The sequence below is a fragment of the Borostomias antarcticus genome, assembly GCF_949987555.1.
Source record: "Borostomias antarcticus genome assembly, chromosome: 15".
Classification (NCBI taxonomy): Eukaryota; Metazoa; Chordata; class Actinopteri; order Stomiiformes; family Stomiidae; genus Borostomias; species Borostomias antarcticus.
This window is the reverse complement of record NC_140248.1, coordinates 25,679,412-25,751,500: the sequence shown is the minus strand read 5'-3', so window position 1 is coordinate 25,751,500 and position 72,089 is coordinate 25,679,412. Positions and strand designations below refer to the sequence as shown.

Genomic DNA, 72,089 nt, shown 5'->3' with positions numbered 1-72,089 from the left:
GCTAAAGAGGATAGAACCACACAGCACCGTGATCAGGCCCACTATAGAGGATAGAACCACACAGCACCGTGATCAGGCCCACTATTGAGGATAGAACCATGATCTGTGTGTGTGTGTGTGTGTGTGTGAGACTTACAGATGATGGCTGTGGTGGCATACACAATGTTTCCAGACATGTGTGTGGGTATGCTTCCACTGGGGAAGAAGAGGAGGCGAAGAGAGAAGCTTTCTCTGATTGGCTGGTCTTCGTCCTCGTCACCACTGTCCCCGCCCACTGCCACCTTCTCTCCGCCCACCAGCTCTACCAGCCGCTCCGTCTGGCTGGACGAGTTCAGGCTGCCCGGCTGGTACCTGCACACACAGGGACAGGGTGAGAGGTCAGTCCACATCAGATGACCCCCACGACCCCGGTGGGTTCATAGACCTCATGCTGTGGCACCGGACCATCTAGTATCTGTAGAATAGACTAGGTGTTATTGATGTCTGTGCTATCATTGCACCCATGTTGCAGAGTAACGTCAGCAGGGTTAGGGTTAATGTTGAGTAAGGGCTAGGGTGGGTTAATGTTGAGTAAGGGCTAGGGTGGGTTAATGTTGAGTAAGGGCTAGGGTGGGTTAGTGTTGAGGAAGGGTAGGGTGGGTTAGTGTTGAGGAAGGGTAGGGTGGGTTAGTGTTGAGGAAGGGTGGGTTAGTGTTGAGGAAGGGAAGGGTAGGGTGGGTTAGTGTTGAGGAAGGGAAGGGTAGGGTGGGTTAGTGTTGAGGAAAGGTAGGGTGGGTTAGTGTTGAGGAAGGGTAGGGAGGGTTAGTGTTGAGGAAGGGTAGGGTGGGTTAGTGTTGAGGAAGGGTAGGGTGGGTTAGTGTTGAGGAAGGGTAGGGTGGGTTAGTGTTGAGGAAGGGTAGGGTGGGTTAGTGTTGAGGAAGGGTAGGGTAGGTTAGTGTTGAGGAAGGGTAGGGTGGGTTATTGTTGAGGAAGGGTGGGTTAGTGTTGAGGAAGGGTAGGGTGGGTTAGTGTTGAGGAAGGGTAGGGTGGGTTAGTGTTGAGGAAGGGTAGGGTGGGTAAGTGTTGAGGAAGGGTAGGGTGGGTAAGTGTTGAGGAAGGGTAGGGTGGGTTAGTGTTGAGGAAGGGTAGGGTAGGTTAGTGTTGAGAAAGGGTAGGGTGGGTTAGTGTTGAGGAAGGGTAGGGTGGGTTAGTGTTGAGGAAGGGTAGGGTGGGTTAGTGTTGAGGAAGGGTGGGTTAGTGTTGAGGAAGGGTAGGGTGGGTTAGTGTTGAGGAAGGGTAGGGTGGGTTAGTGTTGAGGAAGGGAAGGGTAGGGTGGGTAAGTGTTGAGGAAGGGTAGGGAGGGTTAGTGTTGAGGAAGGGAAGGGTAGGGTGGGTTAGTGTTGAGGAAGGGAAGGGAGGGTTAGTGTTGAGGAAGGGAAGGGTAGGGTGGGTTAGTGTTGAGGAAGGGTAGGGAGGGTTAGTGTTGAGGAAGGGTAGGGTGGGTAAGTGTTGAGGGAGGGTAGGGTGGGTAAGTGTTGAGGAAGGGTAGGGTGGGTAAGTGTTGAGGAAGGGTAGGGTGGGTAAGTGTTGAGGAAGGGTAGGGTGGGTTAGTGTTGAGGAAGGGTAGGGTGGGTTAATGTTGAGGAAGGGTAGGGTGGGTTAATGTTGAGGAAGGGTAGGGAGGGTTAGTGTTGAGGGAGGGTAGGGTGGGTAAGTGTTGAGGGAGGGTAGGGTGGGTAGTGTTGAGGAAGGGTAGGGAGGGTTAGTGTTGAGGAAGGGTGGGTTAGTGTTGAGGAAGGGTAGGGTGGGTTAGTGTTGAGGAAGGGTAGGGTGGGTTAGTGTTGAGGACGGGTAGGGTGGGTTAATGTTGAGGAAGGGTAGGGTGGGTTAATGTTGAGGAAGGGTAGGGAGGGTTAGTGTTGAGGAAGGGTAGGGTGGGTTAGTGTTGAGGAAGGGTAGGGTGGGTTAGTGTTGAGGAAGGGTGGGTTAGTGTTGAGGAAGGGTAGGGTGGGTTAGTGTTGAGGAAGGGAAGGGTAGGGTGGGTTAGTGTTGAGGAAGGGTAGGGTGGGTTAATGTTGAGGAAGGGTAGGGAGGGTTAATGTTGAGGAAGGGTAGGGAGGGTTAGTGTTGAGGAAGGGTAGGGTGGGTTAGTGTTGAGGAAGGGTAGGGTGGGTTAGTGTTGAGGAAGGGTAGGGTGGGTTAATGTTGAGGAAGGGTAGGGTGGGTTAATGTTGAGGAAGGGTAGGGAGGGTTAGTGTTGAGGAAGGGTAGGGTGGGTTAGTGTTGAGGAAGGGTAGGGTGGGTTAGTGTTGAGGAAGGGTGGGTTAGTGTTGAGGAAGGGTAGGGTGGGTTAGTGTTGAGGAAGGGTGGGTTAGTGTTGAGGAAGGGTAGGGTGGGTTAGTGTTGAGGAAGGGTGGGTTAGTGTTGAGGAAGGGTAGGGTGGGTTAGTGTTGAGGAAGGGTAGGGTGGGTTAGTGTTGAGGAAGGGTGGGTTAGTGTTGAGGAAGGGTAGGGTAGGTTAGTGTTGAGGAAGGGTAGGGTAGGTTAGTGTTGAGGAAGGGTGGGTTAGTGTTGAGGAAGGGTAGGGTGGGTTAGTGTTGAGGAAGGGTGGGTTAGTGTTGAGGAAGGGTGGGTTAGTGTTGAGGAAGGGTGGGTTAGTGTTGAGGAAGGGTGGGTTAGTGTTGAGGAAGGGTAGGGTAGGTTAGTGTTGAGGAAGGGTAGGGTAGGTTAGTGTTGAGGAAGGGTAGGGTTGGTTAGTGTTGAGGAAGGGTAGGGTGGGTTAGTGTTGAGGAAGGGTGGGTTAGTGTTGAGGAAGGGTAGGGTGGGTTAGTGTTGAGGAAGGGTGGGTTAGTGTTGAGGAAGGGTGGGTTAGTGTTGAGGAAGGGTGGGTTAGTGTTGAGGAAGGGTAGGGTAGGTTAGTGTTGAGGAAGGGTAGGGTAGGTTAGTGTTGAGGAAGGGTAGGGTAGGTTAGTGTTGAGGAAGGGTAGGGTGGTTACCGGAGGATGAGGACACAGATGGCCACCAGAGAGTACGCCAGCAGGGTGCCGATAGACATGAGGTCCACCAGAGCAGCCAGGTCAAACAGGAAGGCCATTAGTGCTGCAGAGAGATACCACAATACCATCACTCTACACAACCCACACACACGCACCACAATACCATCACTCTACACAACCCACACACACGCGCCACCACAATACCATCACTCTACACAACCCACACACACGCGCCACCACAATACCATCACTCTACACAACCCACACACACGCGCCACAATACCATCACTCTACACAACCCACACACACGCACCACAATACCATCACTCTACACAACCCACACACACGCACCACAATACCATCACTCTACACAACCCACACACACGCACCACAATACCATCACTCTACACAACCCACACACACGCGCCACCACAATACCATCACTCTACACAACCCACACACACGCGCCACCACAATACCATCACTCTACACAACCCACACACACGCGCTACATAACCCACACACACGCGCCACACAAACTCTTCTTACATACCACACAGACACATTAAATGCACTCATCACATACTACACATCAAAGTAGCAGCTGGCCAGCCCCCTACCTGCCACACAGCCAGACACCATGGTGGCCATGAGGGGGGTCTTGGTGCGCTGGTTCATGCGTGAGAGAGCTCTGAACAGCAGGCCGTCCTCAGCCATGGCGTAGATCACCCTGGGCATGGGGAACATGGAGCCCAGCAGGCTGTGGGAGGAGAGACAACACTGTCACCAGGAGAGACCAGGAGAGACAGCCATCACTAGGAGAGAGGTTTTGGGGGTGTTTTGGGGTAAGGCAGCCTCCTCACCTGGTGGAGAGTGCGCACAGCGAACCCACAGCCACGATGTATCTGGCAGGGCCCCAGCCCACGAAGCTGAAGGCCTCGGGCAGCGGGCTCTGGGTGTTCAGCAGGTAGTACGGCATCATCAGCGTGAGCGCCGCAGACACGCCGAAGTAGGCGAAGAAGCAGATGAGGAGCGAGGCCACGATGCCCACGGGGATGGAACGCATGGGGTTCTTGGCCTCCTCACCTGACACACACACAGGAACAGGTTACAGACAGTGATGAGAAAAGGCCGAGACCCTGGGTTAGTTTTTTATTTTAGTCATTTAGCAGACACTCTTATCCAGAGTACCGGGTTAAGTGCCTTGCTAAAGGGTACATCAGCATCTACTCATCTTGGGTATTTGAACCTGCGACCATTCGGTTACTGGCCCAATGCGCTTAACTGCTAGGCTACCTGCCGCCCCTAGTTTACATCTGTGGATAAGGGTGTGTATTAGTGTACTGTGTGTAGTAGTGTGCTGTGTGTAGTAGTATGTTGTTGGTCTCTCTCCAGACTCAAATATTACATTGAATCGCTGTGCTCCGCATACTACATAGTAGAGTCTGGGCCACTTCACCACCCAAGCTGGTGTTCTGAGGGCGTATCGACAGGTCAGAATTGAAAGAGTGACAGGTTGTAGCGGCAAATGAGACAGCAGTCCAGGTTAGATGGGCGGGACATACTGTATCTATGGATGGGGACCCTGATCGCAAAAGTCGTTACTGATTGGGATCGTAATGATTCCGAACCTACCAATGAATTGCCAGGATTTGAGCACCAGATTTTTGCATGAAGTGTCCCAGACCCATAGAGATCTGCAGCATGCAGTAACGTAGTTATGAAGTGTCCAAGACCCATAGAGAGATCTGCAGCATGCAGTAACGTAGTTATGAAGTTATGAAGTGTCCCAGACCCATAGAGATCTGCAGCATGCAGTAACGTAGTTATGAAGTTATGAAGTGTCCCAGACCCATAGAGATCTGCAGCATGCAGTAACGTAGTTATGAAGTTATGAAGTGTCTCAGACCCATAGAGATCTGCAGCATGCAGTAACGTAGTTATGAAGTTATGAAGTGTCCCAGACCCATAGAGATGTGCAGCATGCAGTAACGTAGTTATGAAGTGTCCCAGACCCATAGAGAGATCTGCAGCATGCAGTAACGTAGTTATGAAGTTATGAAGTGTCCCAGACCCATAGAGATCTGCAGCATGCAGTAGCGTAGTTATGAAGTTATGAAGTGTCCCAGACCCACAGAGATCTGCAGCATGCAGTAACGTAGTTATGAAGTTATGAAGTGTCCCAGACCCACAGAGATCTGCAGCATGCAGTAACGTAGTTAGCGTAGCTCACGTAGCGTATCAGCGAAAGAGCTCTCCTGGGTCTGGTGTTGAGACTAGTGTGTTGAGACTAGTGTGTTGTATGCTGTATTTGTTTAGTGTGTGTACTAGTAACTAGTGTATCATGTATGCATTAGTGCATTTTGTTGTACTTTAAAGGAGAATGCTCGTTTTTGACAACCTGGACCTTATTTACGGCATATTATAAGACGTTTGACTCACCGAGATAACTTTGGTGTAATTCGGAGTTGAATGATGATTATAGCTGGACGACTTTATACTACTATAATGCTGTAGTAAGGATTGGAACCTCTCTCTCTCTAGAAGCCTAATTTAACATGGTAACTAGGTCAGGGGGGCCATTGTTTGCCAGTGAAGTGTGCTCACATTATCATGTGCAAATAGCCATCAGTTTGAGAAAGACTGCAACAATGGGAACATGCAGATGACTGATCTCCCAGAGCAGCCTGTTCTCACGCTGGCCCCGGGGTTCTGCCCCTAGTAAGAACCTCCCCTACGCCTGAGGAGGAACCGTTTCATTATTTAAATATTTTTTCTCTTTTAAATCAAATAATATTATATTTAGTTTAACCAACTAGTATTTCCTAAATGACCAGCAGAAGCTGCGCTGTATAGTCATATGAATGACCATCTACGCACAACCCTAGTTCTATCTATCCATCTATCCATCTATCTATCTATCCATCTATCCATCTATCTATCCATCTATCTATCCATCTATCCATCTATCCATCTATCCATCTATCCATCCATCCATCCATCCATCTATCTATCCATCTATCTATCCATCTATCTATCCATCTATCTATCCATCTATCCATCTATCCATCCATCCATCCATCTATCTATCCATCCATCCATCTTGTGTGCATTAGTGTACATTATACAAAGCAGTGAGTTGTGAGGTGAAGGGATGAGTTTCCCGTGTGTGTGTGTGTGTGTGCGCACTCACAAGAGTGGGTGTGTGTATCTGCATACCTATCTATCCATCTATCTATCCATCATCCATCTATCCATCCATATTGTGTGCATTAAGTGTATATTGTGTGTAGCAGTGTGTTGTGTGTGTATTAGTGTATTGTGTATGGAGTAGTGTGTATTAGTATACACCGTGTGCATTAGTGTATATTGTGTGTATTTGTGTACATAGTGTGTTGTGGTGAATTGTGTATTATTATAAGTGTATTGTTTGTAGTAGTGTACTGTGTGTATTAGTGTAGTGTACGCTGTGTGTATTAGTGTAGTGTACGCTGTGTGTATTAGTGTAGTGTACGCTGTGTGTATTAGTGTATGGTGTGTAGAGGTGCATAGTGTGTGTTAGAGAAGCGTACTGGTGGTGGCGATGCAGTCGAACCCAACGAATGCGTAGAAGCAGGTGGCGGCCCCGGACAGGATGCCTTTGAGGCCGAACGGAGCGAAGCCTCCTGCTCCAAACGACTGGTCCACCTGCCTGGAGGGAGAGGGGGGGTGCTTGTTTGTTTGTTTGTTCTAAACACTGTTGTCTTGGTCATCGGGTCGTGTAGGGGAGGAGCAGGACTCACTCCTGCGGGACGCCTGAGCCGTTGGTGGAGTTGGAGGAGTAGGTGTTGAGGTAGTCTTCCAGGGTGAGGTTCCAGTTGGCCTTGTCTCCTTTAACGAAGCCAGAGATGATGACGAAGCCCAGCACCACCAGGTTGACCCCTGTGAAGATCTTGTTGACTAGAGCAGACTCACTCACACCAAACGCCAGCAGGCCTGGGGGAGGAGGAGGAGAGGGAGGCCGTTACCACCATCAACGCCATCACAGTAATGTTGTGTACTCTTTTGGTCGTCATAATCACTAAAACTACCACCTGGAATCAGACAGGACAAGGGCATCCCCAGCCTATCAGAGACAGTACACAGACTCCCCCAGCCTATCACAGCCTGCCATTCAGAGAGGTCTCTCACCACTGAGCAGCAGGACTAGGATGAGGGCGAACAGGTCCGGGTACTCTGCCAGAACGTTCCCTGGGACCTTCATGGACATGGAAGCCCTGAAGAACCCAGAGATCTTCTGTTCCACAAGGTTGTCGAATGTGGAGCTCCAGGCTCGGGCTACGCTAGCCGTCCCTGCAGCAAGACGGGAGGGTTAGAAGAAGGGCTACAGCAAAAACATGTGGGCATTTTACAACAAATCTACCTACCACCCTTCTAAGATGGCTGCCCAACTTGGCTACCCACCAATGACGTAGGAGAGGATAAGGTTCCAGCCGGTGATGAAGGCCCAGATCTCTCCGACTGTCACGTAGCTGTACAGGTAGGCCGAGCCAGTCTTGGGTACGCGGGCGCCAAACTCAGCGTAGCACAGTCCCGCCAACATGGACGAGAGCGCGGCGATCAGGAAGCAGAGCACGATGGCTGGCCCCGCCTTCTCCCGGGCCACCTCCCCCGCCAGCACGTACACGCCGGCCCCCAGCGTGGAGCCCACCCCCAGCGCCACCAGATCCAGGGTGGTGAGGCAGCGAGCAAAGCGGGTCTCTGCCCCAGAGCAGTCGAGCGCACGCCGACGCAGTAGCGCACGGCCCAGGGCCGCCATTTTGTCAGCCATAGAGGAGGCGGCTAGGGTGGAGCTGAGGGGTGTGATTCAGGTGACTTCGGGGGAAGTAAGAGCGGAGGCAGCTGAGGTGGGGCGGGCGGAGGAGCTGCTCAGGTCCTGAGGAGGAACACAGAGGGGGAATGGTTAGTGTGCCACTATCCTGAAGCATGTTGCACATTTCCCCTTCCTACTGGGGTAATTCCAGTTTCATCTCCATGTTTTCAGGAATGTCCCTGAGCTAAATCCCATCCAGACAGCTAGGTGGTCTGACTCGTCTTCTATAGGCTAAATAAGCGTTTAACTCTATGAGAAAGCTGAATATATTTTGTACACAATCACCCCTAGCAAGATTTGGTTAAAGCAGGATTTATCCAGGTGGGCTTTCTGCCCTACATAAATTCTTCTTACGATTACTCCCTGGATCTTTTGAATTCTGAAGCCGCTAAGTAGTGGAAGTAATAATTTTGCTATGTGCAAACTAACACTTTCACACATGTAATTGATGTCACCACCAAGCAGCTCTGTGCTTGTTTCAAATTGCAGCTATCGTTTTCACTGCTACCTAAACCTGAGCTTGCATGTTCTGGCCAGAGACACTGGAAGCTGAGCTGATGTGATAGCTTACCCCGGCAACAACGGTTGCCCATACCTCTCTGACCAGGCTAATCCCTTTCTTGTGCTCTTCACTTGTGTGTGTGACGTGTAACGTGTACGTGGGTATGCGTGTGAACTGGAGCATTTGGCAAATTCAGACTACATTATAAATACACACAACTGGACTACCTTGTTGGACAGCCTGGAAACAAACTCTCTCACACTGTGTTGTAGAGCCTACAGCAGGCCAGCGGGTGTGTGTTGTGCTGGGTGTGTCTAGGCTAGGCGCATTGCTTTAGGCCCAGTTTTAAGAGGATTATCAATAGGACCTCTGAACCTACTAACCTAACCTGCTTACAACTTGATGCTCTCTGTTCCCTCTGCACAAAGTGTGCAATTGTTTTGTCTGTCATTCTAAATAAAAACAACAACAATTTAAAGCTACAGTATTTAACTGTTGCTCTACGAGCCTGTTTCAATAGGCTATCGTCGGTAACTGTGGTGACCTAATAACAAGGCTAATACTGTGACATAACACAAAGCACAGCCAGAACAACTGACCCTTATCCAGCGCAGTATTCACACTAAGCCAGCCCCATGATACCAGCAACCACCCTGCTAGATTGGAGGATTCCTGGAAGTGAGGCCCTTTCCCACCAGAGATCTGGCAGATCTGGGAACTGGGACCCCACGCTGGGACTGGGACTGGGACCCTGGGACCCCACGCTGGGTAGGAATGAAAGCATACAGTAGACGGCAGGGACCGGGATAGTTCAGAGAGTGCGGAGGGGGAGGGTTAAAGAGAGAGAGAGAGTACAGGAGATAGAAAGAGAGTATGGGATAGTGAAAGATGACATCAGCGGGCATCAGATTGAGAATATGGGTGTGAGCAGGAGAGATATTAAAGACCAGAGAGAGAGCATCATAGAGAAAGGACCCGTCGCTCTGGTGATACCATACAGGCTGGTGATACCATACAGGCCTTTCTGTCGCTCTGGTGATACCATACAGGCTGGTGATACCATACAGGCCTTTCTGTCGCTCCTTTCTCCCGCCCTCTGAACCCCGCCCACCAGAGCAGCAGCAGAGCAGCAGGGGGCTCCAGCTCATGCGTCACAGACAATAGCAGTCCTGCTGTGTGAAGTTATGGAACGGTGTGTTTCCTAAGAAGAGAGGGACTGACTGCTGGGAATGAACTGAGCAACCCTCAGCCTGCTGGAGAAGAGCCAGCACCAGCTCCCCCTGCCTCCACATGAAACACCCGGACATGCACAGACTGCCCAGCCCTGCCCTTAAAACCAGATCAAAGGGCCCTCAGCGGACCTATTCTGGCTTACACCTCTATCAAGCCAGATATGAACAACTGTCTGGGGCAATATTGTATCTGCTGAGCAAGCTTAGATGTAGACAAGACTAGTACCATAACCAATCATTAGAAACCCTAGACAAAATACAGGCTTCTGAGGATTGAAGAAGAGTGAAGAGTGATTGAGCATTCATCCACCTATCTCATTTCAAGGACAACTCTACACGTTGCCTGCACACAACTCCTCATTACTCCTCTTCCTCAAACTCACCTTGATTAGTCTTGAGATTAACGTTACCTAGCTAACTTCAAATAAAAATAATCGTTAGCTAACGTTACCGGAATATGGCTAGTAAGTGAGTATATTTATGGGACCCTTCTTCTATGCTTATAGTGATCAGGTTAAAGGGATCAACCAAGTATCAATAATAATAATTCCTGTACCAACGCAAGCTAGCTAAGACTGATGCAACCTCTGAAAAGGCGGGTTAAACCCATGCTAACAAGCTAACAGCTGGCTAACCCTAACCCTAACCCTAACAGCTGGCTAACCCTAACCCTAACCCTAACAGCTGGCTAACCCTAACCCTAACCCTAACCCTAACAGCTGGCTAACCCTAACCCTAACCCTAACCCTAACCCTAACCCTAACAGCTGGCTAGCTGCACTCATGACTCATTCAAGTTCAAGGGAAAATACACATTATAGATTTGAGCTAATGGACGCACTCTGGTAACCTGCAGGATTCTGGAGACAAAACGTCATTTTTAACTCGATAGCTGCTACGTGGCTCAACTGGCACAGAGAGAGCAACTAGACTAGACTAGACTAGACACAGAGAGCTAGACTAGACTAGACTAGACTAGACACAGAGAGCTAGACTAGACTAGACTAGACACAGAGAGCTAGACTAGACTAGACTAGACACAGAGAGAGCAACTAGACTAGACTAGACTAGACACAGAGAGCTAGACTAGACTAGACTAGACTAGACACAGAGAGCTAGACTAGACTAGACTAGACACAGAGAGCTAGACTAGACTAGACTAGACACAGAGAGCTAGACTAGACTAGACTAGACACAGAGAGCTAGACTAGACTAGACTAGACTAGACACAGAGAGCTAGACTAGACTAGACTAGACTAGACACAGAGAGCTAGACTAGACTAGACTAGACACAGAGAGCTAGACTAGACTAGACTAGACACAGAGAGCTAGACTAGACTAGACTAGACTAGACTAACGGTATTCTATCTAGTGCGGATCCGGACTAATCCCTCCTGCAACGTGGCCGGACCACAACAAACACACTCCAGCACATCCGACCCGGTATTCACAGCACGGCGGGTTTAGCTAGCTTTATTAAATCACTATTACATGACTTAGCTAGCTTTATTAAATCACTATTAAATGATGTACACGTTTACTGTAGCTAAGCATGTCTGAGACCTGATTCTGGGCTGAAGGATATCAGCTAGCATGGCTGGAAGAGCTGGTCCAGCTCGTTAATGACACAATAGAGGGGATTGCATCAGATACCAGGGGAGTAGTAGGAAGACGGTAACAGCACTAGTGCTGCTAGAATAAGTTAGCTAGAATAAGTTAGCTAGAATAGCAGGCTAAACAAAATGCCCACCAAAGTGAAGCAACATGTGTCGGAATATTTTGCATTTACCTTCAGCTTTTCGTTTCGAGGCGTTCAGAGGGGAAACGTGGGATGAAGCGATCTGTCTGCTGCTGTCTGCTGAAACCATGGAGGTATAAACTCAACCAGCTCGCTGCCGGCAGATATGCAGCATAGTGGTTCTGGGCTGGGGGCGGGGACAATGACGTTTATAAATAAATAAAATAATAAATAATAATAAAATAAATATGCGAGCATAGTGGTTCTGGGCTGGGGGCGGGGACAATGACGTTTATAAATAAATAAAATAATAAATAATAATAAAATAAATATGCGAGCATAGTGGTTCTGGGCTGGGGGCGGGGACAATGACGTTTATAAATAAATAAAATAATAAATAATAATAAAATAAATATGCGAGCATAGTGGTTCTGGGTTGGGGGCGGGGACAATGACGTTTATAAATAAATAAAATAATAAATAATAATAAAATAAATATGCGAGCATAGTGGTTCTGGGTTGGGGGCGGGGACAATGACGTTTATAAATAAATAAAATAATAAATAATAATAAAATAAATATGCGAGCATAGTGGTTCTGGGTTGGGGGCGGGGACAATGACGTTTATAAATAAATAAAATAATAAATAATAATAATAATAAAATAAATATGCGAGCATAGTGGTTCTGGGTTGGGGGCGGGGACAATGACGTTTATAAATAAATAAAATAATAAATAATAATAAAATAAATATGCGCGCATAGTGGTTCTGGGTTGGGGGCGGGGACTATGACGTTTATAAATAAATAAAATAATAAATAATAATAAAATAAATATGCGCGCATAGTGGTTCTGGGTTGGGGGCGGGGACAATGACGTTTCGGCGCATGTAAATAAACCCCCATGAAATAAACTCGTGAACGGTGCAGAGTGCGGAGCTAGCGAACCATTCATGAACGAAGTTTCTTCTCTGGATACAATCATGCAAATTAGCAAGACACAACATACTAAAGGGGCGATACATCTTTTTTTTTTTTTTTTTTTTTTACTGAATAGCACTCACTAAAATCAATCAATCACTCTATTTTTGTGTGTTGGCTGTAAGCGACACACCAAGAAGAGGGAATCCTTTTTGTCGCTCCCTTCCTCTTTCCCTGTTGGCGTTGTTGACCTGCAGTTCTATGTTGCTACCACAAGAGGCAGTGGTCCCAGAACATCAAAAGAAAAAGACTCCACAGACTTCCCAGGTCAGTGGTGGCCGAGTGGATAGTTTGCTGCCTATCACCTCGAAGGTTGTGAGTTTAAGGGTGTGGACATACCAATGTACCATGACATATTTTGTCATTGGATGTTATAGAAGTTGGATGTTATAGAAGTTATGTAACGAGCGTTGGTCACATTTATAAATTATAGACCCTTTTACAGCCTAGTCAGCACAAGTATGCGCACGCATTCTGGAAACAGTAGCAGAGGAAGACAGACAAAATCACTATTATTAAGCGTACGGACTGGACTGAGGACATCATCAAAAATGACCGCGTTTGCGGTGCCCATTTTATGTCAGGTAAGTTATTTTGACTACCTGGTTTCACTGGAATGTCTGGTTGAAATGTAGCCCTTCTCAGTCCCGTTGTCGCATTCCGCTGGCTCATGCCAGACAACAGTCCTTTGCTGGTCCATTCACTTTGTTGTCAAAATAAATCTGTGTCGGCCTAGTTAGGAGAGATGCTCATATTTACAAGTGTAAGATAAACATGAAACTTCACTAGTAGCATTTAGGAAAAGTTTCAATCAAGACTTGAGTATTACCTATTCTGTTGAGTACTATGTTTACAATTGTTCATTCATGATATTATTGCAACTGACCTTTCAAGTCTGCCTACACTTAGGTTACTTAGCTAAGAACCATTTTAATTACAATTTACTTCTAAGGGCAAATACTTTACTTTCATATCTTCATATCAATATAATATCAAGATCCTAGTAGATGTCCAAATAACCCACTGTGTCTTGGGTCTACTTATTCACCACCTAAAGGGAAGTGCGAAACAGCAAGTCATGACTTTTGTCCAGAAACAAAAGTTGAACCGATTGCAGCAAAATAGCTAAGTTACATTACAGGAATCATCAGTGTAACTGCTTTAGCCACTGACCGCTACCATTAATGTTATGGAAGCTGCTGCTAGTTGTTGTGAGCCCATGAGCTTACTGGCTATCCCGCTCTTATTGTGCTGGATTAGCATTGGAAGCATTTGTATTGATGTGTCCAGGTGACAAGACCCATCTTTATTTATCAGACATTACCGTCCTACCAGTCCCGCACAGAAACAAGCCAGCCAACACACATAAGCCAGGCTTGACCTGGCCTGGTCTAACTTCCTCCTGTACATCTATAGTTCACAGCTTGGCATGATACCATTGCATTAAGTCCTGGTAGCTCTAGTGGTATGTGTGAGCGGAAACCAGAAGGTTGCATATAGTGCTAGTCCATTTTCGGTGTTGGGGCTTGGTGACTACTCAGGGTGCCTATGTCCCAAGGTGGACTATCCAAAGGTGGTTCCGACAACGCCAGCTAAATACTTTCTGGGAGTATTAGCACTCCACTATTACCAGGCTTTATAGTTCTTTATCTCAGGGTTGAACAGAGTATACAGATTCTGAAACAGTTGCAAAGTATGAACAGAGTTAAGTTTTATTCTTATTTTACAATACTGTAGGACTGTGCACAAGGAGGTTTTCACCGCCCAGGGTGACTTGGATCGATAGTCTTAGGGGATTTCTCCCGACGGCCTCCTGGACCGGGAGAGCTGGTTGGTGGAGCTCCACCCTGCCACGTATACTGCGGATTGGAAACAAGTGTCAGTTCTCACACGAAAAAAGGGGACCACTGAGTCCTTTAACCACTAGGGGGTGTCCACGGCAAACCAACACTACAAAACTATCACAGCAACTACGGCAATCCAATTGAGAGGGCAGGGTCTTCCAGGAGTGTTCGGTTAATCCACAAAATTATCCAATATCCACTTGGTAAACAGATAGCCGGGCCAGCCAAGCGGCAATTAAAAAGTCAAAGATTTAAGTCAATGGCTGGCTGTATGGTACACTTATTCGCACAAAATATAAAATAATAGGCCGAGTCAATGTCCATGTAGGCTATTACTAAAATGCCAGGGCTGTTTCTAAATGTCTCTTATAAAATACTAAAATAGCAAGGCGGTTCTTAATGTCCATACGAATAATTAAACAGGTCAGAGCACAGTAGCCTACTTAACTTCGGAGAGGATGTCGGGACACCGACACTCCACTGTAGTATGACGCGCTCCCCAGCACAGGTTGGTTCAGGATCGGGGCGTAGTCAGGCCGGCCGCTGATCGGGGTAGGCTATCCAGCGAGCAGCACTCTCTCGCTCCGGTTCCCTGACGGCTCACGTCTGCAGCAACTCCCTCTGGTCCACCGCTCTCACAGGTCCCGCTGATCGCTGCAGTCTTCCTCGGCTCCGGCGCTGTAGCTGGTGACTAGGTAACGTTAGCTGACAGTCAATTCACGTGCGCGTTTCTCTTTCGCCGCCGTAGCACCGGGATAGTCCTCCAGGCAAGCACACGCTCCGATTTCCGTCCCCCACACAACCCCCGTTCTGCCGGGGCAGTGTGCTCTTTATAGCAGGCTGTGAGACACAGGTGTTCCCGGTTCAGTCCTGATTGTCCTCTCACTCACCGACGATGGTTGCCGCCCCCTTTGCCCAGCTCTAATCATCAGGGTTGGGAGTAAACAAACGGTCACAGCACAGCGAAAAACACATACAGGTAGTACAAAAATGGACCTCGTCACATCTCCCCATTGTGAAATGTTGGCAGTCTCTGCCATTCAGAGTCTATAGCGGGGTGGTGGGATGCCTATATTTGGCCGGGTTGAGCGCCTTGGCTCAGCGGCTGCGTCAGGGTTGTAGTCATTGGCGGGTACATGTCGGACAGGGACAGGGACTGCGCGCCTTGGCTCGGCGGCCGCGTCAGGGTTGGCGTCAGGCGCGGGTACATGTCGGACAGGGACGGGGATATATAAGAGCGTAGGGCTCGCAGGTCTCACAGGGTTCTCTGGCAGAGTCACTGGTGGCCTCTGCGAGGGGGGAACCGTGCACAGTTTCAGGGCATTCCGGTGGAGGACTTTCTCCCTCCCACCCCTCTCCGGCTGTACTTTGTACACTACGCCCGTGTTTCCCTTGGCTTCGACGACACGATAGGGCTCGGGGTCCCATACCCCATGTAGCTTTCCCAACCCTCGTCGGCCCCGGTCACGCACCCACACCCGTTCCCCAGCTAACAATGGAGTCGCGTTGGCTCTTTGGTCGTAGCGGCTCTTACTCCGCTCGGCCGCCTTGTCCATCCTACCACGTGCTAGCTCATACGCATATGTCAGCTTCCTGTGATGGTCTCCGACCCAGTCAGTCAGTCCCTTGCTTGGCTGTTCCCGTTCTACCCCTAGCACAACATCTACTGGGAGCCTGAGGTGTCGGCCCTGCAGCAGATAGGATGGCGCGAAGCCGGTGGCACTGTGTACGGTGTTATTGTAGGCCTGTAGGAGTTCGGATAAATACTCTGGCCAGCGGCTCTGTTTCTCGGCCCCCATGGTACGGAGCATGTTAAGGAGTGTTTGGTTCATGCGTTCGACACGCCCATTCCCGGCAGGGTGGTAAGGTGTTGTCCTGCTCTTAGTGACTCCATACATCTCGCATAGCTGCTGCATCAAGTCAGACTCGAAATTGGGGCCCTGGTCTGAATGAAAACGGACGGGGCACCCAAAGTGCCGCACGATCTCAGAATAGATTGCTCGTACAGTGGTCCTGGCTGTCTGATCGCGGGTAGCTACGGCCCATGTGTAACGCGTAAACATATCAGTCATCACTAGTATGTTTTGATAGTAGTCGTTTGGTCGACCGAGTGTTAGAAAGTCAAGAGCGACTACCTCAAGGGGGAAGGTAACGGTTACTGGGTTCAAGGGGGCTCGTGGTTCTACCTTGTCACGTTGCAAACTGCATGTAACACACTCTGCTTGGAATTGGCGCACCTGTGTCTCCATGCCTACCCAGAAGAACCGGCGCCTCAGCGTCAGCAGCGTCCTTCCCGCTCCAGCATGTGCCGCAGACTTGTGGTGTTGTTCCCATACCATCTGACGCCGGGGGCCTGGACACACAACCTGAAACAATTGCTCTGAGGTGTTAGGGTCAGTGAATCGGCGACACAAAACCCCATCCCGTAGGCTGAGCCGCCTGAATTGTTTCAACAACCTTGCTGTCCCAGTGGTGTGTATCTCCTGTTGTCGGCCCGTAGGGCAATGCCCTTGTTCCACATACCTTCTCACAGTGCGGATCTCAGGGTCAGCTACTTGTTCCTGTTCCCAGTCGATGCGGCCTTCTGGGGCGCCATCCTGGTGGGTCACCACAGCTGATGCGGTTACGTCTCTAGGACTGAGTTGCTGTGGGGGGTGTTTAGGTGTGGGGAATCGCGACAAAGCATCCGCATTCACATTTTCTCTGCCAGCACGATATTTCACCTCAAAGTCAAAGGATGCCAGTTGGGCTGCCCAGCGTTGTTCCACTGCACCCAGTTTCGCCGTCTGCAAATGGGCCACAGGATTATTATCGGTGTAAACAACAAACTTGGCACCAGTCAAATAATCTTTGAACTTTTCGGTAACTGCCCACTTTAGTGCGAGGAGTTCAAGCTTGAAGGAGCTATAGTTGGCGTCATTCTGCTCTGTAGGATGCAAACTGCGGCTCGCATAGGCAACCACCCTCTCTTTACCCCCCTGCACTTGGGCGAGTACTGCTCCCAGCCCATGGTGACTGGCGTCTGTGTAGAGGGTAAATGGCTGTGAGAAGTCTGCGTAAGCTAGGATAGGGGCCTCTGTTAGCACTTTCTTTAGAGCATCAAATGCTGTTTGAGCTTCTACTGACCAGGATATGCGATGAGAACCCAGACGCTTGTCATTCGGCACTCCTACCAGGAGTGAGTTTAGGGGGCGTGCAATTTTTGCAAACCCAGGGACGAAACGTCTGTAATATCCGGCCAGGCCGAGGAAGGCCTTGAGTTCCTTAGCAGTGGTAGGGGCTGGCCAATCGACAACAGCAGCTATCTTCTCGGGGTCCGGTTTCACGCCTTCACGGTCGACTACATGCCCCAGGAATTTAACCTGCCGATGGAAGAGTTTGCATTTGTCAGGGCGTAGCTTCAAGCCATGTTTCGAGAGACGCTCAAACACCTCCTCTAAGTGCTTTAAGTGCGTAGCAAAATCGGAGGAGTACACAATAATGTCATCTAAATAGACTAGGAGGGAGTCAGTAATTTGGCCATTTAAGCATTGTTGCATAAGGCGTTGGAAAGTGGCTGGCGCGTTGCAGAGGCCAAATGGCATGCGTTGAAACTCGTACAGACCTACAGGGGTGGTAAAAGCAGTTTTTTCACGGTCCTGCGGGTCTACCTCCACTTGCCAGTATCCGCTGGCCAGGTCCAACGTGGAGAACCATTCTGCGCGGGTCATGGAGGTCAGGGTCTCCTCGATCCTGGGAAGTGGGAAAGCATCTTTGTGTGTAACAGAGTTCAACTTTCTGTAGTCTACACAGAATCTCCAGCTGCCATCTTTCTTCTTTACCATGACTATGGGTGCTGCCCATGGGCTGGAGCTTTCAGTAATGACACCATTTTGCAACATACCTTCCAACAGGGTTCTCATATCCTGGTACAGCAAGGGGGGTAATGGTCGGAAGCGTTCCCGTATGGGCGGTGCCTCGCCTGTAGGGATAGAGTGTTTTACCACATCTGTCCTTCCGAAATCTTCCTCGTGGGCCGCGAAAGCCTTCTCCCATTTGTGCAGCAGGGCAGCCAGTTGTCTCTGCTCATCTTGGGTGAGGTCCGGCCGCTCGGCCAGCTTAAGGACCTGGAATGCTTGATCAGGCTCCTCCCCCATGCATACATCCACTACACTGACCTTGACTGTACCTTCCTCCTCCTGTTCTAGGCAGACATCCTGCACACCATAAACATCCAGGCTATCGACCTGAGTCACTTGACCGAGCTTCTGGTAGCGGTCCAAGGAGACAGGGAAGTCGTGTAGGTTGCGGATCCGGACGGGGACCCGTCCATTCTTGACCACAGCTACAGACCGGGCCACGGAAATGGCGCCTGGCTCAGGGAGTGCTTCTACCAGACCATGATAGTCCCGCCTGCCAGCTGCAGCCCGTCCCCAGACAACCACCTCACTCCGGGCTGGGATAGTCACTCCGTGGCGGTGCGCTGCCCAGACGTAGCCATGGTGTCCATCATCTGTCGTCACTCCAGTCCTACGACACGTCGCAAATGCTGCGTTCCAGGCACTTTGGGACTTGGGGTTTTTACAGAACAACCGGGCTGGCCCTTCCGAATTACGGAACACAGCGTCCCAGCAAGGCTGTATGATGTTCATACCAATAATGAGGGGGTCTGATGCTGATCTGTCCTCTACTACAAAAACCCCTCGCGGACCGATCTGATGGCCCTCGATGTCAAAATCTAGCTGTACATATCCTAGATAGGGGATATGGAGGTTGTTGGCCGCTTTTATTCTGACCATAGCAGGGGGTTCTCTAACTTCGCTTTCTGGGAAGTGTTGGCTCAAAAGGCTATGACTGATGATTGATATTTGGGAACCTGTGTCTAAGAGCCCTTTCAACTTGACTACACCCACTCCCACCTCAACCTGGGGGCACTGCCCAACTAACATAACCGATGGCCCTTGTACCTCCTCCTCTTGTCCTAGCCCCACCGCCCGAGCCTCAGAAGTGGGGGATGCTAGTTTAAATGTGAGGGGGTGTGACTGTCTCCACAGAAGCGGGCCATGTGACCTACTTGGTCACAACGCCTACAGATCGGCCTACCATCTGGTGCCCATTTATTAGATGATGCAGGGACTTCCTGGCGGCGCATAGGCGCGCGGCGCGAAGTGGCGTGGTTAGTCTGTTGAGGTGGGCCTCTTGGCCGGAGCTCTTCTAGGAGGTCACGTGTCCAATCTTTCAGCTGATCCTTTAACTCTGCAAGGATCTCCTGCTTGATTTCTGCTTTCCAGTCGGTTTTCTGTGGGTGAGAGCGCACGTTATTTGTTCCCCCCATGGCTGTACAAGATAGCTCTGGCCACTTACGTCCATGTCCATCCTCGTCCAGGAGGAACGCTTCTCGTTGGAGATCATTGAAGGTTCCGTCAGGGTTCTGGCGTGCATGTCTCCTCATGGCCTGCGCCAGAGGTCCCTCCTCCAGCCCAAGCATGAACTGCTCTTTCATGTGTACGTCAGTGGGTGCTGCGTCTTCATCAAGCCGTTGTAACCGGCTGCGGAGTTCTCTCAACCTGAGGGCATAAGACTTAACAGGTTCATCTGGTCTTTGACGGCACCCATAGAATTGTACTCTGAGCAATGGACCTGAAGACTTTTCAGCATAAATGGCATCTAGAGCAGTAAAAATCTTTGCTGCAGTGTTACGCTCATCTGCAGTTAGGATGTTAATCTGTCTTTTGGCCTCTCCAGTCAGTGCTCCCATAATCATACTAACTTTCTGAGTCTCTGTTTGTCCCTCGATTCCAACCAGCCCTTTTAGCTGCTCTTTCCAATCTTCGTATTTCCATACCTCTGAATTTTTCCAATCTGTTTGGTCTATTCCTCCGAATTTTGGCACCCATGGTGCACCTGGGAATACAGGCATCATCATCATGTTCAGAATTCACAATGTTACAAATCTGTACTCTGTTCAAAGCCTGAGTCCTGCCAACAACTGCCAAAAAAGGATGTCCCAAGGTGGACTATCCAAAGGTGGTTCCGACAACGCCAGCTAAATACTTTCTGGGAGTATTAGCACTCCACTATTACCAGGCTTTATAGTTCTTTATCTCAGGGTTGAACAGAGTATACAGATTCTGAAACAGTTGCAAAGTATGAACAGAGTTAAGTTTTATTCTTATTTTACAATACTGTAGGACTGTGCACAAGGAGGTTTTCACCGCCCAGGGTGACTTGGATCGATAGTCTTAGGGGATTTCTCCCGACGGCCTCCTGGACCGGGAGAGCTGGTTGGTGGAGCTCCACCCTGCCACGTATACTGCGGATTGGAAACAAGTGTCAGTTCTCACACGAAAAAAGGGGACCACTGAGTCCTTTAACCACTAGGGGGTGTCCACGGCAAACCAACACTACAAAACTATCACAGCAACTACGGCAATCCAATTGAGAGGGCAGGGTCTTCCAGGAGTGTTCGGTTAATCCACAAAATTATCCAATATCCACTTGGTAAACAGATAGCCGGGCCAGCCAAGCGGCAATTAAAAAGTCAAAGATTTAAGTCAATGGCTGGCTGTATGGTACACTTATTCGCACAAAATATAAAATAATAGGCCGAGTCAATGTCCATGTAGGCTATTACTAAAATGCCAGGGCTGTTTCTAAATGTCTCTTATAAAATACTAAAATAGCAAGGCGGTTCTTAATGTCCATACGAATAATTAAACAGGTCAGAGCACAGTAGCCTACTTAACTTCGGAGAGGATGTCGGGACACCGACACTCCACTGTAGTATGACGCGCTCCCCAGCACAGGTTGGTTCAGGATCGGGGCGTAGTCAGGCCGGCCGCTGATCGGGGTAGGCTATCCAGCGAGCAGCACTCTCTCGCTCCGGTTCCCTGACGGCTCACGTCTGCAGCAACTCCCTCTGGTCCACCGCTCTCACAGGTCCCGCTGATCGCTGCAGTCTTCCTCGGCTCCGGCGCTGTAGCTGGTGACTAGGTAACGTTAGCTGACAGTCAATTCACGTGCGCGTTTCTCTTTCGCCGCCGTAGCACCGGGATAGTCCTCCAGGCAAGCACACGCTCCGATTTCCGTCCCCCACACAACCCCCGTTCTGCCGGGGCAGTGTGCTCTTTATAGCAGGCTGTGAGACACAGGTGTTCCCGGTTCAGTCCTGATTGTCCTCTCACTCACCGACGATGGTTGCCGCCCCCTTTGCCCAGCTCTAATCATCAGGGTTGGGAGTAAACAAACGGTCACAGCACAGCGAAAAACACATACAGGTAGTACAAAAATGGACCTCGTCACACCTAAACCCATCCAGGTACATTTTCCTGGTATCCAAATCCCAACTATATTAGTAATAATTGGTTCATTTTAGGAATATGATATGTGCATGTCTCACACAACATGAAACAGGTATTTTACTTTTCTGGTGTAACAAAATGTATGATGATTCACTTGCCATGAACAGGCTTTAGTAGTAGGACCGCCCCTTCTTCTCACTTACATAGGGAGCGTCAGAGAGTCATACAAGCGTATGCAGAAGTGGGAAGAGATCAGTGCCCAATACGGCCAACTAGGGCTAGCCCGCTGCGCCGTGGTAAAAATACACTGAATTTCATGGCTGTAGAGAACAGTGAGTGCGCTATTACAGACTTAAAAATACTAAGGTGCTGTAATCGGTTGCAAACTAACGTGGGCCAGTCTGAGGCATGAAACTCCAGAGCTGAAAATGAGTTCCACTCCGGCCCTGTCTTGTCCTTGTCCTTGTCCATGTCCTTCTGGACCTGAGCGCAGCTTTTGACACTGTAGATCAAGATATCTTGAAGACTTGAGAACTTCAATTTCTATAGGCCTACTTGTTTGGCAGATAGGAGCAGCTGGCAGCAGACCCCCCCAGCTCTGAGGCCCTCCACTAGGCCTACTAGCAGCAGCTACTACACACATTTAACCAACTTGGTCCCAATCAAACAAATGAAACTTGAGCTAGCGCAGGCTGGACTCGGAGAGCCATTTAATTCAGGGAAAAAGCTCAGTTTGCATAAGTTTAGAAACATACACACATCGGCCTAAACGTTTGATTCAAGTAGACTAACCACTCAAAAGTGTAAAAGGGATCGATCCTCGAAGAAACCACCTAGGTTTGGACCTATGGACTAAGCACTTGGCCTTGGTCCCTGGACACCATGAACGATGGCTGCCCACTGCTCCTGGCTGCCCCTGGAGGAGGACGGCCCACTGCTCCTGGCTGCCCCTGGAGGAGGACGGCCCACTGCTCCTGGCTGCCCCTGGAGGAGGACGGCCCACTGCTCCTGGCTGCCCCTGGAGGAGGACGGCCCACTGCTCCTGGCTGCCCCTGGAGGAGGACGGCCCACTGCTCCTGGCTGCCCCTGGAGGAGGACGGCCCACTGCTCCTGGCTGCCCCTGGAGGAGGACGGCTTGGATGGGAGGAAGCTGCTTGTGTGCTGTGTGCCGTGTCGCCGCTCACTATGTAATGCGTGTGTCACTGTGTGGCGGAATAAAGAGCTCTGTTGGGTCCTGTAATTAGTAATTATTTATTATTATTTTATCCCCAACTAAAGCACAATGTTGGGCATCTAACTTACTCTGATTAGTCAACAGTCTATCTACTTTGCAATAGTATATACATGTATATAAATACAATAAAGTATCAGGAATATACAGTATGGTGACATTACTGTGAAAAATTCAATTATGAAGATTTTTTAAAGTACTGTCAATTCATACATCTTTTCAAAATCCCTGTGCTGTATTTACATATCTATTGAATGGTTTATTTATCTAATGATTTAATAATATATTAAACATTGGGCAGAAATGTGTCCATCCAGAAACATTGACGTAGAAGGTCAGAGTTCAGGATATGAGAGCTGCTTTTTATTAGTCTTGTTTTGCTTTGATGTTTTGACAACACCTTCTGAAGGCATTTTTGACATTTGTGACATGTTGTATTAAGGGTAGGCATTATAAGCAGTAACTTCAACCTACAACTGTTTCTGACTGTGTTGTGTTGTTTTCAACTATGATATTTGAAGTATTTATTTCATTTTATGTATGTGTGTATATGCATGTAGATTTGTACTCAGGGGCAGATTTGTTATCTGATTCTGTTATTAATGAATGCAAACCAAAATAAATTTAAATTTCAACAAACACATTATTTTGTGTTATTCTTCCACTTCCAGGTCTCTGTATCTGCTGTAGTGTCTCCCAGGTCTCTATATATCTGTAGCATGTCTCACGTCTCTTTATATCTGTAGCATGTCTCACATGTCTCTATATATCTGTAGCATGTCTCACATGTCTCTATATATCTGTAGCATGTCTCACATGTCTCTATATAGGTGTAGCATGTCTCACATGTCTCTATATATCTGTAGCATGTCTCACATGTCTCTTTATATCTGTAGCATGTCTCACGTCTCTTTATATCTGTAGCATGTCTCACATGTCTCTTTATATCTGTAGCATGTCTCACATGTCTCTTTATATCTGTAGCATGTCTCACATGTCTCTTTATATCTGTAGCATGTCTCACATGTCTCTTTATATCTGTAGCATGTCTCACATGTCTCTTTATATCTGTAGCATGTCTCACATGTCTCTTTATATCTGTAGCATGTCTCACATGTCTCTATATATCTGTAGCATGTCTCACATGTCTCTTTATATCTGTAGCATGTCTCACATGTCTCTTTATATCTGTAGCATGTCTCACATGTCTCTTTATATCTGTAGCATGTCTCCCAGGTCTCTTTATATCTGTAGCATGTCTCACATGTCTCTATATAGGTGTAGCATGTCTCACATGTCTCTATATAGGTGTAGCATGTCTCACATGTCTCTATATAGGTGTAGCATGTCTCACATGTCTCTATATATCTGTAGCATGTCTCACATGTCTCTATATAGGTGTAGCATGTCTCACATGTCTCTATATATCTGTAGCATGTCTCACATGTCTCTTTATATCTGTAGCATGTCTCACATGTCTCTATATATCTGTAGCATGTCTCACATGTCTCTATATAGGTGTAGCATGTCTCACATGTCTCTATATATCTGTAGCATGTCTCACATGTCTCTATATAGGTGTAGCATGTCTCACATGTCTCTATATATCTGTAGCATGTCTCACATGTCTCTTTATATCTGTAGCATGTCTCACATGTCTCTATATAGGTGTAGCATGTCTCACATGTCTCTTTATAGGTGTAGCATGTCTCACATGTCTCTATATAGGTGTAGCATGTCTCACATGTCTCTATATAGGTGTAGCATGTCTCACATGTCTCTATATAGGTGTAGCATGTCTCACATGTCTCTATATAGGTGTAGCATGTCTCAGGTACCCCCAGTGCATGCAGTGTCAAACCAGGCCACAATACAGATGAGGTGGGTCAAGTTCAAGTCAAACTTTATTTATAAAACACATTTAAAAACAGCCATGGTTGATCACAGTGCTGTACAGTGGGCTAAAAGGCACTAAAACAATAAAGCACTATATAATAAATAGCAAATAACAAGAGACAAACAGGAAATACATACATCAATTATGTGCTAAGCTCGCCATGTAATGAAGGCCACTGAGAAGAGGTGAGTTTTCAGGAGAGACTTAGAGTAAAGGCATCCAAAGTCTGGGCAGTTCTAATATGCAGTTGGCTATTCCACAGCTTGGGACCAGTACTACAAAAGTTTGATCACCTCTGGTTTTGAGCCTGGATTTTGGGACATCCGGGAGCACCTGAGTGCTCTAGCCGGGCTAGGGACATGAAGGAGTTCAGCTAAATACAGAGGAGCCAGGGCGTCAAAACCTTAAAAACAAAATGTTAAAATCAACCCTGAAGCGGACAGGAAGCCGGTGCAGGAAAGACAGCACAGGTGTGGATTCCTTATATTCATTGTCTGTTCCAACTCTATTCCTTTACTGGGTCCAAATATTGACTTGAGATGGGTTGACCTTCATCTTTTATGTATCGGTATCTTATAAGTATTTGATCTTACTGTTTGGTCTAGTCTTTCATATCAAAAGGAAATATGTGTGCCTCTTGCCACTCCCCAGGCAGACAGTACCACAGCCCGTTCCCCTTAGGAAGGCTGGACCAGAACATACCCAAGTTCATGTGAGGAACTTGTCCAGTGTGGAACTCGACAGTGGCGAGACGCCTTCTATACCACACTGCTACAGCTGGTTCCTCACAAAAGATCTATCTCTACACCCACGGCCCGACCTATTATCCCTGCTCAGTGATACACTGATGCTGAGCTTTAAGTTGCTCTTTCGATTCTTGTCCACTTCATCAAACAAACCAAACTGCATATCTCTGCAAATGAAACAGCGGTCACATGTGACACTGAGGCTCCAGATTCTGGCCTGTTAACCAAACAGAGGTAATCCCACGCTACCCAGTAACCCTGCTGCCTCCAGCCTGCTTGCTCAGCCCTGGAACAGGCTGCACATCAAAGGCAGGCTGCTGGTTTCATGTTGTCAGTAGATACTCTGGGTCAGTGTCTACTGGAATGAAACGTCATGGGTCTAGGCTTCTTCCACTTGTTGTAGTAGATGAAGTAGTGAAGTACCGTTGGCCACAAAGGAAACTAAGTAATTGCATATCAGTACTGGAGCATCCAATGATCTCTGTAGCCTGTGGAGGAAATCTCCTGGCCAGGTGCCACTGCTGCTTTAGGACTTGGCAACAAGAGACGGGAGAGATTGTACAAAGGTAGTATTGTAAAAGCAGTTATGAAATGAGCAGTGAAGTAGGACCGCCCCCAGCCTGTCTCCAAACAGAACACAATTCAGCATGTGCAGTGTAGTCACAGCCTTTTCTGGATGATAGTCATGCCTGATTACATGACACACTTCTATCTGAACGCTAGTTACCTCCACCCCAGCGACAGCACAGGTGTTCTCAGTGAAGTGTGTGCATTTGTCTGTTAGAAGGATTACGCAAAAAACTACTGGACCGACTGGATCCACGACCCTCGGTGGAAGGGTGCAGCATGGGCCACGTTTGCACCCATTACATTTTGGAGCAGATCCAAATCACGGGCTGGATCCATGAATGAAAACAAAACTTAGAACGAAGCCCGCTGCCTGTGTGGGGGTGCTAGACATGGGCTGCGCGCCACAGGGCCGGCCAAATACAGCCACCCATTCACCTCGTCATCTCTACCACAAGCCGCCCAAACACCGCTCGGACGGCCATTCACCTCCATTCCTTTTTTGGACTACGGTTACACAAAAACAACCAGCGTTTCATGAAACTCGGTGTAGGGGTGTAGGCCAATTTAGAACCCCTTCAAATTTGACACAAGAGCCACGAAATACATTCTAGGGCTGAGGGTTGTGCTCTCTGATTGATGCTCATGTGGAGACAGACGACAAGACACATGACAACTGGCAGAGGGCGGTTTTATTGATGGGTATAAAGAGCAAGGAAGTTATTCCCAAAAGTGAAATTTCCACAATGACATGAAGGCTGCATGTTAGTGCTTATGATCACAAAAAATAGAATAAGCATTACCTCTGGTCAACCTGTTATGCTTGAATGCTTCTTTATTTATATAGTGTATATTGACATAGTGTTTCTGATCCACTTCTGTTTTTCACAGTGTTTAAATATGACAATTTCACCTGACCTCACATTCCCTACAGCAGGCAGAGCAGGACATCCCATAATAATCAGTCACCATGAGACATAATCATACAACCATGTTGGGAAACACAGATTAACTTTCTCTTCTGGGGCTAATGTATAGACACATGAGAATGCCACTTAAAGCTATTCTCAAAGATGCTACATGCTGCTAGACTTTGGATGGTCTCATCAATAACTGGTATTGAGCATAGAGGGAGGGAGAAGAATACAATAGCATTCTTTCTTCTAAATACAAACAGGAAATATACTTCACAATGGCCTGTTCAGAGTAAAAAACACAATCATCAACAGAGAATCTAAGACAAAGGTAATGAAAGGAATCAACTGAGAAAATGTGTGTGGTTTTGAGATGACTACAAGAGTGGGAAGAATGGTAGCAGTCAGGAAGGTAATCTCTTATGTGGCCATGGCCAGTGAAGAGAACATGAGCCAGACTGGAGCTAGAGGAGCCGATGAACAAGATGGAGGTAAGACATAACTGATCTACCAAATGCTAATGTTAAAGGGAAGAAATCCCCCAAAAGATGGGGATGCCAGATATCCTTGTGTCTCTGTTAACATATTAGTCAACAATGCCCCAATGTCTCTGTGAACCCATGGGAGAGCCTAGCTCACACATCAGCTTGTTCTGAAGAGGGCTGAGAGCAGGTGTGACTGAGGCGGAGTGCTCCGACAGGGGAGGCCTGGATAGACTGCACAGCACAAGGTAGAGAGGGGATGCAAAGCTCAGGAGCTGGCCTCAGTCCACTAGCACAACTGGTTGTCCTTTGGACATGGCTCTAAAGGACAACCATGGACAATGGACAGACTTTAGGGGTCGATTTGGGATTCAGTGAGGGAAAGTGACAAGGACACAGAGAGAGAGGGAGGCAGAAATAAAGATGTGGAGGAGTGAAGGGGGAGCAGCTAGTGGAGCTGGGTAAGTTAGCATCACGGGGGCTGTTCTGTGGGCTGCGTCAGGACAAGATGCTGGGACAGTGGGCCGCTCCTGGTCTGGTCTATCCTTACACACCACGCCTCTGGAACTCTGCATCTACAGCCCAAACAGTAGAAACCGTGATCATCCATTCACACGCATCCACACCTCTCACCAGAGTTGGGCATGCTTACGACAAAACAGCGCCTCTGCTTTCCAAAACAAGAACACCGGCAAATCTGTCATGCAGTCATCATTATATCATCAAGAGCTACCACGGTATGAGAATTAGAAAAAGATAGGACATGAATGAGCTCTATTCATTAACAGCTATAGCCCATATAACAATAGTTGTCAACGGTAAGTGATATTGTTGCACACCTGCTACGTTAGAACACAGGAGGAGCAGAAAAAGGCAAATTTCCTACTGTATCTGTGACAGTCTTTGCAAATACAGTCCCTGCATTTACACCATTTGCCTCTGTTGTTCTTTCACAAAAGTACCATTCTGGACAATGATGATGACAAATCACTAATGACTAATTTGCAAAAAAATATTTTGAAAAGTATCTGCAGGACAAATCAACTTAGTGACTAACTATTGTACAGTGTAGGAGAAAAATACACCCGTAGAATTGGTTTGCAGGCAGCAGTGCTACTTTTTGTTATGATCAAGCCACAATCAAATTGTCCATTTTAAATCTAGTCGCCATGCAAAGCCCATATCCCAGAGATTTCAGACAGAAGGTAAAGAAAACAAACTTACTTCATTCAAACCTAAAAAAGAAAGAAAAAGAAAACAAGAATTAACGAATCAGAGAAAAAATAATTCAGTTACATACTATTCAAATGGAAGTTACTAGTTATAACCTACTCCTCTCGTCTAGCTCTATTCACATAGTACTCAAACGGCAGTGCACCCAGCCTGATGCTCTTATCTAACTCTATTCACCGTATGGTGCAGGTATAAAAACACACAGCCTGGTGCTCTTATCTAACTCTATTCACCGTATGGTGCAGGTATAAAAACACCAGTCAGGAAGGAGAAATGGTGGAATGTCTTGTAAGACGTAGTCAGTCTGGTGGAATTAATGTAGGACAAACAGACTGCAGTAGAAAGGGTAAAGAAAGCAGCCACTAGGCCACACCCGCCCCTCTCATTTCTAATGCCGTACTTTCCCGGGAATGTAGTTGCGGTCGATGCTCTCCTCCTGCAGGAACATGTGGAGGCATCGCTCATTCTGGGCCAGGGGATGGCCGGCAATTCTGAAAAGAGGAGGAACAAGAGAGGCCCTCAGACACAGAAACATGACTTGCATATGTGCTGGAGGGTTGAGAAGAGGTGGCTAGACGAATCTCTAACCTGTTGATGAACTGCTCCAGCCCTAGGCGACGCTCCTCGATGAAGGACTCCTCGAAGATGCCCTCATCACCCCTGAACGGCAGCTGCCTCTTCAAGGCCTTGCCTGGCAGTGGGGGAACTACAATCTGAAACAAAGAAACAAGTACACCCAAGATAAGCAACAACTACAAAGTAGTCTGGTAAAATATATAAAACTGGGGGCAAGACGATAGAAGCTGCAATGTCAGACAAGACCTAAACCGTTCACTTCCCTGGGAAATGCACTAGTTGGATATGTTCCCCTCTCACCTTGCTGTCTCGTTCCAACTCATTCTTCAGCCACTCAAAGTCACTATACCTCCTCCTCACACAGGAGTCCTTCAGTTTGAAGATGGGAAGATTTGTCTGCAGGTAATGGAGACAGAAACATATCACGAGCTAGCTACTACCAATCAATCATGGAAGTGTAAACACGCGTTGATACAGACACGACAGAAGCAGGCCATACTGCCATTAGAGAGATGGCGTGTAATAAACAGCGCATTTTCACTTCTGGGGCCAAGAGCAGTCAGCTAGCTTGCTCTCTGTTCACAACAAAGCTAAACTCGATGGGCTGAGCAGAACCGACTAATCAGCGTCAGAATGAGATAGTAAGTCGCTGCAGCTACCGGAGACCGTTCTAGGCCGCAGCAAATCCTAGTCCTAGAAAAGAGCCCCATTGAGAAGGCGAGCTAGCTGCAGTGCTAGACAGCCAACCAGGGTTAGGGTTAGCTATGACTAGGGTTAGGGTTAGCTATGTCTAGGGTTAGGGTTAGCTATGACTAGGGTTAGCTATGTCTAGGGTTAGGGTTAGCTATGACTAGGGTTAGGGTTAGCTATGACTAGGGTTAGGGTTATCTATGACTAGGGTTAGGGTTAGCTAATACTAGGGTTAGGGTTAGCTATGTCTAGGGCTAGGGTTAGCTATGACTAGGGTTAGGGTTAGCTATGACTAGGGTTAGCTATGTCTAGGGTTAGGGTTAGCTATGTCTAGGGTTAGCTATGTCTAGGGTTAGGGTTAGGGTTAGCTATGTCTAGGGTTAGCTATGTCTAGGGTTAGGGTTAGCTATGACTAGGGTTAGGGTTAGCTATGACTAGGGTTAGGGTTATCTATGACTAGGGTTAGGGTTAGCTATGACTAGGGTTAGCTATGACTAGGGTTAGGGTTAGCTATGACTAGGGTTAGGGTTAGCTATGACTAGGGTTAGCTATGTCTAGGGCTAGGGTTAGCTATGACTAGGGTTAGGGTTAGCTATGACTAGGGTTAGCTATGTCTAGGGTTAGGGTTAGCTATGTCTAGGGTTAGCTATGTCTAGGGTTAGGGTTAGGGTTAGCTATGTCTAGGGTTAGGGTTAGCTATGTCTAGGGTTAGGGTTAGCTATGACTAGGGTTAGGGTTAGCTATGACTAGGGTTAGGGTTATCTATGACTAGGGTTAGGGTTAGCTATGACTAGGGTTAGCTATGACTAGGGTTAGGGTTATCTATGACTAGGGTTAGGGTTAGCTATGACTAGGGTTAGGGTTATCTATGACTAGGGTTAGGGTTAGCTATGACTAGGGTTAGCTATGACTAGGGTTAGGGTTAGCTATGACTAGGGTTAGGGTTATCTATGACTAGGGTTAGGGTTAGCTATGACTAGGGTTAGGGTTAGGGTTAGCTATGTCTAGGGTTAGGGTTAGCTATGACTAGGGTTAGGGTTAGCTATGACTAGGGTTAGGGTTAGCTATGACTAGGGTTAGGGTTAGCTATGACTAGGGTTAGGGTTATCTATGACTAGGGTTAGGGTTAGCTATGACTAGGGTTAGGGTTAGGGTTAGCTATGTCTAGGGTTAGGGTTAGCTATGACTAGGGTTAGGGTTAGCTATGACTAGGGTTAGGGTTAGCTATGACTAGGGTTAGGGTTAGGGTTGGCTATGTCTAGGGTTAGGGTTATCTATGACTAGGGTTAGGGTTAGGGTTAGCATGTCTAGCATGGTGCACGGTTCTGTAAACACGTTATTAATGAGCATCACAGAGGCAGGCCAGAGTGTCGTGAGCAGAATGAATCAGCTGATGCAGACATAGCGTTGCTAGGCATAATGAAGTGATCACTATGGGATATCAATGCTAGCTCGTGCTAACTAATAAACACGGCATTCTCCACTTCCGGGGCCAAGAGCCTCTCTAGCTAGCATAGCTAGCATAGCCCAGTTAGCTAGCATAGCCCAGTTAGCTAGCATAGCCAAGCTAACGAGCTAGAGCAACCTACCCGCATGCGAACTTCGTAAGTTGTGAAACGGTTCCGTCCAACTCCAATAGTTTGTGGGTCATAAACATCAATTTCCAAAAAGTTGCTCGGGGGCCCGTAAGCGTCGGTCAGGTCCTGGGGGTTAGAGGTCAACCTCCGGGTATCCGCCACCGTGGGCTCGGACATGGCAGCAGGGCTAGCTAGACTAGCATGTAGCTAGCTAACGCTCGATTAGTAATTAAGTACTGAACAGATTGTGGGCTATTATCTCCCCAGACATCAATGAAGCGTTATGGCCGAGCGGAGTAGCTAGCTGGCTAGTAAAGCTCATATACATTAACCCTAGTAAAGCTCATATACACTCATATACAGGGTCTAGCTGGCTAGTAGTAGCTCATATACAGGGTCCCTCTTCACCCTCCCTCCTGCGTCTGCTCCCTGATAGCTTAGCTGCTAGACTGCTGCTCTGACGGGTCCGGGCAGGGTTCTTCTTCTTCCTTGGGTATTATGGCGGATCGCAAACAGCTTAAAGGTGCATACCGCCACCTACTGTACAAGAGTGTGCATCATCATGTCATCATCCTAGTGCACACAGACTACAGTCTGCCCCACAACCGTGTGTCACCCAAGAAAGTAAATAGAGCCTTCCTGCAGATTCCTACCCCCTCCCCCTCCGTGCCCAGTAAACCCCTCAAAGTCCATTCCCGTCCTGCTTCTCTGACCTTATCCCGGAGTCTCTCTCTCTCTACTCCATAGTTGGGACAGTGCAACAGAACATGTTCAGTATTTTCCGCAGCTCCACAGTGCCCACATATATCACTCCCCCTTTTCCCCAGTACAAACAAGGTGCCGTTCAGTCCCGTGTGATCAAACCTGAGTCTAGCCATGACGATTTCCTCCCTCCTGGTCTGTGCAGTGTAGTTCTTCACCATAAATGACTTCTGCACCCTGTGATACCCCCTCCCCTTCTGGTCTTCATCCCACCTCTTCTGCCAGAACTCAAATCCCTTCCTCCTAATCACCGCTTTCCCCTCTCCCTTCCCGAGCGGAACAGGCACCGAGATGACCTTAGTCAGCGCACCTTTCGCCAGTCGGTCTGCAGTCTCATTCCCTGTCACCCCCTCATGTGCCGGAACCCAACAAAACTGCACGTCTATCCCACCCCTGTGAAGCCTAAACAAACTGTGATACAATTCAATAAGTAGATCCTCCCTGACGGACTGGGTGGACTGTATACTGTCCAGCACCGATTTGGAGTCCGTGCACACCACCACTCTATCAGGTCTGACCTCCTCCACCCACTGCAACCCAAGGATGACCGCCACCATTTCAGCCTTGTACACAGAAAACATATCAGACAGCCGCTTGGAAAGACCCACTTCGAACCCCGGGACATACACTCCAACCCCCACTCTATCCAGTTCATCCTTTGACCCGTCAGTGTAGATCTCCACACACCCATAGTAACTCGCACGCAGATACCTGCCCGTGTTCAAACCCACTTCACCCGGCTGCCATCCATGTCTTCTCTCCAGAACGCGCCTGTCCACGGTCACTTCAGGGAAGAGCCAAGGGGGCACCCAACTAACTGGGGCGGACCTAGTGAACTCCATCCCCTCCAGCCCATAGTCCCTCACTGTGGCTCCAATAGTCCACCCAAACCCAGTCCCCTGGAACCTATCGAGTTCCCAGCAATCCCGCAACGTGAGCTTAGCAAGGTGGTCGTCCCCACACCCTTGCAGCCTAACCCAGTAGGCCAGCGCCAGTTTCTCCCGCCTGAGCTCCAGTGGCATTTCTCCACCTTCTACGAGCACCGCATTATTGGGGGTAGATCTAATAGCTCCCAAACAGATCCGCAGAGCCCTGTATTGCAACCGATCCACCTTAAGCAATGTAGACTTAGCTGCCGCTGCATACACCACCCCCCCATAGTCCAGAGCTGACCTCATCAGTGCCCTATAAATGTCCAGCATTGACTGCGTTCCTGCCCCCCAGTCACACCCAGCCACAGCACGCAGTAGATTGACAACCTTTTTGCACTTGGTTTCCAAGTGGCGAATGTGTACTGCCCATGTAAACCTGCTGTCGAGCCACAGGCCCAGGTATTGAAACTCCGTAACCAATTCCAGAGGCCGACCATAGAGCATGAGCCCCCCAGCCTCGAGCTTGCGCTTTTTAGTGAACACCATGTAGCAGGACTTGCTCGCTGACAGTTTGAACCCCCACTCATAAGACCACCTTTCCACCTTCTCAATTGCCTGCCTCAGCTTCCCGAACACGTACGGCACATTCCTTCCCCTCATCCAAATGGCCCCATCGTCTGCATAAAGAGCCGACTTGATGCATCCCTCAAGGTTCGCAAAAATATCATTAATCATCACATTAAACAACACCGGGCTGATCACACTCCCTTGAGGGATACCATTCACTATGCTGAACAGCTCTGAGACGTCTGCACCCACCTTGACTCTAAGTGTCCTACCCGTTAAAAAGTCCATAACCCAATTGTACAACCTCCCCACAATACCCAACCGACTCAACTTGATAAGTAGCCCATCCCTCCACATAGAGTCGTACGCCTTTTCAATGTCAAAATACACTATCACCATCCCCTCCTTCATTTTCATCGACTTCTCAACATCAGAGCAGACTCCAACCAGAGCATCCAGCGTGGAACGCCCTTTCCTAAATCCACTCTGACAGTGACTCAGTAGCCCTCTCTGTTCCAGCACATGACACAGCCTGCGAACTATCATCTTCTCCATCCATTTGCACAAATGAGACGTCAACGCGATGGACCTGTAGCCATCAGGCACAGCAGGGTCCTTCCCAGGCTTATGAAAGGGCAAAATCACAGCACTCTTCCACCCACATGGCAAGAGGCCCTCACTCCAGATTCTATTAAAATTAAAATTCATCCAGGTGCTCCCCACTATGCACTGCAGCAAAAGCACGACCCAACATATCCGCCTTCTCTTTATCAGACACTGCCAGCCTCTCCCCAACATTCAGTGCTGGAATACGGACTGATGCCCTCGACCCACTCATTCTCTTAAACATGGACCAGACTTCACCCAGCTGCACATTCCTGCCAATAGAGGAACAAAATTCCGTCCACGTCCTCTTTTTTGTGCCTTTCACCACCCTACGAGCAACAGCCCTACACCGTTTGTAGGCAACCAAATTCTCGGGCGACAGGTCCCTCCTCAAAACTCTAAGAGCCGTGTTCCGCGCTCGAACCGCACTACTGCATTCCTCATTCCACCACGGCACCACCTTCTTCCTACGCTGGGTCAACCGTCTCGGAATACTCACAGTGGCAGCATTCAAAATATGACCAGCCATCTCAGCTGCGCAGTCCTCTATGCTACCTTCAAGAGCAACCAAATGAGCCGTGCCCTCACAAGACAACCTAAAGACCTCCCAGTCAGCCTTCCCGAAACACCACCCAGTAAGTGCACACCCGTCTTGCACATACACACTCGCACGAACAACCGTGAGAACTGGAAAGTGGTCACTCCCAATAGACGACTCGGTCACAACGCGCCACTCACAGGCCGTCACCAGACTACTTGACACCAGCGTAAGATCCAGGCAGGACATTGTACCCCTATTCACATCAAGCCTCGTGCCCTGCCCATCATTAAGGCAGACCAGCGACCTTCCATCCAACACGTCTTCCACCACCTGACCATTACTGTCTGTATGAAGACTGCCCCATAAACTGTTGTGTGCATTAAAATCCCCAACCCACAATTCCTTCCTAGACACCGCCCCAGCGACGTCCTGGAACATGTCCACTGTAAGCGACTTACACGGATTGTAGAAATTGACCACCCTAATATTGCCCCCCTCCTGCGGGCTGCACAAATCAACCACAACACATTCAACATCCACAGGAGAGAGCACCTCCCTATAGGCCAGCCCATCTTTCAGAAAAGTCGCACACCCCCCACCACTTTGATTGTGCGCCCGATCTTTCCTTACAGACCTGAACCCGGGGATCACAAAATCCAACTGAGGCCGCAGCCAAGTCTCCTGCACACACACAACATCAGGAACTACATCTAACTCATATATAAACTTCTTCAATTCTTGGCCATTGGCTACAAGGCTCCTAGCATTCCACTGCAGAACGTGAAGCACCATCAGTAAGGTGTCAACCCTCCCCATTATCCACTGGTTTAGTCAACAAAGCATGTATCAGTTCCGCTTTAACCTCGGTCACCGCAAGGAATCTTTCGGCTGCCTCCACAATGGCTTTGATCTTATCGCTCTTCCCTTTATGCTGCGCTGCAACATTCATGACATGACAGATGAAGGCCACAAAATCCACCTTGCCCACTACCAATGTGTCATCGCCAACACTACATTTGTGGGAACACACACTAGGCGGTGGAGCTGGAGCTTGGGGCTGGGGCCGCCTGACCGGCACAGGACCAACACTCTGCACCGCAGCACTCTCAGTCACACCACTAGGAGGCCTGCTGCTCGGCCCCGCCGCCCTAACCGTCTTCAGCGCCTCCGCGTACGATACCCCTGTCACCACCTTAACCCGTTGGACCTCCCTGGCTTCAATCTGCGCTACACATCCACCATATGCAGCACTGTGCTCACCCCCGCAATTACAACAACGCATCTTGGCATCTACCTCACACTTCCCATACTCATGTTGGCCCCCGCAACGGGCGCATCTAACCTGACCCTTACATTGCTGTGCTGTGTGCCCCATTCTCTGGCACTTGAAACATCTGAGCGGCTTGGGGATGAACGCCCTCACACTATACCTCACGTAACCCATTTGCACTGACGGAGGAAGGGCTTTCTCAAACTGAAGAACCACTGACAAGGTGGCCGTCAGCGCGCCATCCCTCTTGCTCATAAGTCTAGTGGCCTCAATCACCTTGCCTCCACGCAGCTCCTTCTTGATCTCCTCCATAGACACACTCACAGGCACACCCGAAATCACACCCTTCAATCGCGCCATTGCACCCGGAACATGAGCCTTCACCCTTTCCCCGCCAAGCGACGACAACCCCAGGATCTTGCTACTCTGTATCTCGCTGTTAGCACAAATCAACACTCGCCTATTGCCGAGAAACCGAGCAAACTTCACCTTCCCTATCTCTTTCTCGATCGCCGTAGTCAGTTTAAGGGGATGACAGTGCCCGCCATCCTGATCAAACTCCACAATTACCTTCCACTCCACGACACGACCGGGGCTCATCCGAGAGCTACCTCCACCGAGTCTCGACTGCTTCACACAGCCGCCCTCGGACTCACTACCTCCCGAACCCTTCCCCCGATCTCTCCTCTTCAAGCTCCTCCTCGGCCTCGCCTCACTCCACTCCATTTGTGTCTTGTACTCACCACTACCACCACCACCATCCGAACTAGTAGACATGTTGATACAGTCAGAGTACAGTTTATGCAATCCCACCAGAACCAAACACTTCGAATCCACCGCCCGATCGCCACTTCCGCGTCTCCGGGCAGGGTTGCCATATCTTCAAGCAATATCCCCCCCTGTAAACGTTTAGCCAACCACCAAGACAATGAGTAATAATGATGGGAACATTCTGCTACTGCATTAATAGTAAAAGTGACTTTAGTAGACTTGAATACAGCTCCTTATTACCTCGGCCCCAGCGACAGCGCAGCACGAGCGGTACTGTTTTTTGGCGTGCATGCGGTTGTTTGTTTGTCTGTTTGCAGGATTATGCAATAATTTCTTGACCAATTTTCACGAAACTCATTGGAAGGATGTAGCATAGTCCAACCTAGAATTTGTTACATTTTGGAGCACATCCGAAGCACGGGGAGGGTCCACAGGCTGCCCAAACACGGTTGGCCTTTCACCTCCATTCATTTTTTCAACCAGGATTACACAAAAATTGCCTGACTGATTTTCATGAAACTCAGTGGAGGGGTGTAGTATGGGCCAACTTAGAACCCCTTAAATTTTGGAGCAGATCCGAATCACAGGGCTGCCCAAACACAGCCGGACCGGCCATTCACATCCATTCATTTAACGATTATGCAAAAAGAAGCAGATCTGAATCACGGACCAGATCCACGAACGAAAACAAAACTTCTAACTAAGCCAGCTCCCTGTGTGGGGGTACTAGTAGTAGCCAGCTCCCTGTGTGGGGGTACTAGTAGTAGCCAGCTCCCTGTGTGGGGTTACTAGTAGTAGCCAGCTCCCTGTGTGGGGGTACTAGTAGTAGCCAGCTCCCTGTGTGGGGTTACTAGTAGTAGCCAGCTCCCTGTGTGGGGGTACTAGTAGTAGCCAGCTCCCTGTGTGGGGGTACTAGTAGTCTCGCATAGCCAGACCTATCTCCACACTTTGTTTACGCTGTGCCAGCGCCAGAGACAGGTCTGGCTGGACATATTACCATTCTGCAATAGGGGGGTAAAAACGCAGTATTTCTTCAAACCAATCACAGTCGTCTTGGGCGGAGCCAGCCCCGGACGCAGCAATGGTGCTCTTGCAAAATAGTCTGGATCGAATCTGATTGGTGCCGAGAGAATCTCTCGGCCGAATCAGATTAATTTGCGTCACCAGACTCGCCACTGATTGGGCAGTGTGACAACGAATGACAAGGTTTATTGCCCAAACCTACATCCGTTGAGCCAGACTAGGGTACTAGAGACGCAGGGTTTGGACTGAGGTGTGCAGGGGGAGAGTCAGGAGGGCACCCCCAGCCGACTGTGACCCGAGGAGGGCGCCACAGAGCCGCCCAAACATGGCCGCCCATTCCCCTCTAGTCTTGGAGTTTTGGACAGACCCTGTGTCTCTAGCGCAATTTCTTGCTCCTGAGCCTTAAGAGGAGGGGACAGGATATAGTGTTTATTATGGTGGTTATCTATATATGGGTAAATTCCACCCAGGCGGGGTAAACGCTAACGAAGGCCGGAGGGCTGAAATGCGTTAATTAATTTTCTGCTGTATTTATGCATTAAAAGCAGTTAAATCTTATTCTAGAATGCACATTTCCCCCCTTTTTGTTATATGTATGCTGTAGAATCCACACCCGTCAAGAGTTCAAGACTTGTGGGGTGAGCGTGCCGTTTATCCTCTTTGCAAGAATCAATATGGCCTGGAGGTGAAGTGACTGCCTGACGAATGGGTGTCAGGATGACAACCTCCACCTGGATGTCAGTAAGACCAAGATGCTAGTGGGATTTCAAAAAAGGAGAGTCGATCCAGGCACTCAATAAAGTGATTCGGAGGAAAGTAATTATAGTTAAAAAGCCATTAATGTGACTTGCTTACATGATTAAAAATGTTTAAGTTCTACCCACTTTTTTTTCACATTTATTTTTGGTGGCCGGCGCCTCATTACCTCAGGTGTGTTGCACTTATCTCATGATGACTCATGATTAAAAAGGTCAACATGTTTCACCACTGATGATCTTCAGGACATAATTTGAGCTAAAACAAATCACCTCTTAAATACAGGTGGACACAAAAGTAGGCAGTACATATCAATCAAGAAAACAATCAATAATCAAGAAAATAATCAGTCAATCAATCCATCAACAAGACATTGAAACTAGGCCATGCCCCACATGGGTATGGGATAACAGGGACCATAGGGCATCAAGACTGTCAAAAAAGAGACTACGTAACATGAGCGATAAAAGTTATACAATACAAATATCATGATATAAAACAGTAAGATTTATATTATCAGGTAGGCGTACATTATATGTTTATATATATTTCTGAGTGTGTATGAAAGTGTTTATACAGTATATCTTTCTGAGTGTGTATGGAAGTGTTAATATATCTTTCCGAGTGTGTATGAACGTGCTTATATATCTTTCTGCATGTGTATGGCTGTGTATGGCTGTGTGTGTGAGTGTGAGGTGAGCAGCAAATACAGAGCAAAATAGAATGCTAACTGTCCTTGAATAGAAAATACAGTGGCAAGGTAAATTTATTTGTATAGCACATTTCAGCAACAAGGCAATTCAAAGATGAGACATTAAAAGCATCAGGACAGAGTGCAACACATCAAAGGTAATATAAAGCGAAATGTAAAAAAGGACATTTAAAACAAAATTCTGGAAAAATAAAATACAGGAATAAAAGTTACATTGCAGTGTATGAATAAATAATTATTTGATTTAATAAAAACGTATTCAGTCTTGATTGAACTGAGAGTTGCAGCAGACCTGCAGTCTTCTGGAAGTTTGTTCCAGATATGTGGAGCATAAAAACTGAATGCTGCTTCTCCATGTTTTGTTTTAACTCTGGGGACAGAAAGCAGGCCTGTGCCAGGTGACCCGATAGGCCTGGGTGGTTCATAATGTAGCAGCAGATCAGAAATATAATTTTGGCCCTAAACCATTCAGTGCTTTATAAACCAACAGCAGTATTTTGAAGTCAATTCTTTGATAGACAGGAAGCCAGTGTAAGGACCTCAGAACTGGAGTGATGTGATCCACTTTCTTAGTCTTAGTGAGGACTCGAGCCGCAGCGTTCTGAATCAGCTGCAGCTGTCTGATCGATTTTTTAGAGAGACCTGTAGGCTAAACACCGTTACAGTAGTCGAGCCTACTGATGATAAACGTATGGACAAGTTTTTCCAGATCCTGCTGAGTCATAAATCTTTTAATATTAGTAATCTCCTTGATATATTCTTCAGATGATAGTGGGCTGATTTTGTAATTGTCTTTATGTGATTGTTGAAATTCAGGTCTGAGTCCATGACTACAGTACACCAAGATTTCTGGCTTCAATTGTGTCTCGGCTGCGTAGCTATGATAGGAATGAGCGTGCCGTTTATCCTCTTAACAAGAATCAATATGGCCTGGAGGTGAAGTGACTGCCTGACGAATGGGTGTCAGGATGACAACCTCCACCTGGATGTCAGTAAGACCAAGATGCTAGTGGGATTTCAAAAAAGGAGAGTCAATCCAGGCACTCAATAAAGTGATTGGGAGGAAAGTAATTATAGTTAAAAAGCCTTTAATGTGACTTGCTTACATGATTAAAAATGTTTAAGTTCTACCCACTTTATTTTCACATTTATATTTGGTGGCCGGCGCCTCATTACCTCAGGTGTGTTGCACTTATCTCATGATGACTCATGATTAAAAAGGTCAACATGTTTCACCACTGATGATCTTCAGGACATACTTTGAGCTAAAACAAATCACCTCTTAAATACAGGTGGACACAAAAGTAGGCAGTACATATCAATCAAGAAAACAATAAATAATCAAGAAAATAATCAATCAATCAATCAATCAATCAATCAATCAATCAATCAATCCATCAACAAGACATTGGAACTAGGCCATGCCCTACATGGGTATGGGATAACAGGGACCATAGGGCATCAAGACTGTCAAAAAAGAGACTACATAAGCGATAAAAGTTATACAATACAAATATCATGATATAAAACAGTAAGATTTATATTATCAGGTAGGCCTACATTAAAGGTAGCACATGAAATGTATTTCCTCATTTAGACCAGGAGCATTTAAAGTACAGACAATGGATCCAGAACCATCAGAACTCATCCTCTGATTGAGTTTAAGAAAACATTCTCCGTGGTGCTCTTGCACTCAAGAGGATGCTCGTTGTTTTACATACCGTATATTTTAAAATACATGGCTATATATTTACCCAGATCGTACATATACCTATCTATTAAACTTGACTGTAAAAAATCATCAGTACATATCTTTGCATTTTTACAGTTTTAAAATCCTTATAGATTCAACCCATCTGTAAATTAATCTGTGCATATCATTGAGCTGACCCCATTCTTTAGATATTTTGTATTTGTCTTTATATATTGTTTACATTCTTCCTTTTTTACTCTACTTATTAAGCACACTTAGGAGTTTTGACTTTGTTCTAAACTGACTTGGCCTGTGTTTCTTTAATTGGTGAAGAGAAGAAGTCTAAGATCAGGCCATCATTACATTACACTGCAAATTATGGCTGTATGATGACAAATACATCTGACTGACTTGGTTCTTAACTGACTTGGCCAGTGTTTTTTTAATTGGAGGCTATAGTGGAGCAGCTAAGAGTTTAACTCTTCAACTTTAGGCAGAATCATTCAGTTGGTGATACAAGCATGAAAATGGGCATGAGCAGTCTCCATAGGTCACTTAACAAGTAAATGATCCAAGCCAACTTGATTTTTCAAGATGGCCGCCACCTTAGTGGAACAATTACATGATGCAATTGTTTAGTAGGTGATATAGGCATGGAGAGGTCTCTCTGAATCACTTAATGAGAAAATGTTCCCAGACCATTACAATTTCAAGATGGCGGCTATTTTTCAAGTTAAAGTGGAGCAGTTACAGTAAGTGATGTTTAGTTGGTGATACAAGCATGAAAATTGGCATGAGCAGTCTCCATGTGTCACTTGACAAGACACTGCTCACAACCAGTTGAGATTTCAAGATGGCGGCCATTTTTCAAGATGGCTGCCCACCTTAGTGGAGTAGTTAAGTGATGTAGCCTAATCATTCAATTGGTGATAGAAGCATGGGAATTGGCATGAGAAGTCTCCATGGGTCCCTTGACAAGAAACTGCTCACTGCCACTTAAAACTTCAAGATGCCGCCACCTTAGTGGAGCAGTTAAGTGATGTAATCGTTCAGTTGGTGATACACGCCTGAAAGTGTGGAATGGCCATGTCTGGGATTGCTGCCTGGATCTTTAGATTATATAAATATTATTTATCCCATATACATTTATTGAGTTCCTAAAAAGGCCAAGACTGGTTGTTTGACTGTGTTTTGTTTAAGTCTTTGCCCTTGACCTGTCCGATTTGGTCCTCATCTTGTTTTATCCATCCCCAGTCGGAGGGGCTTGGCATTTGTGGCTGTCGCTTCAATGCCTGTCCCCACACGTATCCAGCCTGTCCCCACGCGTATCCAGCCTGTCCCCACATGTATCCAGCCTGTCCCCACACGTATCCAGCCTGTCCCCACACGTATCCAGCCTGTCCCCAGCCTGTCCCCACACGTATCCAGCCTGTCCCCACACGTATCCAGCCTCTAAAGATGCACGTTTGGCTCTTTGAGTGCTGAGTTGGTGGGATCAGGTTATATGGTCTTTGCTTTCTGGCAAAGAGATCAAGCCTAGCATCATTTACAGTTGTGACATGGCTGGACCTGTCATACATTAGCACAACACATTTCTCCAAATCTTGCAGGTGGCTGTCCTCCACTGCAGGGGGGTATTCACCGAGTTAGACCTCATCACACACGTCTCATGTTTTCCAGGCAGACTTCTTTGATTTTCCATGGAAGGCTGACACAACATCACAACCACTGAATGCATGGAAGAAGAGGAAACCCCATGTTTTCTGGCTGAAACTACCTCATGTATTGGGATCCATCTGGTCTTCTCTCCTTTGCCGACCGTCACCCACATTTTCTCAAGGCCAAGTTGCCTCAAAGAGGGCATAACAGAAGTGACTAAGATTACAATGTCTGTGTCATTGGCATCGATCATCACAGTTCGATTGTGTTCTCTGTTAATAGATTATAATCTAAGATGACTTCTGCCATGTCTGCAACAAATGTATAAGCAATGGTCGAGGGTGTATCCTTTTACCACCTTTTGCAAAGCACTTTGTTGTATGGGATACAACTAGGCTCATGCCTTAGCCCTACACCTAGTCCGATCGTTCATCCAATGCCATTTAAATCCCATGCGATCTGTACACCATCCGGTTAACTCAAACCCCGTTAACCTCGGCTCGGCTCTCCCGCGCTGGCACAACCTGTCAATTCAGGTGCGGCTATCTAACTGGTTTGGGGTTAATTATATAACATTTGGGATACTAACTTTCAATTAGCTGACATTGAACCCCACTCTGAGTTTAAAAGCAGTGATATATCACCAGTGTGCCCTGGTAGTGCAGATATTTACTCTTGTTTAATTGACCTGTAATCACCAAATCAACACAACACTATTTTTATGCCCACTTAACTGCTCCACAAAGGTGGCCGCCATCTTGAAAATTCAAGTTGGCTCGGACCATTTTCTTGTTAAGTGACCCATGGAGACTGCTCATGCCAATTTTCATGCTTGTATCACCAACTGAAAGATTACGTCACTTATCTGCTCCACTACTAGGAAGAGGCCACCTGGAACTATAGACATGCACCTTAGGGCCCAATCTCAAACCACCCCCTAAGCCCTCGCCCTATCCACTCCCCCTCCGTTTGCGCGTTCACGCCGAGCTTCGCCATGTTAAGGGCCGTCCCAAACCAATTAGCGCGGAGTGCGCTTGGAGTGCGAGTGGGCTGTAAACCCCTTAAATAGCAAGCCTGCATCGATCTATATTATACCTCCATGCTGTCAACCCACTCAAATAGCAAGCCTGCATCGATCTATATTATACCTCCATGCTGTCAACCCCTTAAATAGCAAGCCTGCATCGGTGCAAGCTCCCGATAGCCGAAGCAGGAAGTGCACGTGCCAAATAGATGCCGCAGGAAACCACATATAAATAAAGTTCCGCCTTCCTACACTGTCAATTATTTTAGATTATTTTACAGCATTCAAACATTTGTTTTTCTCACACCGATTTCACTGCATCAAACAAAATCTGGTGAATATGGTGTCAAAAGATACAACCAAGTGATACAATCACTTTATCCCTGGATCACTTGACTTGTAGCAAACTCTTAAAAGCCTGTATTCATAGCCGACATAAAATAAATCTAAATAGGCCTAGGTCTACGTCAAATGTACATCATATATTCCATTATTTACAGGGACAATGGAACAGACAAAGCAGCTGATTAGGCTGCGATATGCAAATGCCTCTTCACAAAAGAAGGAATGCTGCCAAAGAGGCATGGGAGTAAGTTATTAATTTATTTATGTATTTGGCTCGGGACAATGTTAAAAGCAAATTTTTGACCATTTCTCATCATACATGGATTTAATTATAGTGATTTATATTTGTATTATAAATCATAAACATTTTCCCATAAATCAACTAAACATGCCATGGTGACGGCCCTGTCCCGGTCGGTTCCGGTGGAGTGGGGAGTCCATCCCACATTTGGCTTTCCATTTATATACCCTCCCCCTCGATTGAGAGTGCCCTCCACAGCTGCGAGTGACACTTCATTTGGAGGGACACTCGGTGGCGGAGTGGGAGTGGGTAGGGGGTGGTTTGGGATTGGGCCCCGGTCTCACTGAGGACCAGCTTGCTCCTCTCCAGATGTAACAAGGAGAGTGGAGGTGGAGGAGGAGCAGAAAGTGGACAGGCAGCCCGACTGGTCAGTTGAAATAGAGACAGAGCTGTCTGATTGGTCAGTTGTGATGGAGGCGGTACTTTCTGATGGGCTGGTAGACTGGGGAACGCTGGTGTACTCCCGGACAGAACAGGCACGCTCATTGAAGTCAGGTTTAAACCCCTCCTTCATCTCCTTAGAGATGTGGAGCCATTCCTTATAGAGGAAATAGAGGGATGAAGAGAAACTAGCATTAGAGCTAATGTGTTTCATCTGTACGATGTGTGTGTGAGGATGTGTGTGAGGATGTGTGTGTGAGGATGTGTGTGTGAGGATGTGTGTGTGAGGATGTAGATATGTCAGTGAGGATGTGAGTGAGGATGTAGATGTGTGTGTGAGGATGTGTGTGTGAGGACGTCTATGTGAGGATGTGTGTGAGGATGTAGATGTGAGGATGTGTGTGAGGATGTAGATGTGAGGATGTGTGTGAGGATGTAGATGTGTCTGTGAGGATGTGTGTGTGAGGACGTCTATGTGAGGATGTGTGTGAGGATGTAGATGTGAGGATGTGTGTGTGAGGATGTGTCTTTGAGGATGTGTGTGTGAGGACGTCTATGTGAGGATGTGTGTGTGAGGATGTCTATATGAGGATGTGTGTGTGAGGATGTAGATGTGAGGATGTGTGTGTGAGGATGTGTGTGTGAGGATGTGTGTGTGAGGATGTGTGTGTGAGGACGTCTATGTGAGGATGTGTGTGTGAGGATGTGTGTGTGAGGATGTGTGTGTGAGGATGTGTGTGTGAGGATGTGTGTGTGAGGATGTGTGTGTGAGGATGTGTGTGTGAGGATGTGTGTGTGAGGATGTGTGTGTGAGGATGTGTGTGTGAGGATGTCTATGTGAGGATGTGTGTGAGGATGTCTATGTGAGGATGTGTGTGTGAGGATGTAGATGTGTGTGTGAGGATGTCTATGTGAGGATGTGTGTGTGAGGATGTCTATGTGAGGATGTGTGTGAGGATGTGTGTGTGAGGATGTCTATGTGAGGATGTGTGTGTGAGGATGTAGATGTGTGTGTGAGGATGTGTGTGTGAGGATGTCTATGTGAGGATGTGTGTGAGGATGTGTGTCTGTGAGGATGTGTGTGTGAGGATGTGTGTGTGAGGATGTGTGTGAGGATGTGTGTGTGAGGATGTGTGTGTGAGGATGTGTGTGTGAGGATGTGTGTGTGAGGATGTGTGTGTGAGGATGTGTGTGTGAGGATGTGTGTGTGAGGATGTGTGTGTGAGGATGTGTGTGTGAGGATGTGTGTGTGAGGATGTGTGTGTGAGGATGTGTGTGTGAGGACAGTGCAGAGCTTCTGCGTGTGTCGACATGTGAGGGAGGATATGTGTTTGAGGATGTGTGTGAGGATGTGTGTGTGTGTGTGTGCATGTGTGTGTGTGTGTGTGTGTGTTTGTGAGAGGACATCTGTATGTAAGGACATGTGTGGAGGTTGTGTGTGTGAGTATGTCTGTGTGGACATGTGTGAAAGTTGTGTGTGTGGAGGTTGTGTGTGTGAGTATGTCTGTGTGAGGACATGTGTGGAAGTTATGTGTGTGTGGAGGCTGTATGTGTGAGTATGCCTCTACATATGTGAGGATGTGTGTGGGGATGTTTGCTTGTGAGGATGTGTGTCTAAGGAACATGTGTGTTTATGTGAGGATGTGTGTCTAAGGAACATGTGTGTTTATGTGAGGATGTGTGTCTAAGATGTCTGTGTCAAGATGTGTATGTGAGGATGTGTGTGTGAAGACGTGTATGAGGGTGTGTGTGAGGATGTGTGTTTGTGAGGACGTGTGTATGAACATGTGTGTGAGGATGTGTGTTTGTGAGGACGTGTGTATGAACATGTGTGTGAGGATGTGTATGAACATGTGTGGGAGGATGTGTGTCTGAACATGTGTGTGAGGATGTGTGTTTGTGAGGACGTGTGTCTGAACATGTGTGTGAGGACGTGTCTGAACATGTGTGGGAGGATGTGTGTCTGAACATGTGTGTGAGGACGTGTCTGAACTTGTGTGTGAGGATGTGTGTCTAAGGACGGTACCTCCACGTTGCCGTTGTGGGTATCCAGCAGCTCGGACAGGACTGGATTCTTGGCTGGATTGGGTACAATGGGAATGAGGATGACTCTGAGCCTGGAGGGAGAAGGTCAGGTCAGACAGACAGGTGGTCGTGGTCAGGTCAGGTGGTGGAAATGTTCTAGCCCATATGAATAAAGTTTGACTTAATTTGATTGGAAGCTGTACATGAGTCAGGGTTGATCTCAGGAAAGACTTCTTACGTCACCAGTGAGACAGAGAAAACATACAGACAAGTGATTCTCTAGGTGCACCAAATACATAGAAGAAGCAGCCCAGCTCAGAGGTTCAGTCTGAGATCAATATGAACCAGCAGAGCTCAGACTCACCTCTCGTTGTGAACCAGCAGACAGACCAGTAGCAGGAGGACAAGGGCCGCCACCACAGACAGCATCGGGGTCCACACTGCCATGGGGATTGCAGAGCGGCTGGGGTCTGGGCAGGTGACACAGCAAAAAGATATCATGATATGATATGCTCTAAACTCCAGTCAGTATGGTATGCAGCAACAATTCTTCCTGAGGTCCATAAATAACACATAACAATATAAAACAAATGAACATCATACCAGTGTCCTGCACTGAAGAACATAGTCAGTGCTTAATTTGTGCCGGAACAAGCCGGAGCTCCGGGACCTTTCAGTTTTGAACTGCTTGCTGTGCAGTGGGGGCATTTGTGTGTTGCGTGATGATCACGTGGTTTGTGTGACTGGGATAGTGTGTTGCGTGATGGTCAGCGTGGTTTGTGTGACTAGGATAGTGTGTTGCGTGATGATCAGCGTGGTTTGTGTGACTAGGATAGTGTGTTGCGTGATGATCAGCGTGGTTTGTGTGACTGGGATAGGCCTATTTGAAATGTAGCTAATGTTAAAATTGTAAGTCCATGTGGGCTTGGGCAAAGCCTTGATGCCACCTAGGTCTAATGGGTTATTTACCACCATAACGTGACACTGGTTACTTTTTTGTTTTTTTGCGCTCTGGGACCTCTCAGAGGCTTTAGTTGCCTCTGTCACGGGAGCACTTTTTGCTCCGGCACCTCCAGATTTACAAATTAAGCAATGAACATAGTGGATCATTGGTGAGGATGTTCTTACCTGTGATGGGACCCCAGACGATGGGAAGACTCCACTCACTCCAGAACCTGGAGCTGTGACAATAACTGGACACTCGCGTCCTCACTTGAAACTCATACCGGCGGCTACGAGAGGGCTGGGGCACACTAAAATAATTCCTCCCAGTGTCAAAAATAACACTCTGAAAATAAAGAGAAAGAGGACAAACAAAAATTACAAAAAGGCAAAGAAGAGGGAAAAGAGCATAGATAACGTTATGTGTTTAGTTATGTACGTATAAATATATAGTTAGAGATATGGTTACAGTAATTGTTATATACAGTAGTTATACATATGGTACTGGGGGGACGAGGCAGACACCTTCTTGTGGTGCCCTCCGTCAGTAGCTGCGATTAACCGTAAGCAAAGCAAAGTCTGCCAACTGAGGACCACCACCCGGGCTGGTGTTCGCCTGCCACAGGTGGGGAGAGCAGCCGGCAGAGCTTGCATCTCCGGCCAATTCACACCGGAGGAGTTTGCTGCTGCCCTCCAGCATGTAAAGCCAGGGAAAGCTCCGGGGCCTGATTCCATCTGGAGCTTATACTCCATACACGCCTGCCTTGAAGTCCTGGTTAAGGCCCTGTCCACACGAGCCGTGTACTTTTGCAACCGTGCATTTGTCTTCGCGCATCCTCTTTTGGGCCCCTGAAACCGTGTTTATTTGAAACCGGTGTTTGAAACCGGAGTCCAGGGGCCTCATTTATCAAAGAGCGTGTAAATTCAGGTGTAAAAGAGGGCGTACGACGAAAACGCGGAAAATGCACAATGTAGCGTACGACGAGAATATTTACACGCTTTTCGGATCTATCAAAAAAGTCGTATGCCCTTTTCTGCACGAGAAATCCGAGACGGGCGGGGGGGAGAGCGTACGCGCACGCGCCCCGTGTTCCGCCCTCTCCACGCCCAAATCCAACCATATATGGTCAAAACTATGACGGCACAACGGGGATACCCCGGAAGGAACCGACATAATATAGCGTGGAGCATAGGGACAGATAAAGACGTTTATGGAAAAACGCGGAAAGAAGAGAAACCTTTCGGAGACGGAGGTGCATGTGCTTGTTGGTGAGGTCCACGCGAGGAAAGAAAATCATCTTCGGAAGGTAAGCTATTTGTACGAGCCTACATTTGTCTGATTGCTCCTAGTTTAGGTAGCCTACTGTATGTTTGGTGCATTCTGTATTTGGCGTAGGCTACACGGACATGCTGTATTATGTGTGAGGAAAGCAAACATTCCACACATTCTGTGGTAGGCTATGAATGATTTAGGACCAAAAACAGGGAACGATAACACAGATGACCACTTCATAATGTTAGACCACATGAAACATTTTCCCCTCTGGGAAATTTAGACTCTCATCTAAATCACCCGGGAAATCACACTTAAGCATTTATTTGGCTGCCAACAGAAAAACATATCAATTGAATATGGCTACACAATAAAATGTTTAATGCATAATCAAGTTAACAGACAAACTCAAAGAAAATGACTGAAATTGTTTCTCCAGACTCTGACGTGGGGTGGGACTCAGAGGAGGGGGAGTCTGCAGTGGTCCTTGACCTGACGGTCGTGCCCCCGCCGGTTGCAGCCTCTACATCCAGCGCACCAGCCTCCACCTCCAGTGCCATCTCCAGCGCCTCCGTCTCCGTCTCCACCGCCCACGCCTCCACCTCCGGCTGCCAGCGTCCCTGCCTCAAGGTTCCCTGAGGGCTGGGCTTCCTATCAGACGCTGTGCTGGAGGCTCATGACCCTAGAGGCCCAGAGGGAAATGGCAGAAGGGATTGGGGCAGTTGTGGGGCAGTTGTGCAGCAGTTGGTGGAGGTCACCACACTACACCACCAGAGCCAACAGGACATCCTCACTGCACTTCATTCCCTCACACATGCTGTCACGGACCTCACACTGTCACTCACTACCACACTCACGGACCTCACACAGTCACTCACTACCACACTCAAGGACCTCACACAGTCACTCACTACCACACTCACGGACCTCACACATTCACTCACAAACGCACTCACACACCTCACACAGTCACCCACCAACAGACAATAAAATGGTAGAAATGTGAACCTTACTTGTTTGTGTCTTCATAGCTGGCGCATGACCTCAGTGTGGGCCCTTTGGCCCCGCTGGTAAACCTCATGACGGGGAGGGGGCTGAGGGCTTGGGTCCTCATTTTGTGGTGGGGTCTTGACTGGTTCTCATTCTTATCAGCTTTGAATATACATCTTGGCAAACATAACAGAATGATGTACAAGGAGGGGACAGATACCTAGTGAAATTACTATTGGTTGCTAGTAAAAAGACAATAATGAGGGCTTGGTATAAGGTGGAACCCCCAACCAAGGAGCAGTGGTGGGTGTTGTGGAGGAGATTTATGAGATTTATTTATGCATTGAGGATGCAGGAAGGAAAGTTTGAAGGGAGATGGGAAAAATGGATGGATTATAGAAGGAAGTGTGATGATACCACTAGTATTAAAATTGTCATATTTGAGTAAGAAAAAAAAGCTGCATGGATGGAAGTACCCATAAGCTGTTATTGTAAGTTTTTATGTTTTATGGTATTGTCGTTGTATGGATGGAAAATGCTAATAAAGATTAAAGTAAAAAAGACAAAGAATATGTATCTTGGCTATGCACACACCAAGCCAGCCGTCACGCGCAGCGCCTGCCTCCAGTCTAGCCCTACCCTGCTGTGCGCCAGGATGAATGAGTCATGCGTGGAGCCAGGCCACCGTGCCACTACACTTGTGATGAGCATGTCGGCGTCACATATGATTTGGGTATTTATAGTGTGCACATTTTTGCGATTCACATAGACGTATTCATTCACTGATGGTGCCCTTATGTGGGTGCAGTCGCCATCGCCGTCACCTCTTTGGAGTTCTATTTCGGCCAGTAGGCCGAGTAGCGCCGGATTCATTTAGGCTCGCATTACGCACAGGAGGACTGTCATTTATATGCTTACCAAACAGCAAACAGGTCCACATGATCACATATTAATGACAATCTAATTGGTCAATGATTTGCGTTTGATGGAGTGCCTGCATTAAGTGTGTGACATATAGCGCGGAAGGGTTTGGGACAGCGCATAGGTACAGTTTGGGGAACAAATCCATATCGAACCATGAATGAGCCGGTTAGAGGACACGTCTAATCTTGCATTGCGATATATGTTTGTGCTGAATTGGCCTAGTAGCCTACATGATTGTGCGTTCATGAACTGTCGCTCTTATTCTCTCCGTCAAACATAGTAATTCACCGACGCACCACCTGCGTCGCCAGTTCCCCCTGTGTTCAAGAAGGGCGTAGAACACCGTGTAAATCGGTACGCCAACTGGAGAGGTGTCCTACAAAAGCGCGGAGAAAGGCGACTAAATTTTCGCCCTTACGGCTTGATAAATCGCAATGTGGGGGGGGGCAAATGGCGTACGCCTGAACTCGCGAAAAAGACCGTGTAAAAGAAGGCGTACCTCAATGATAAATGAGGCCCCAGGGTGAAGTTTTTGGACAATTCCGGTTTCAGCGGTTGCGTGTGGATATGATAACCGCAGTCTTTTATTGCTCGTCTCTATTGTTTGATGACAGAGCGACGGTAAACACAGGTAAACACAAGAAGTAAACAGTAGCTTGAAATCGTTCACTCACTCCCTATTTCCTATGTAGTGTTCCCCATATAGTGAACTACATAGGGAATGATTAAACGTTTTTTGGACACTAGATGGATAATATGATCGGAAGATATCCGATCATTCCGTCGGATATTCATGGACGCAAGCAGCGTGCGTAATGTAAACAAACCGAGCACTGATGGCACTGACAGCAGGTTGAAATGTACTCAGGTAGTATTGAATGTTGAATCCTAAATAAATTGTTGAAATTCTAATGATGTGCAAGTGTGGTTTTGTATGGTGCTGTCTGCTAATAGCAAACTGTAAAGTTGCACATTAAGACCGTGATAGCTAGTTAGCTCAGAACAGCAGCTTCCATTACATTAACGGTAGCTGTCGGTGGTTAAAGCAGTTGGCCAACATTACAATGATGATTTCTGTAGCTATTCTGATGCTGCGTTGGTTCAACTGTTTCTCAGGCATAAACGGAGGCAAACTGTTTTGACATACAAAATGTTTGTATCTGTCCAAGATTCTGCCCTGCGAGTCGCCATTGTTGTTTGTGTTTTTTGTATTTTCCGCCTTTCTGCGCTCCTCTTCCGGTATTGACTCTGGCTTCTGGTCAAAATGGCCTTTCCGTTTGAAGTTACACTGCCACCTACTTCTTTGGCATGTATATTACATCACTTGGTAGCGGATTTTGCGGTTTTGTGTGGAAGATATAATTTTTTATCACGCCACTCGTGGGGACAGAGATTTTTGTGAAACTGGAGACCGAAAAACTTTGGTCGCAAAAGTACACAGGCTTGTGTGGACAAGGCATAAGAGCGTTCCTCTCTTCCTGCTTGCGCCAACTCAAGATCCCCAAAATCTGGAGGAGCCCTAATTGTCGCAATCCCTAAGCTGAACAAGCCTGAAGGGGACCCCAAGAGTTACCGCCCCATCTCTCTGTTATGTATCCCCTTCAAGATCCTCTAGCGTCTCATCTACGCCGGCGTCGAACCAATCATCGACCCGCTGCTCCCACAGCAGCAGGCTGGGTTCCGACGCGGGAGATCGACCGTAGATCAAGTCACTTTGATGACTCAAGACATCGAGGACAGCTTCTCGGCTAAAAAGAAGGCCGGAGCCGTCTTTATAGACCTGATGGCTGCCTACGACACCGTATGGCACCGCGGCCTCACCTGCAAGCTGCTCCGCCTGCTGCCGGACAGGCACATGGTCAGCATGATCATGGACCTTGTCCGAAACCACAGCTTCACCCTCACCACGGGTAGCAGACAGTGAAGCAGGTTGTGATGCCTTAAGAACGGCATCCCCCAGGGATCTGTCGTAGCCCCATCCTTTGTAACATCTACACCTACGACCTACCGATCACAGTCTCCAGGAAGTACGCCTACACAGACGACCTTGAGCTAGTGTCCTCAGCTGGAGACTGGCAGGCCGTGGAGGGGACCTTGAACCAGGACATGCAGACATTAGCGGCATACCTCCAGAATTGGAGATTGAAGCTCAGCGAGGCAAAGACGGTGTCGGCGGCCTTCCGCCTTAACAACAAGGAAGCCAAACGTGAGCTCCGAGTGCACATCGATGGAACACTCCTGCCATGCAGCGCCGAACCAACCTATCTTGGTGTGACATTGGACAGGTCGCTTACGTTCCACCGACACCTTGAGTCACTGCGCAAGAAGTTAACAGCTTGTGTGGCGTTGATGAGGCGACTGGTCCGATCAGGCTGGGGTGTCAGGGCAAAAACACTAGTCTACTCGACCAGTGAATACTGCGCACCGGTTTGGTGCCGCAATGCTCACACCCAACTCATCGACCCGCCTATCAACGAAGCCTTGCGCATCGTGACGGGATGCCTGCGCCCCACTCCTGTGGACAACCTTCCCATCCAGCCCGCTGGCCTCCGCTGTACAGGAACCACAGCATGTCTCACTTGCTGGGCTGTGGAGCCTAACCATCTGCTCCACGACAGGCTCACTGTAACAGTAGAGCCCCCCCGCGTCTCAAGTTGAGACACCCTTTTGTGCCTGCCGCACGGGATCTCCTGCAGCAATGTAGAGATCTTAACATCAGAGAGGCAGGATGAGCGGACCACATCTGGCGTGCGGAATTGGAGGTAAACACCTCCATTCTCTGTGATTTTATCCCGGCAACCGGTCCTTCCCCTCCCGGGATGGACTTACCCAGACCGGCGTGGGTGAGGCTTAATCGCCTCCGGACCGGTGTCGGATGCTTCTGCTCATCGATGCACAGATGGGGTTTGGTATCATGTGCAGCGTGCGTGTGTGGCACCGAGAAACAAACCGCAGACCACGTCATCCAGGACTGTCCGATATATCGGACACCCAATGAATTGTATGGTCTGACGGTTGTGGATGACGAAACAGTGACATGGCTCCTGGAGGTGTGCTGGATATATAGCCCGGGTGACCCCTCACCCAGGCTCGGGTGGTAAAAGGATAGCCCCTCTGCCCCAAGCCTGGGGGGGAAAGGACACAACAACGTACTCACACGCAAAGAAGAAGATACATATGGTTATAGTAGTTATAGATATAGTTATATATTTGAATTATGTATATATATGGTGGAATGATTGTTTCAGGTACAGTATGCTTTTACCCCGTCTCCTGTCCTATTCATCATCTCAACCCCATACCCCGCCCCCCCAAACCCCATCTCCTGCGCTATACTGCCCCCTACTCTCTACCCTCCTACCCCATTCCCCCATACTATCCTCTACCCTATATCTTCCTACCCACCTGTGTCCTGCCCCTCTACCCTATACCCTCCTATCCCCGTCTCCTGCCCCCCATACCCTGTACCCCTCATGCCTTGCCTACCTTCCATTCGTTGCTGTCGGTTCTGTGGTGAACTTCACTCTCCATGCAGTCGCTATTCTTGCTGTTATTCCAGTACAACCACAGCTCATGGCCTGAACTGTTTTCCAGTGACAGGTTTGATGGAGGATTCATTCTCACTTGAAAAAAGAAAATAAATATTCAATACTCAATAACGAATTAGATTTGGATATTAAACCGTGTAAAACCAGTCTGAGAGGGGTGCATCTTGACAGTTCTTACCCTACCCCTGACCCTCAACATTTGCACAACAAATGATGGATGGGGAATTTAGATCACCCCCTGTACAGCCTTTAATTTAACCTTTATTTACCCAGGCAAGTGATTAAGAACACATTCTTATTTACAGTGATGACCTGGTAACAAGCACACGCTTCTTGAGGGAGGGGGGAAAGGGGGCTGTGAAAGAAAAAAACTAGTTAAAGGACAACAGCCACAACCACAACAGTACAGACACACAGCACACAACCACAACAGTACAGACACACAGCACACAACCACAACAGCACAGACACACAGCACACAACCACAACAGCACAGACACACAGCACACAACCACAACAGCACAGACACACAGCACACAACCACAACAGCACAGACACACAGCACACAACCACAACAGCACAGACACACAGCACACAACCACAACAGCACAGACACACAGCACACAACCACAACAGTACAGACACACAGCACACAACCACAACAGCACAGACACACAACCACAACCACAACAGCACAGACACACAGCACACAACCACAACAGCACAGACACACAGCACACAACCACAACAGCACAGACACACAGCACACAACCACAACAGTACAGCATCATGCAGACATCACATCATTTAGCAACTTTTGTGATTTGGATCTGCTCCAAAATGTCATGGGTTCTTCCTTGGTTCACGATACATCCCTTCACCATGTTTTATTAAAATTAACCGGATTCTTATTGGTGTCCACGAATATCATAGCTTGTTCCAAGAAATTCTTACGGTAGTGAGAGCTTCTGGGTACTCGGAATACAGGTGATATGGTCTGGTACTGTAGTTAGGCTTCTCATAGGTTAGTGTATCACATTAATTCAAAAAGAAATTCCACGTTTCCACTCCATCATTGCCACAAAGGAACATGCATCATGGGTGGGAGAGAACATGTTTAGTGTGCACCTGTTAAAACCTTGAGAATGAAGACGTACCACTGGATTTGAGGTCATGCTCCAGTGTGATGACACGGTCTTCATAGGTGAGGTTGGTGTGAAAGGTTTCAAATCTCTTGGTTCTCTTGTAGGGTTGCCTGCAGCCCACCACATGGTCCTTCTCCAGGAGATAGGTGGAGCACTCACTACTATAGTTGTCTTCATGAAATCTGCACATGGACATGAGAGTAACTGACAAGCTAACAGAGATGACAATATTGACACATGCGCGCGCGGGCACGCACACACACACACACACACACACACACACACACACACACACACACACACACACACACACACACACAGGCTGTACTAACCTGCTGTGGAAGGTCCAGTTGACCACAGGGATTCCAGTGACATTCCAGTGGCATTCGACAAAGTCCAGGTTCACGATCAGACAGCTAACCTCTGCAACAGCAGTACAGAGAATCTGCTTATAGAGCCGCAGTGATGCACTGAGTACAGTCTGGACTAGAACAGGGAACTCTGAGAGTGCAGACCTCCGCCCATGTTACATGTACAGTTGTTGAATGGATAAGTGGAGTGGGCTTTGAGAAGCACAAGCGTGCATCACACTATAAACAATTAATAGTAGGACAGAATCAGAATTTAGCATTATAAGCCATGTTATAAGGTTATTTATGATCATATTGTAAACCTTTTAACATGGCTTATAATGATAAATTCCGAACCTATCCTTTAATAAAGTAAAACGGTATAGTAATTAGTTAGATTATTTTTCCCCTCTGGCAATCGAAGTCTATTTCCAGCATCTGTTTATGAAGACAAATTAATCTGTTCTGACTCTGAACCCCAAAATGTGTTCTAAGAAGAATTAAACTTTACAGGGAAACCGTTAAATGTTGGACAGACAAAAATAGTGTCTAATTTATAAATTAGATAAGTTGTGGGTGTGAATTGTATTGCAGACATAACCACCAAGGGAAACTGCTGGGTTTGTTCTCATAACTGTACTGTCTAAAAGGGCACAGATCATCAAAATATACATGTATTACAAACCTCCCTCAGAGGTAGTCTAGGGAGGGAGGAGCCTGTATGCTAATACAGCTGGTGGATAGACGGTCTAGCCCACAAGTGTGGAGCTCAAACACTGCCAGACTGACAACCAAACTGTTCCTCTTTAAAAGAAAATGATTTTACAGTGCTCAAGTGAATATATAAACATAATATTCATGAATATCATAACGAACGACAATAGACAAGACAGGAAAATAAAGAAATACAAAAATAGATACAATACAAAAGCAAAACTACCCGGGACAGGACCAACAGAGGGCTGGGAGAAGGACAGCGAGCGCTGTCACTACACCAAACAGACCCTACCTGACCTACACCTCTAACCTAGCCTAGCCTACAGACACAGAGCCCTACCTGACCTACACCTCTAACCTAGCCTACAGACACAGAGCCCTACCTGACCTACACCTCTAACCTAGCCTAGCCTACAGACACAGAGCCCTACCTGACCTACACCTCTAACCTAGCCTAGCCTACAGACACAGAGCCCTACCTGACCTACACCTCTAACCTAGCCTAGCCTACAGACACAGAGCCCTACCTGACCTACACCTCTAACCTAGCCTAGCCTAGAGACTCAAACATACCCTACCTGACCTACACCTCTAACCCAGCCTAGCCTAGAGACACAGAGCCCTACCTGACCTACACCTCTAACCCAGCCTAGCCTAGAGACACAGAGCCCTACCTGACCTACACCTCTAACCTAGCCTAGCCTACAGACACAGAGCCCTACCTGACCTACACCTCTTACCTAGCCTAGCCTACACACACAGAGACCTACCTGACCTACACCTCTAACCTAGCCTAGCCTAGAGACTCAAACATACCCTACCTGACCTACACCTCTAACCCAGCCTAGCCTAGAGACACAGAGCCCTACCTGACCTACACCTCTAACCCAGCCTAGCCTAGAGACTCAAACAGACCCTACCTGACCTACACCTCTAACCTAGCCTAGCGACACAGAGTCCTACCTCACCTACACCTCTAACCTAGCATAGCCTACAGACAAAGAGCCCTACCTCACCTACACCTCTAACCTAGCCTAGCCTACAGACACAGAGCCCTACCTCACCTACACCTCTAACCTAGCCTACCTAGAGACACAGAGCCTACCTCACCTACACCTCTAACCTAGCCTACCTAGAGACACAGAGCCCTACCTGACCTACACCTCTAACCTAGCCTAGAGACACAGAGCCCTACCTGACCTACACCTCTAACCTAGCCTACCTACAGACACAGAGCCTACCTCACCTACACCTCTAACCTAGCCTAGAGACACAGAGCCCTACCTGACCTACACCTCTAACCTAGCCTAGCCTACAGTCATAGACAGACCCGCTCGCTCTACCCTAGTGTGCTTAGACAAAAAGTTACCTATGTGATGACAGATGTAAACCCAAGGTTATCTTACCTAGTGTAGTATATTTTTATCCTGTATTATATCCATCACGTCTTTATTAACCTTATGTAGTAATAATTTTCATAGAATAATGAATAACCTCAAATCAGTTTGAACTGTGTTAATTTAAGGCTCAACTCTGTTGTCCTGAGTAAATAGAGAGCAAGTGGTCTGAAGTGAGTACATTTTGTAATATGATCCTAGGAAGGACCCAGGAAGCCCCCTGGAGTCGAGGGGGTGAGACATGCCCACACATTTGACCCTTCAGTATCTGTGTTGACTAGTGACCGTATCTGGTATAATGAACATTGTTTCTATGCAATAGAAGTGAGGCCGGGTGATAAAAGCTCCTCCATGAGAGCTTCAGCAGAGCCGCCGCTCAGGCCCCATCAATGGGCTCAATACATTTTGATTCGACCATATTTTTGTCTCCTTGAAGTTCTGTTCCATACGAAGTCTGTGCATTTGAAAATTCACTGCACTAGTCCTTCTCCTGTTGGAGAGACAGGGGGACCCAGGACCCAAACACACAACAGTAACCCAAAACCACAACTCAGGCAAAAGAGGGTAGCAACAGACTAGCAACATGAACAAACATAACTTACATGGAAAGCAACATACACAAAACACCCACCCACCACCATTCTGTCTCCCAAACACAACACAAGACAGGGTATATATATATATAGGGGACAGGGAGCCAGATGATTGGACGACAGGAACACAATTGGGAATCACACAGGTGGACTGGATGGGGGTAACAAGCCGATTGGGTAATGGACAGATCACGAACACCTGGGAAAGTAGACGGACAGAGACAGACAGAGAGCACGATACACACACGGACATAACTACACGGACATAACTACTCGCTGTAGAAAATAGGCATTCTTTCTATTCCTTCAAATATTTTTGACTCTTACAATCGGAAACAAAGTGTCACATTGCGTCATAAGAAGGCACGTGTGTTATTATACAGTCAATGCAGTTTGTCAGCATGAGGTAGGCTACTTAATGCTGCAGGTCGAAGGAATAAGCATTCATGGAGGTAATCCTGCAGGAGGAAGTCCTCTCCATCATGGAGGCGCACCACCCTCAACAGGTGCTCTTGAGCGGCACGGTAACAACCTGGACACGACATATGCACAATGGTCTCTAGGCCTTGAACTTCAGATGGCTTCTTATTTATATTCTTATTTATTATTATTAATCACACTAGAAGTAATTTACATTTTAAGTTGTGAAGATATTGATGAATAATGTGAAACAAGTTCACTTAATCTACAGTTGAAATTGGATTAAATATTATGTGAAGAAAAGGCCAGAGGGGCTTTAGTACAATCAGGAAGGAGATGCAGTAGAAACCTATAAAACTATAAGGATATTTCAATGCATTTTAATTTATACGCCTTTTTATCGATTATGTTTGCCTTTCTAGAGTGGGTTGGAGAACATGCCACCACCTTGAGCTGTGGTGGACACACGTTAACCCTAACCCTAACCCGTCTACCGAGATGGAGGAGGACAAAGAAGCCAACCAGCATCAGCATACTGACTACCGTCTACACCAACTCACTGGTTTACTGACTACCGTCTACACCAACTCACTGGTTTACTGCTTGTTTGCCTGTCTAGAGTCGGTTGGAGAACATGCAATAAAAACAAAATACGAAATAAAAAACATGCATAACCATATGGCTGTTAAAACAACTGTCAATTCAAATTTTAGAGAAGCGTATGTGTTCTATGTTAAGTTTATGTATGTTTGCTGTATTGTTATAGTAATGCCTTTTATGTTTGTACTTTATGAATATATATATATATATATATATATATATATATTCATATTCTCTCAACTGTTCAGTCCTGACCCTGGCTTCCTGCTGCATGTACAACAAGATGGAGTCAGCTTTTAGCAGGGGAAACTAGAGTATTAGTTGATGTGTTGATTGCGGAAGTTTGGCTTCTCAAACCCAAAGCCTAATCCTCAACATGGAGTCCATGGTAACAAACATTTCCATGAAATGGATGTCTGGATTTCTTGAATTTGTTTGTGTATTTATTCTTCATCAATCCATGTACTGACCTCTCTTAAATTTCAGACAATAGACCAATTTTTTTCCTACATTTTACCCACTAAACATTCAGAACACAAGATTTTGACACAACTTTTCCCCCTCAAGACAAATTAATTAAATTATTTAATTGTCAGTCAAAAGGGAAATCTCAAGCCGTCAGCAAATTGTCCAGAAGTGAGTGTTCTTTGTAGAAAAACAACAAGGTCTTAAATATTATATCCCAGTTCAAGTAGTATATTAATTTCCCACATGCCTAACATAATTTATATAGAAGCAGTGTCTTACCTTGAGCTGTGGTGGACACATGTTCACCAAGATGGAGGAGGACAAAGAAGCCAACCAGCATCATGGTCGGCTAACTACTGACTACCGTCTACACCAACTCACTGGTTTTCTGCTTGTTTGCCTGTCTAGAGTCGGTTGGAGAACCTGCCACACTTATTTATGATGATTTTAAGAGAAGGTGTGATGAAGAAATAATCGTTAATTAATAAGATAATGAAGGCTATCAATAAATGGAAGGAGATGAAATCACCAGGAACGACGGGCACACTAGTGAAGTTTTTCCAGGATGATCTCACAGAATTTATTCCGTTAGATGTACAATTCACGTACACTAAACAGAGGAATTTCAGATTAGGCGTGGGTTTCAGTAGGTTTTATTTCCATCCTACTATTTCAGCTTTTTAAAATATAGGCCTACTATTTTACGTGATTTTGTATCTTTATTTTCTTTTAGTTTTATCTTCCACCTTATTTTCCCTGCTCTTATGTTCATTTTTTACATCTATTTTATGTGAAGCACTCTGTGCGTGTAATTTCCCTGTTGTAAAGCACTTTGAGCTGCATCTTTAAATGAAAGGTGCTATACAAATAAAGTTTCATGATGATGATGATGATGGTTATTATTATGATTATTATTATAATTATTATTTTGTTTTTAGAGAAGCAATTGACTTAGGATCTTTAAAGCTGCCGAAAACAAGAATGTTGCAACTGAAGGGATGGCTGGAGAAAGCCACAGACGACAGTGCCAATCTGCTATTTATACTTCTCTTAACATTAACCATTTTAACCATATGGCTGTTTAAACAACTGTCAATTCAAATTTTAGAGAAGCGTATGTGTTCTATGTTAAGTTTATGTATGTTTGCTGTATTGTTATAGTAATGCCTTTTATGTTTGTACTTTATGAATATATATATATATATTTTTTTTTTAATATATATATATATATAGCCTATATATATATATATATATATATATATATATATATATATATATATATATATTCATATTCTCTCAACTGTTCAGTCCTGACCCTGGCTTCCTGCTGCATGTACAACAAGATGGAGTCAGCTTTTAGCAGGGGAAACTAGAGTATTAGTTGACGTGTTGATTGCGGAAGTTTGGCTTCTCAAACCCAAAGCCTAATCCTCAACATGGAGTCCATGGTAACAAACATTTCCATGAAATGGATGTCTGGATTTCTTGAATTTGTTTGTGTATTTATTTAGGCCTACTATTTTACGTGATTTTGTATCTTTATTTTCTTTTAGTTTTATCTTCCACCTTATTTTCCCTGCTCTTATGTTCATTTTTTACATCTATTTTATGTGAAGCACTCTGTGCGTGTAATTTCCCTGTTGTAAAGCACTTTGAGCTGCATCTTTAAATGTAAGGTGCTATACAAATAAAGTTTCATGATGATGATGATGGTTATTATTATGATTATTATTATAATTATTATTTTGTTTTTAGAGAAGCAATTGACTTAGGATATTTTAAGCTGTCGAAAACAATCTGCTATTTATACTGCTCTTAACATTAACCATTTTAACCATATGGCTGTTTAAACCACTATCAATTCAAATTTTAGAGAAGTGTATGTGTTATATGTTAAGTTTATGTGTGTTTGCTGTATTGTTATAGTAATGTCTTTTATGTTTGTACTTTATGAATATATATATATTCTCTCAACTGTTCAGTCCTGAGCCTGGCTTCCTGCTGCATGTACAAGATGGAGTCTGCTTTTTAAATTTTACCCACTCAACATTTAGAACATAGGATTTTGAGAACTACATGCCTAACATAATTTATATAGAAGCAGTGTCTTACCTTGAGCTGTGGTGGACACATGTCCACCAAGATGGAGGAGGATGAAGAAGACAACCAGCATCATGGTCGGCTAACTACTGACTACCGTCTACACCAACTCACTGGATTTCTGCTTTCTGTTTTCTGCTGGTAACGCATCTGAACATGTGTTACCAGGTTGGTTAGTTTCATTTCCTGTCAAAGGAAACTGCATCAACACAGCAACAACAGGCTCTCAGCACAGCTGACTGAGGCAGCATTTGGGGGAATTTATAATAATTATATATAATCATAATTATATATAATCTCGTTGTAGACCAACGAGACCTCCTGTGGTTCAGAGGTAGAGTGGGTTGTCCAATGATCGTAGGGTCGGCGGTTCGAATCCCGCCTCCTCCAGTCTACATGTCAAAGTGTCCCTGAGCAAGACACTGAACCCCCAATTGCTCCCAGTGAGCAGACTAGCGCCTTGTCTGGCCTGCAGGCGCCACTGGTGTGTGAGTGAGTGTGAGTGTGTGTGTGAATGGGTGAATGAGAGGCCATTGTAAAGCGCTTTGTCCCTTAGGGGGGAGAAAAGCGCTATATAAGTGCAGTCCATTTACCATTTACCATTATAATCAAACATAACTTGAATGACAACATACTGACCTAGAAAAAGGAACATGAACTACTGGTAACAAACAACAACCCCCCCCCGCCCACACACACACACACACACTTCCTTCTCATTTCTCACTATGATGATAGCTAGAAATCTCACCATCTGATTTTGAGTAAACCGCCGAAATGTTGCGGTCTGATTGGTTTGTGATCTGTGAGCATGGGAAGGCTGAAATGGCATTTATGTGTTTTGTGTTTAGTGCTTGTTAATGTGACAGGTAAATGTGTACGGCTGTGTATGTGAGGGTGTATATATCTTTATGCGTGTGTACGGCTGTGTATGTGAGGGCGTATATATCTTTATGCGTGTGTACAGCTGTGTATGTGAGTGTGTATATATCTTTATGCGTGTGTACGGCTGTGTATGTGAGGGTGTATATATCTTTATGCGTGTGTACGGCTGTGTATGTGAGTGTGTATATATCTTTATGCGTGTGTACGGCTGTGTATGTGAGGGTGTATATATCTTTCTGAGTGTGTACAAGGCCTGATTAATGCACGGGCTCACGGGGCTGAAGCCAATTCAAAGTGCTTTACATGAGACATTAAAAGCATCAAGACAAACTGCAAGAAACACATAAAAGGTCATATAAAGCAAAATGTAAAAAAGTACATTTAAAACAAAATGCAGGAAAAATAAAATACAGGAATAAAAGTTACAGTGCAGGATTAAAGGACAGCAAGACTATACCATCTTGCTGTCTAGAATGTCGTATTGTTGTATGGAACTGTCCACCCTGTATTGTCTTGTTGTCTTGTACACTGAATGTTTGTTGTATTTTTTAAATATGCCCCATTCATTTTCAGAGCTGCAATAACATCTGCCCAGGGACTGCAGTTGAAAACTAGCCACACTGGCTAACACTGGCACATTTACAGAAATGTAAATTCATGTGCACTGTCCCTGTCATTTTAAACCAAATAAAGTAAAGTAAAGTGTATGAATGAATAATTATTTGATTTAATAAAAAGCAGCGGCAAAAAGAAAAGTCTTCAGTCTTGATTGAGAACTGAGTTTTGCAGCAGACCTGCAGTTTTCTAGATGTTTGTTCCAGATATGTGGAGCATAAAAAGTGAACGCTGCTTCTCCATGTTTTGTTTTAACTCTGGGGACAGAAAGCAGGCCTGTGCCAGACGACCTGAGATGTCTGGATGGTTCATAATGTAGCAGCAGATCAGAAATATAATTTTGGCCCTAAACCATTCAGTGCTTTATAAACCAACATCAGTATTTTAAAGTCAATTTTTGACAGACAGGAAGCCAGTGTAACTGAACTGAAGTGATGAGATCCACTTTCTTAGACTTAGATCCTAAGACTTTCCAGATCCTGCTGAGACATAAATCCTTTAATCCTTGATATATTCTTCAGGTGATAGTAGGCTGACTTTCTCCATGACTACATCAAGATTTCTGGCTTCGTTTGTGGTTTTAAGCATTACTGATTAGAGCTGAGTACTGACTTTTAATCGTTCTTCTTTGGCTCCAAAGACAATTACTTCAGTTTAATTTTTGTTTAGTTGAAGAATGTTCTGGCACATCCAATCGTTGATTTGTTCAATGCACTAACTCAGCGCTTGTATGGGATAATAGTCCCCTGGTGATATGGCGATATACATTTGTGTGTTGTCTGCGTACCTATGGTAGCATATTTTGTTGTTTTCCATCATTTCAGCTAGTGGGAGCATTTTAATGTTGAACAGAAGAGGCCCTAGAATGGAGCCTTGGGGAACTCCACAGGTCATTTTTGTACGCTCAGATTTGTAATTGCCTATAGACACAAAGTAGTCCCTGTCCTTCAAGTAGGATTCAGACCAGTCTAGCACTGTGCCAGAAATTCCCAGCCAGTTTTCCAGTTGGCCTACAGTAGTAATATGTTGTGGTCAACTGTGTTAAATGCAGCGCTGAGATCCAGTAGTACTAACTCTGCCATTGTCTGTGTTTAAATGGATGTCATTGAAGACCTTAACAAGAGCAGTCTCGGTGCTGTGGTCGAAATCCTGACTGGAAGATATCAAAACAATTATTAAGTGCCAGGGAATTGTTTAGCGGTTGAAACTGCTTTTTCAATGATTTTACTTGAAAACGGGAGGTTTGATATGGGCCTATAATTGTTCCTTTGTGAAGTGTCTAGATTATGATTTTTTTAAGAGTGGCTGGGCGACTGCAGTTTTCAGGGTTTGTGGGAACACACCTGAAAGAAATCTTTCTCAGGTTCTCCTGAATCCCCTCTGCGGATTGATCTACACATCTACAACGGCCACGTCAATACAAGTCAATGGAATTCATAAAATGATCAATAAAACCCTACAGGATTCATACATTGCGGCAAATTTGATGTCAGAACACCAACGGACCAAAACCAACACCAATTAAAGCTGCTTCGCAGCGATGAGGCGGGGCCAGGCAATTTCCGACATGTTTAGGAGCAATAAGCGAGAGAATAGGACAACAAGAAAGTTGACATTCCAATGTTCATTTTGTACATTCGTATCGTAAAACATTTGTAAAAAATGTTGATGCGTTGTAAGCTCCATTTTGATAATTCAACAATGGTCAATGAGTTTGTGAATTACAGTCTGAAGATCCAGTGTAGCAAGTTTGGTGTTAATTGATTGAAAAATGTTGGATGAGATATGTTTATTAATTTTTACAGGTTTTGTTTGCTTTTCTTCATAATTGAACATTAACTTCAGCAGCTGTGTACTCAGTCAGTTGCCAATCAATCGATTTAGTCATTGTAATCCTCGGCGTTGGGGGTTGGGTAGGGTTGCCAACAGCGATGTCTCCGATTCGTGGAGCTTGTGTTGGATTATGGGTAACGTAGTTTTCTCTGTATGAAGTGTTGGTTTCAGAGGACAGAATTAAACATATTTTAAAAAAAATCAATTTTTGAGATAAAATTCTCAAAAAAAATCATACTACATCTTGGATATGTGGCTAATGTTGTCACTTTTTATGAGGACAATCAGACATTGATTTGGCGAGAATTAATAGGAACTATATACAGAACTGTTAACAGTAAAACTTTTTGATGTGCTGTGGGCTCAATTTTTCATATTTCAAAAATCTGTGAGGATCGTTTGGTGAGGACAGTCTGAAGATACAGTACATCAATTTTGGTGTCAATTGAACTAAAAATGTGGGAGGAGATAGGTTTGATAGGTTTTACAGTTTATGAAGAAATCAGAGTGATGGACTTCAAAATTCCTGCAAGGTCAAAGCGTATGAAACTTTTGTCTCACTTGGGCCTACATTCACGTGGTGGTTTTACAGTGATAGCACCTATGGCTGATTTGTTATGATTTTTTTAAGTTTTAAACTTTAGACTGTTGCTGTAGCGCCACCTTCAGGTTTATTGACCTACAATGCAGGTTGAGGACTTTGGGTATACTACTGGAGCTATGTGCAAATCTTGGTGATTTTTTGTCCACGGGAAGTTAGACTTCAGTGGAAGATGGAGAATAATAATAATAATCAAGATTCCTGCAAGGTCAGAGTGTATGAAAGTTTTGTCTCACTTGGGCCTACATTCACGTGGTGGTTTTACTGTGATGGCACCTATGGCTGATTTGTTATGATTTTTTTAAAGTTTTAAACTTTAGACTTTTGCTGTAGCGCTACCTTCAGCTTTATTGACCTACAATGCAGGTTGAGGACTTTGGGTTTAGTACTGGAGCTATGTGCACATTTTTGTGATTTTTTGTCCACAGGAAGTTAGACTTCAGTGGAAGATGGAGAATAATAATAATAAGTAAAACATTTTAATGCATTGTAAGCTCAATTTTGATAATTCAATAATCTGGTCAATGAGTTTGTGAATGACAGTTTGAAGATCCAGTGTAGCAACTTTAGTATTAATTGATTGAAAAATGTGGGTTACAGGTTTTGTTAGCTTTTTTTTTTCATAATTGAACATTAACTTCAGCAGCTGTGTACTCAGTCAGTTGCCAATCAATCAATTTAGTCATTGTAATCCTCGGCGGGGGTTGGGTAGGGTTGCCAACAGCGATGTCTCAGATTCGTGGAGCTTGCGTTGGATTGTGGGTAACGTAGTTTTCTCTGTATGAAGTGTTGGTTTCAGAGGACAGAATTAAACATATTTTTAAAAATTCAATTTTTGAGATAAAATTCTGAAAAAAATCATACTACATCTTGGATATGTGGCCAATGTTGTCACTCTTTATGAGGATGATCAGACATTGATTTGGCGAGAATTAATAGGAACTATACAGAACTGTTAACAGTAAAACCTTTTGAAGTGCTGTGGGCTCTATTTTTCATATTTCAAAAATCTGTGAGGATCGTTTGGTAAGGACAGTCTGAAGATACAGTAGATCGATTTTGGTGTCAATTGAACAAAAAATGTGGGAGGAGATAGGTTTGATAGGTTTTACAGTTTATGAAAAAATCAGAGTGATGGACTTCAAAATTCCTGCAAGATCAGAGCGTATGAAAGTTTTGTCTCACTTGGGACTACATTCACGTGGTGGTTTTACAGTGATAGCACCTATGGCTGATTTGTAATGATTTTTTAAAGTTTTAAACTTTAGACTGTTGCTGTAGCGCCACCTTCAGGTTTATTGACCTACAATGCAGGTTGAGGACTTTGGGTATAGGACTGGAGCTTTGTGCAAATTTTGGCGATTTTTTGTCCATGGGAAGTTAGACTTCAGTGGAAGATGGAGAATAATAATAATAATTAAAGCTGCTTCGCAGCGATGAGGCGGGGCCAGGCAATTTCCGACAAGTTTAGGAGCAATAAGCGAGAGAATAGGACAACAAGAAAGTTGACATTCCAATGTTCATTTTGTACATTCGTATCGTAAAACATTTGTAAAACATTTTGATGCGTTGTAAGCTCGATTTTGATAATTCAACAATGGTCAATGAGTTTGTGAATTACAGTCTGAAGATCCAGTGTAGCAAGTTTGGTGTTAATTGATTGAAAAATGTTGGATGAGATATGTTTATTAATTTTTACAGGTTTTGTTTGCTTTTCTTCATAATTGAACATTAACTTCAGCAGCTGTGTACTCAGTCAGTTGCCAATCAATCGATTTAGTCATTGTAATCCTCGGCGGGGGTTGGGTAGGGTTGCCAACAGCGATGTCTCCGATTCGTGGAGCTTGTGTTGGATTATGGGTAACGTAGTTTTCTCTGTATGAAGTGTTGGTTTCAGAGGACAGAATTAAACATATTTTAAAAAATTCTATTTTTGAGATAAAATTCTAAAAAAAAATCATACTACATCTTGGATATGTGGCTAATGTTGTCACTTTTTATGAGGATGATCAGCCATTGATTTGGCGAGAATAAATAGGAACTATATACAGAACTGTTAACAGTAAAACTTTTTGATGTGCTGTGGGCTCAATTTTTCATATTTCAAAAATCTGTGAGGATTGTTTGGTAAGGACAGTCTGAAGATACAGTAGATCAATTTTGGTGTCAATTGAACTAAAAATGTGGGAGGAGATAGGTTTGATAGGTTTTACAGTTTATGAAGAAATCAGAGTGATGGACTTCAAAATTCCTGCAAGGTCAAAGCGTATGAAAGTTTTGTCTCACTTGGGCCTACATTCACGTGGTGGTTTTACAGTGATAGCACCTATGGCTGATTTGTTATGATTTTTTTAAGTTTTAAACTTTAGACTGTTGCTGTAGCGCCACCTTCAGGTTTATTGACCTACAATGCAGGTTGAGGACTTTGGGTATACTACTGGAGCTATGTGCAAATCTTGGTGATTTTTTTGTCCACGGGAAGTTAGACTCCAGTGGAAGATGGAGAATAATAATAATAATCAAAATTCCTGCAAGGTCAGAGTGTATGAAAGTTTTGTCTCACTTGGGCCTACATTCACGTGGTGGTTTTACTGTGATGGCACCTATGGCTGATTTGTTATGATTTTTTAAAGTTTTAAACTTTAGACTGTTGCTGTAGCGCCACCTTCAGCTTTATTGACCTACAATGCAGGTTGAGGACTTTGGGTTTAGTACTGGAGCTATGTGCACATTTTTGTGATTTTTTGTCCACAGGAAGTTAGACTTCAGTGGAAGATGGAGAATAATAATAATAAGTAAAACATTTTAATGCATTGTAAGCTCAATTTTGATAATTCAATAATCTGGTCAATGAGTTTGTGAATGACAGTTTGAAGATCCAGTGTAGCAACTTGAGTATTAATTGATTGAAAAATGTGGGTTACAGGTTTTGTTAGCTTTTTTTTTTCATAATTGAACATTAACTTCAGCAGCTGTGTACTCAGTCAGTTGCCAATCAATCAATTTAGTCATTGTAATCCTCGGCGGGGGTTGGGTAGGGTTGCCAACAGCGATGTCTCAGATTCGTGGAGCTTGCGTTGGATTGTGGGTAATGTAGTTTTCTCTGTATGAAGTGTTGGTTTCAGAGGACAGAATTAAACATATTTTTAAAAATTCAATTTTTGAGATAAAATTCTGAAAAAAATCATACTACATCTTGGATATGTGGCCAATGTTGTCACTCTTTATGAGGATGATCAGACATTGATTTGGCGAGAATTAATAGGAACTATACAGAACTGTTAATAGTGAAACCTTTTGATGTGCTGTGGGCTCAATTTTTCATATTTCAAAAATCTGTGAGGATCCTTTGGTAAGGACAGTCTGTAGATACAGTATATTAATTTTGGTGTCAATTGAACAAAAAATGTGGGAGGAGATATGTTTGATAGGTTTTACAGTTTATGAAGAAATCAGAGTGATGGACTTCAAAATTCCTGCAAGGTCAAAGTGTATGAAGGTTTTGTCTCACTTGGGACTACATTCACGTGGTGGTTTTACAGTGATAGCACCTATGGCTGATTTGTTATGATTTTTTTAAGTTTTAAACTTTAGACTGTTGCTGTAGCGCCACCTTCAGGTTTATTGACCTACAATGCAGGTTGAGGACTTTGGATATAGTACTGGAGCTATGTGCAAATTTTGGTGATTTTTTGTCCATGGGAAGTTAGACTTCAGTGGAAGGAGAATAATAATAATAATTAAAGCTGCTTCGCAGCGATGAGGCGGGGCCAGGCAATTTCCGACAAGTTTAGGAGCAATAAGCGAGAGAATAGGACAACAAGAAAGTTGACATTCCAATGTTCATTTTGTACATTCGTATCGTAAAACATTTGTAAAACATTTTGATGCGTTGTAAGCTCGATTTTGATAATTCAACAATGGTCAATGAGTTTGTGAATTACAGTCTGAAGATCCAGTGTAGCAAGTTGTGTGGTGTTAATTGATTGAAAAATGTTGGATGAGATATGTTTATTAATTTTTACAGGTTTTGTTTGCTTTTCTTCATAATTGAACATTAACTTCAGCAGCTGTGTACTCAGTCAGTTGCCAATCAATCGATTTAGTCATTGTAATCCTCGGCGGGGGTTGGGTAGGGTTGCCAACAGCGATGTCTCCGATTCGTGGAGCTTGTGTTGGATTATGGGTAACGTAGTTTTCTCTGTATGAAGTGTTGGTTTCAGAGGACAGAATTAAACATATTTTAAAAAATTCAATTTTTGAGATAAAATTCTAAAAAAAAATCATACTACATCTTGGATATGTGGCTAATGTTGTCACTTTTTATGAGGATGATCAGCCATTGATTTGGCGAGAATAAATAGGAACTATATACAGAACTGTTAACAGTAAAACTTTTTGATGTGCTGTGGGCTCAATTTTTCATATTTCAAAAATCTGTGAGGATTGTTTGGTGAGGACAGTCTGAAGATACAGTAGATCAATTTTGGTGTCAATTGAACTAAAAATGTGGGAGGAGATAGGTTTGATAGGTTTTACAGTTTATGAAGAAATCAGAGTGATGGACTTCAAAATTCCTGCAAGGTCAAAGCGTATGAAAGTTTTGTCTCACTTGGGCCTACATTCACGTGGTGGTTTTACAGTGATAGCACCTATGGCTGATTTGTTATGATATTTTTAGGTTTTAAACTTTAGACTGTTGCTGTAGCGCCACCTTCAGGTTTATTGACCTACAATGCAGGTTGAGGACTTTGGGTATACTACTGGAGCTATGTGCAAATCTTGGTGATTTTTTGTCCACGGGAAGTTAGACTTCAGTGGAAGATGGAGAATAATAATAATAATCAAAATTCCTGCAAGGTCAGAGTGTATGAAAGTTTTGTCTCACTTGGGCCTACATTCACGTGGTGGTTTTACTGTGATGGCACCTATGGCTGATTTGTTATGATTTTTTAAAGTTTTAAACTTTAGACTTTTGCTGTAGCGCCACCTTCAGCTTTATTGACCTACAATGCAGGTTGAGGACTTTGGGTTTAGTACTGGAGCTATGTGCACATTTTTGTGATTTTTTGTCCACAGGAAGTTAGACTTCAGTGGAAGATGGAGTATAATAATAATAAGTAAAACATTTTAATGCATTGTAAGCTCAATTTTGATAATTCAATAATCTGGTCAATGAGTTTGTGAATGACAGTTTGAAGATCCAGTGTAGCAACTATAGTATTAATTGATTGAAAAATGTGGGTCACAGGTTTTGTTAGCTTTTTTTTTTCATAATTGAACATTAACTTCAGCAGCTGTGTACTCAGTCAGTTGCCAATCAATCAATTTAGTCATTGTAATCCTCGGCGGGGGTTGGGTAGGGTTGCCAACAGCGATGTCTCAGATTCGTGGAGCTTGCGTTGGATTGTGGGTAATGTAGTTTTCTCTGTATGAAGTGTTGGTTTCAGAGGACAGAATTAAACATATTTTTAAAAATTCAATTTTTGAGATAAAATTCTGAAAAAAATCATACTACATCTTGGATATGTGGCCAATGTTGTCACTCTTTATGAGGATGATCAGACATTGATTTGGCGAGAATTAATAGGAACTATACAGAACTGTTAACAGTAACACTTTTTGAAGTGCTGTGGGCTCTATTTTTCATATTTCAAAAATCTGTGAGGATCCTTTGGTAAGGACAGTCTGTAGATACAGTATATTAATTTTGGTGTCAATTGAACAAAAAATGTGGGAGGAGATATGTTTGATAGGTTTTACAGTTTATGAAGAAATCAGAGTGATGGACTTCAAAATTCCTGCAAGGTCAAAGTGTATGAAGGTTTTGTCTCACTTGGGACTACATTCACGTGGTGGTTTTACAGTGATAGCACCTATGGCTGATTTGTTATGATTTTTTTAAGTTTTAAACTTTAGACTGTTGCTGTAGCGCCACCTTCAGGTTTATTGACCTACAATGCAGGTTGAGGACTTTGGATATAGTACTGGAGCTATGTGCAAATTTTGGTGATTTTTTGTCCATGGGAAGTTAGACTTCAGTGGAAGGAGAATAATAATAATAAT

The 72,089-nt window shown here is 45.7% G+C and overlaps 2 protein-coding genes across 2 annotated transcripts in view; both read right to left on the bottom strand.

Moving 5' to 3' along the window:
* Positions 1–11,429, bottom strand: part of slc7a3a (solute carrier family 7 member 3a) — a gene marked incomplete at its 3' end in the record, with an annotated part of 17,870 nt that extends 6,441 nt beyond the window's left edge. The window contains exons 1-9 of the mRNA XM_084450426.1: positions 11,349–11,429; positions 7,418–7,889; positions 7,145–7,306; positions 6,757–6,949; positions 6,547–6,665; positions 3,838–4,060; positions 3,595–3,734; positions 2,975–3,077; positions 137–351 (exon numbers count right to left, since the gene is read on the bottom strand). Of these exons, the coding sequence (XP_084306552.1) occupies positions 137–351; positions 2,975–3,077; positions 3,595–3,734; positions 3,838–4,060; positions 6,547–6,665; positions 6,757–6,949; positions 7,145–7,306; positions 7,418–7,784 (1,522 nt within the window). The 5' untranslated portion in view covers positions 7,785–7,889; positions 11,349–11,429. The remainder of the gene's footprint in view (positions 1–136; positions 352–2,974; positions 3,078–3,594; positions 3,735–3,837; positions 4,061–6,546; positions 6,666–6,756; positions 6,950–7,144; positions 7,307–7,417; positions 7,890–11,348) is intronic.
* Positions 11,430–26,524: 15,095 nt separating this feature from the next.
* On the bottom strand, positions 26,525–31,729 carry LOC311318230 (sorting nexin-12-like). The gene is made up of 5 exons (XM_084449494.1): positions 31,327–31,729; positions 29,348–29,443; positions 29,060–29,184; positions 28,463–28,962; positions 26,525–27,813 (listed from the first exon to the last, which is right to left on the bottom strand). The coding sequence occupies exons 1-4, from the start codon at positions 31,489–31,491 to the stop codon at positions 28,860–28,862; spliced, it is 489 nt and encodes a 162-aa protein (XP_084305620.1). The 5' UTR covers positions 31,492–31,729; the 3' UTR covers positions 26,525–27,813; positions 28,463–28,859.
* Positions 31,730–72,089: the final 40,360 nt, after the last annotated feature.

What these genes read in the sequence shown, in the direction of transcription:
- LOC311318230 (XM_084449494.1), bottom strand. Translation starts at nt 31,491, where the DNA reads ATGTCCGAGCCCACGGTGGCGGATACCCGGAGGTTGACCTCTAACCCC. An exon ending in CTTACGAAGTTCGCATGCGG is followed by an intron (nt 29,444 to 31,326) that starts GTAGGTTGCTCT and finishes CATTACCTGCAG; the next exon opens with ACAAATCTTCCCATCTTCAA. An exon ending in AGTTGGAACGAGACAGCAAG is followed by an intron (nt 29,185 to 29,347) that starts GTGAGAGGGGAA and finishes TCTTTGTTTCAG; the next exon opens with ATTGTAGTTCCCCCACTGCC.